Source organism: Coregonus lavaretus (assembly GCF_964263955.1).
Source record: "Coregonus lavaretus genome assembly, contig: HAP1_SCAFFOLD_496, whole genome shotgun sequence".
NCBI classification, from domain to species: domain Eukaryota; kingdom Metazoa; phylum Chordata; class Actinopteri; order Salmoniformes; family Salmonidae; genus Coregonus; species Coregonus lavaretus.
In genome coordinates, this window is record NW_028165072.1 from 75461 (window position 1) to 147549 (window position 72089).

The 72089-nt window shown below is 44.8% G+C and overlaps 1 protein-coding gene and 2 long non-coding RNA genes across 3 annotated transcripts; 1 reads left to right on the forward strand and 2 right to left on the reverse strand.

Annotated features, from left to right (window-relative positions):
- Positions 1-10766: 10766 nt before the first annotated feature.
- Positions 10767-13399, forward strand: LOC311116310. The gene is made up of 2 exons (XR_014611399.1): positions 10767-11644; positions 11895-13399. It is a non-coding gene; the product is annotated as an uncharacterized lncRNA (long non-coding RNA).
- Positions 13400-30025: 16626 nt separating this feature from the next.
- On the reverse strand, positions 30026-32902 carry LOC311116311 (serine/threonine-protein phosphatase 6 regulatory ankyrin repeat subunit A-like; the record flags this gene model as incomplete). The annotated part of the gene is made up of 8 exons (XM_084191409.1): positions 32866-32902; positions 32526-32643; positions 32082-32301; positions 31130-31216; positions 30921-31003; positions 30744-30826; positions 30524-30615; positions 30026-30318 (listed from the first exon to the last, which is right to left on the reverse strand). The coding sequence occupies exons 2-8, from the start codon at positions 32631-32633 to the stop codon at positions 30026-30028; spliced, it is 966 nt and encodes a 321-aa protein (XP_084047535.1). The 5' UTR covers positions 32634-32643; positions 32866-32902.
- Positions 32903-36149: 3247 nt separating this feature from the next.
- On the reverse strand, positions 36150-36999 carry LOC311116314. Its single transcript, XR_014611400.1, has 3 exons — positions 36926-36999; positions 36528-36642; positions 36150-36259 (listed from the first exon to the last, which is right to left on the reverse strand). It is a non-coding gene; the product is annotated as an uncharacterized lncRNA (long non-coding RNA).
- Between the last annotated feature and the right edge of the window lie 35090 nt (positions 37000-72089).

Sequence of the window (72089 nt, forward strand, 5' to 3'; positions counted from 1 at the left end):
GATCAGACGTATAGATTACAACACTGATAACTACTGTTGCCGTGATATAATTGATTAGAAAAAAAATCCCTTCCTTTTCCCGTTTGGCAGTGCGTCGCCCATATCGCCCTATTGAACAGGCCGCCCCTGAAAACAAGCCATATAAAGTTGGATGCAATTTCAATTTAATCATCCAGAAACGACAGAACAAACTCAAATACACTAATAGAAAAATACATATGTCTTGATATTGTATAGCCTACTTGTTGGTATCTCAGACGACCAGAACCTTAATAATAATCACCATACTTACTGATTAAGCCAACTCAAACATTTTCAGTTTATGCTACTCAGAATATTTATTCATCTTTCTCATTGCAATATCTCAAGAGAACTTAATAATTTCAAGCATGAAAATGAAACATAAATATCCTGAGTTAACTTAACATTTATTCGTTTTTTCAATCAATCTTCTGATTACCCATAACTCAAAAACATAGACTTGTTACAACTCAAAATCATTTACCACCAAATTTAAAATATTTGTGGCAACTGATTGCCTTCAAAATAATAAGTACTATTGACTTAAAGGTCAAACAAAAAAACATCATCTATTCAGATGTTTAGTATAAACTTTTCTTGCCCAGTCTTTTAGCAAAAAAATATGAAATAAAAAAACATTAATAAAAAATAACAATTAACAAGTCTACTTCTGGGCATTTTGTTTATACTTTAAGATGAACTATGTAATAGTAGAACATATTCAAACTCAGAAAAGCTAAAATTACATTAAGAAAATATCATTATATCACAAATAGCTTATAAACTGTTAATACAACATTACCAGGAGGGCATCAGCAAGTCTTGGGTGGTGACCAAACATTTGTTTAGAAAGATTATTTGCCCACACCTGTGCCTTTTAGCACAAAATGAAACAATCTATTTAATAATAATAGTAATATAACTATAATAGTAATAAAAATAATTAAAAATTGAAAAGAGAATTAAATAAACAATTAAAGGCACACTTTTGGCCATCTGGTTGTAAACTTGCAGTGCAGCAATGTATAAACAAATTGCTTGTAAATTCTTCACAACTAAAACGGCTAAAATTTCAAAACGGTACATTAACATGTACAAAGGCAGTGTTTACCCTTCCTTTGGCTATCTGGTTCAAATCTAGCAACTTCAGGGTGCACTGTATAGTTTTAGAAAATTAATTCAAACTCGAAAGCAAAATTAACAATATTAATAAGACAATAAAAATTATTTAACCATTTCCATAACTGAATAAACATCCCATCCTCAGAAGAAAATAAAGTCCCTATAACACTGTTTCCAACTAGAAAGGTGGCTTAAAGTAAAGTAGCCTGAAACTTTGAGGACAGTTTATTTATTTATGAAAATGTATCAATGAAGAGCTTTCCTTTCTGATAAAAATGTACTTCCCAAAGCTATATAGTACACCTTTTAAAAACAAAATGCCATAGTGTATAAATATGGAGGATATATTTATTCATAATTCAAATTGAAAGTCCAAAGAGAAAAAGAAGCAAGATCAAATTAATAGTATTATTTTACTACGCTACTAGGAAAAATCATGCCATAATTAAATGTATGATGTAAAAGTTAAAATGGAAATACTTCAATTAAAATCTAAAATATAATTGTTTTATTTTAGCCTTTCCCCTTTATAATTTTCAATTTGACATTTTATCTTTTGAATTTTACGTTTTACATTTGACATTGACATTTTCAGATTCACCTTTTACATTTTGATTTAAGCTTTTCATTTAGAAGTGACAGGTGTCAATTTAAATGAGGAGGCATGGCCCAACGGCTGGTGGGAGGGTCTGAAACGACTTCCAGCTGACAGTTGAAGCTTTGCATTTTAAATGTGACTTTTTAAATTTAATTATGGCATGATTTCTCCTAGTAGTGTAGTAAAATAATAATATTTTTTATTTGATCTCGCTTTGTTTTCCCTTTGGCCTTTCAATTTGAATTATGAATAAAAATATCCTCCATATATAAACACTTAATTCAACCCTGAATTTCAGTTTAACAACAATTAAATGTACATTAAAACGTACAAAGACAGTGTGTACTTTGTGCCATTTGGCTGAAAACCCATTGAGTAGAGCAGCAACTTTAACATAAACAGTTTAACAGTATTCAACATGGACCTGACATGACATATTCTCATTATGGACTATGCTCTAACAGAGTGAGCCATCAGAATCCACCACTCCTTTTTGGATCTTCAGTTACACATACAACATCAGCTCATTTTTAAGATTCTGCAGCTTGGATGACAGTTTAGAGTCATCAAGACCAAGTAAGATTTTCTGTGTGAACTCAAAAGTGTTTGTCAGTCCCTTGGGATAGCTGAGATGTAGTGCATAAATCAGGCCGAACATTACCAGGAAGGCATCAGCAAGCCTGGGGAGATTGACAACCACATCACCCTCTAGGACGACAGAGACTCTCACTGGGTGGTAGTGAACTGGGATTGTGGCATCATCATTGACTGTTGTAAGGAGGACCACTGATGCATCCCACAGGTCTGGCTCATCCATATCATCCTTTAAAAAATGAAAGGGAGAACATATACTAATCACATTTACTGAAACTATGGCTGTGGCAATTTTGATTACAGTTGGATGCAGGGGTGGAACGGTACATGTATTTGTATTGAACCGAAATGGTACGGGCGTCTCGGTATGGTACATGAATTTACACGGAGAATACACAGTATAAAAATAAATAAAACTTGAGTGCAAATTAATTAATGTAATGCGGAACTACTGTTAGACAAGCGGTTCTTTAGGGACACCTAATCTGTAGCCCTGCCCTTAGCTCTGAAGCTCCCGAGCCCCGCCTACATGTCGAGTCAGTCAGTCCAGTCCAAATGAAGAGTCCACATGAAGCGAACTAGTCCCTTCCAAATACAACAAAACACGGACGTAGCTGTATCTCTTCTCGCCTCGACCACAAATGGCCTCCAGGACCGTTTGATTCGCTGTTTGCTCCGGTATTAGCTGTTAGCTCCGCCGTTAGCTTCGCCGTTAGCGTGTGAAGCTAACACCAAAACTCACATCATCCCCTGTCACCTGCAGCTGGCCTTCCGTAACGACGAGGACCCAACATCCGGGCGGTGCTACTCCCCAAGAAGACCGAGAATGCCGTCAAAGCCAAGTAAATTCGCTACTGCGGCTTCAACTTGACTACTCAACCCCCAAAGGCTATTTTAAGTGCCAACCAATTGAGTGGGTGTATACACAAAGAACCAGACACCTGGATAGTTCCCGTTGAGGTTCCCCCCGGAAGAGAAATGGTTTCTGACTGCAACAGTGAGTCCTACAACATCTTAATTATATCAACCCCCTCTCCACTAAGCACCCCAGTTATTTTAGGGACACATATCACTTCTTAGAAAATATCAAACACATAGCTGTTCCCTCCCAAACATATACACATATACACAGTATCTCACAAAAGTGAGTACACCCCTCACATTTTTGTAAATATTTGAGTATATCTTTTCATGTGACAACACTGAAGAAATGACACTTTGCTACATTGTAGAGTAGTGAATGTACAGCTTGAATAACAGTGTACATTTGCTGTCCCCTCAAAATAACTCAACACACAGCCATTAATGTCTAAACCGCTGGCAACAAAAGTGAGTGCACCCCTAAGTGAAAATGTTCACTCGTTAGTGTTACAAGGTCTCAGGTGTGAATGGGGAGCAGGTGTGTTAAAATTTGGTGTCATCGCTCTCACACTCCCTCATACTGGTCACTGGAAGTTCAAAATGGCACCTCATGGCAAAGAACTCTGAGGATCTGAAAAAAAGATTTGTTGCTCTACATAAAGATGGCCTGGGCTATAAGAAGATTGCCAAGACCCTGAAACTGAGCTGCAGCACGGTGGCCAAGACCATACAGCGGTTTAACAGGACAGGTTCCACTCAGAACAGGCCTCACCATGGTCGACCAAAGAAGTTGAGTGAACGTGCTCAGCGTCATATCCAGAGGTTGTCTTTGGGAAATAGACGTATGAGTGCTGCCAGCATTGCTGCAGCTGTTGAAGGGGTCGGGGGTCAGCCTGTCAGTGCTCAGACCATACACTGCACCAAATTGGTCTGCATGGCTGTCGTCCCAGAAGGAAGCCTCTTCTAAAGATGATGCACAAGAAAGACCGCAAACAGTTTGCTGAAGAGAAGCAGACTAAGGACATGGATTACTGGAACCATGTCCTGTGGTCTGATGAGACCAAGATAAACTTATTTGGTTCAGATAGTGTCAAGCGTGTGGCGGCAACCAGGTGAGGAGTACAAATACAAGTGTCTTGCCTACAGTCAAACATGGTGGTGGGAGTGTCATGGTCTGGGGCTGCATGAGTGCTGTCGCCACTGGGGAGCTACAATTCATTGAGGGAACCATTACTGCCAACATGTACTGTGACATACTGAAGCAGAGCATGATCCCCTCCCTTCGGAGACTGAGCCGCAGGGCAGTATCCCAACATGATAACGATCCCAAACACACCTCAAAGACGACCACTGCCTTGCTAAAGAAGCTGAGGGTAAAGGTGATGGACTGGCCAAGCATGTCTCCAGACCTAAACCCTATTGAGTATCTGTGGGGCATCCTCAAACGGAAGGTGAAGGAGTGCAAGGTCTCTAACATCCACCAGCTCCGTGATGTCGTCATGGCGGAGTGGAAGAGGACTCCAGTGGCAACCTGTGAAGCTCTGGTGAACTCCATGCCCAAGAGGGTTAAGGCAGTGCTGGAAAATGATGGTGGCCACACAAAATATTGACACTTTGGGCCCAATTTGGACATTTTCACTTAGGGGTGTACTCACTTTTGTTGCCAGCGATTTAGACATTAATGGCTGTGTGTTGTGTTATTTTGAGGGGACAGCAAATTTACACTGTTATACAAGCTGTACACTCAATACTTTACATTGTAGCAAAGTGTCATTTCTTCAGTGATGTCGCATGAAAAGATATACTCAAATATTTACAAAAATGTGAGGGGTGTACTCACTTTTGTGAGATACTGTGTGTGTGTGTGTATATATATATATATACAGTGGGGAAAACAAGTATTTAGTCAGCCACCAACTGTGCAAGTTCTCCCACTTAAAAAGATGAGAGGCCTGTAATTTTCATCATAGGTCAACTATGACAGAGAAAATGAGAAGAAAAAAAATCCAGAAAATCACATTGTAGGATTTTTAATGAATTTATTTGCAAATTATGGTGGAAAATAAGTATTTGGTCAATAACAAAAGTTACTCAATACTTTGTTATATACCCTCTGTTGGCAATGACACAGGTCAAATGTTTTCTGTAAGTCTTCACAAGGTTTTCACACACTGTTGCTGGTATTTTGGCCCATTCCTCCATGCAGATCTCCTCTAGAGCAGTGATGTTTTGGGGCTGTCGCTGGGCAACACGGACTTTCAACTCCCTCCAAAGATTTTCTATGGGGTTGAGATCTGGAGACTGGCTAGGCCACTCCAGGACCTTGAAATGCTTCTTACGAAGCCACTCCTTTGTTGCCCGGGCGGTGTGTTTGGGATCATTGTCATGCTGAAAGACCCAGCCACGTTTCATCTTCAATGCCCTTGCTGATGGAAGGAGGTTTTCACTCAAAATCTCAGGATACATGGCCCCATTCATTCTTTCCTTTACACGGATCTGTCGTCCTGGTTCCTTTGCAGAAAAACAGCCCCAAAGCATGATGTTTCCACCCCCATGCTTCACAATAGGTATGGTGTTCTTTGGATGCAACTCAGCATTCTTTGTCCTCCAAACACGACAAGTTGAGTTTTTACCAAAAAGTTATATTTTGGTTTCATCTGACCATATGACATTCTCCCAATCCTCTTCTGGATCATCCAAATGCACTCTAGCAAACTTCAGACGGGCCTGGACATGTACTGGCTTAAGCAGGGGGACACGTCTGGCACTGCAGGATTTGAGTCCCCGGCGGCGTAGTGTGTTACTGATGGTAGGCTTTGTTACTTTGGTCCCATCTCTCTGCAGGTCATTCACTAGGTCCCCCCGTGTGGTTCTGGGATTTTTGCTCACCGTTCTTGTGATCAGTTTGACCCCACGGGGTGAGATCTTGTGTGGAGCCCCAGATCGAGGGAGATTATCAGTGGTCTTGTATGTCTTCCATTTCATAATAATTGCTCCCACAGTTGATTTCTTCAAACCAAGCTGCTTACCTATTGCAGATTCAGTCTTCCCAGCCTGGTGCAGGTCTACAATTTTGTTTCTGGTTCCTTTGACAGCTCTTTGGTCTTGGCCATAGTGGAGTTTGGAGTGTGACTGTTTGAGGTTGTGGACAGGTGACTTTTATACTGATAGCAAGTTCAAACAGGTGCCATTAATACAGGTAACGAGTGGAGGACAGGGGAGCCTCTTAAAGAAGAAGTCACAGGTCTGTGAGAGCCAGAAATCTTGCTTGTTTGTAGGTGACCAAATACTTATTTCCCACCATCATTTGCAAATAAATTCATAAAAAATCCTACAATGTGATTTTCTGCAAATAAAATTCTCAATTTGTCTGTCATAGTTGACATGTATGATGAAAATTACAGTTTTTTTTTATCCACAGAGGGTTCTCCCCAACAAACTGGCAAAGTACACAGACTTACTAGAGAACCACAGAAAGCGTAAGTCCTCCTCTTCCAGTGATACTCTTGTGAAAAATGCAAAAATCACAGCCTTCGCTGCCCCAGGACGGGTAACACAAGCAACTCTTGACAAGCTGGTGCTAAATTTTGTATGTGAGGCCAACCAACCATTTTCTGTGGTTGAGACGCCATCCTTCAAGACTTTGATAGAAACCTTGCAACCTCAAACAGTAATGACAAGGAAAACGTTATGCACAAGAATACAAGAAGCTGCAAAACACAAGAAGAGCATAATCATCAAAAAGCTGAGTGCTGTGAACTATGTTGCTACCACAACAGACTGCTCGTCTGCCAGACAACGTAGCTACTTAAGTGTCACCTGTCACTGGATAGACAACACCTCACTGGAGAGGCACTCCGCTGCATTGGCTTGTAGACCTGTCAAAGGCTCGCACACGTTTGATGTCCGTGCTGCTGCATTAGAGGAAATACATTCTGAGTACCACATCAGGGAAAAAGTGACCATGGCGACAACAGACAGTGGCTCAAACTTCCTGAAGGCCTTTTGATTATATGGTGAGGAGAAAAAGGAGGAAGCCATCAATGTACAAGAAGAGTGACTCCACCCTTGATGATGCAACAGAAGATCAGAGTGAGTCAGAGGTGGAGTGTCAAGATGTGTCTGCTATTCTGGATGACAACACAGGCCTTGAGTACCAACTTCCAAGGCACCAAAAGTGTGCATGCCATCTCCTCAATCTTATATCCACAGTTGATGCCACTGCTGCAGGAGGAGCTGCAAACGAAACCTACAAGAGGCTGTCTCGGTCTGATTTTGCAAAGTGTCATGCTCTTTGGAATAAAACCAGCAGGTCAACCAGTCTGATAACAGTCTGCTGTAGTTTACAACAATTCTAATTTCTAAAGTGGAAGTTGTGAGAGTTTTACTCGGGTGGTTCAGTGAAACAATTATAGTTTCTGAGGTGGAAGTTGGGAGAGTTATATATATATATATATATATATTTTTTTTTTGGTGAGGGAGGCCTGCTCTCTCCTTTCCCTGATGTTTAGTTCATTTTATTCCGATCTCCTCTGCATTATTGTAGCCATCTGCTGCAGCCTGTCAACTATGCCTCTGCCTCTGCCTATCCCTGTTCTCTCCTCTCCGCACAGGCTACACAAACGCCTCACACCGCGTGGCTGCTGCCTCTCTAACCTGGTGGTCCCTGCACGCACCACACACCTGGAGTTCCAGGTCTCAGGCAGCCTCTGGAACTGCCGTTCTGCCGCCAACAAGGCTGACTTCATCCCAGCCTATGCTACCCTCCAGTCCCTCGACTTCCTGGCACTGACGGAAACATGGATTACCACTGAAAACACTGCTACTCCTACTGCTCTCTCCTCGTCTGACCATGTGTTCTCGCATACCCCGAGAGCATCTGGTCAGAGGGGTGGTGGCACAGGAATCCTCATCTCTCCCAAGTGGTCATTCTCAATTTTTCCCCTAACCCATGTGTCTATCTCCTCATTTGAATTCCACGCTGTCACAGTCACTAGCCCATTTAAGCTTAATATCCTTGTCATCTATCGCCCTCCAGGTTCCCTTGGAGAGTTCATCAATGAGCTTGACGCCTTGATAAGTTCCTTTCCTGAGGATGGCTCACCCTTCACAGTTTTGGGGGATTTCAACCTCCCCACGTCTACATTTGACTCATTTCTCTCTGCCTCCTTCTTTCCACTCCTCTCCTCTTTTGACCTCACCCTCTCACCATCCCCCCCCACTCACAAGGCAGGCAATACGCTTGACTTCATCTTTACTAGATGTTGCTCTTCTACTAATCTCACTGCAACTCCCCTCCATGTCTCCGACCACTACTTTGTATCCTTTTCTCTCTCGCTCTCCTCCAACACTACTCACTCTGCCCCTACACAGATGGTAACGCGCCGCCGCAACCTTCGCTCTCTCTCTCCCACTACTCTCTCCTCTTCCATCCTATCATCTCTTCCCTCTGCTCAATCCTTCTCCCTCCAATCTCCTGATTCTGCCTCCTCAACCCTCCTCTCCTCCCTTTCTGCATCCTTTGACTCCCTGTGTCCCCTATCCTCCCGGCCGGCTCGGTCCTCCCCTCCAGCTCTGTGGCTTGATGACTCATTGCGAGCTCACAGAACAGAGCTCCGGGCAGCTGAGCGGAAATGGAAGAAAACTAAACTCCCTGCCGACCTGGCATCTTTTCACTCCCTCCTCTCTACATTTTCTTCATCTGTTTCTGCTGCTAAGGCCACTTTCTACCACTCTAAATTCCAAGCATCTGCCTCTAACCCTAGGAAGCTCTTTGCCACATTCTCCTCACTGCTGAATCCCCCCCCCTCCTCCCTCTCTGTGGATGACTTTGTCAACCACTTTGAAAAGAAGGTTGACGACATCCGATCCTTGTTTGTTAAGTCTAATGACACTGCTGGTCCTGCTCACACTGCCCTACCCTATGCTTTGACTTCTTTCTCCCCTCTCTCTCCAGATATAATCTTGCGACTAGTGACTGCAGGCCGCCCAACAACCTGCCCGCTTGACCCCATCCCCTCCTCTCTTCTCCAGACCATCTCCGGTGACCTTCTCCCCTACCTCACCTCGCTGATCAACTCATCCTTGACCGCTGGCCATGTCCCTTCCATCTTCAAGAGAGCGAGAGTTGCACCCCTTCTCAAAAAACCAACACTCGATCCCACTGATGTCAACAACTACAGACCAGTATCCCTTCTTTCTTTTCTTTCCAAAACTATTGAGCGTGCCGTCTTTAGCCAACTCTCTTGCTATCTCTCTCAGAATGACCTTCTTGATCCAAACCAGTCAGGTTTCAGGACTGGTCATTCAACTGAGACTGCTCTTCTCTGTGTCACGGAGGCTCTCCGCACTGCTAAAGCTAACTCTCTCTCCTCTGCTCTTGTCCTTCTAGACCTGTCTGCTGCCTTTGATACAGTGAACCATCAGATCCTCCTCTCCACCCTCTCCGAGCTGGGCATCTCCGGCGCGGCTCACTCCTGGATTGCGTCCTACCTGACCGGTCGCTCCTACCAAGTGGCGTGGCGAGAAGCTGTCTCCGCACCACGTGCTCTCACCACTGGTGTCCCCCAGGGCTCAGTTCTAGGCCCTCTCCTTTTCTCCCTATACACCAAGTCACTTGGCTCTGTCATATCCTCACATGGCCTCTCCTATCATTGCTACGCTGACGATACACAACTAATCTTCTCCTTTCCCCCTTCTGATAACCAGGTGGCGAATCGCATCTCTGCATGTCTGGCCGACATATCAGTATGGATGACGGATCACCACCTCAAGCTGAACCCTGGCAAGACGGAGCTGCTCTTCCTCCCGGGGAAGGACTGCCCGTTCCATGATCTCGCCATCACGGTTGACAACTCCGTTGTGTCCTCCTCCCAGAGTGCGAAGAGCCTTTGCGTGACCCTGGACAACACCCTGTCGTTCTCTGCCAACATCAAGGCGGTGACCCGATCCTGCAGGTTCATGCTCTACAACATTCGGAGAGTACGACCCTGCCTTACACAGGAAGCGGCACAGGTCCTAATCCAGGCACTTGTCATCTCCCGTCTGGATTACTGCAACTCGCTGTTGGCTGGGCTCCCTGCCTGTGCCATTAAACCCCTACAACTCATCCAGAATGCCGCAGCCCGTCTGGTGTTCAACCTTCCCAAGTTCTCTCACGTCACCCCCCTCCTCCGCACACTCTACTGGCTTCCAGTTGAAGCTTGCATCCGTTACAAGACCATGGTGCTTGCCTATGGAGCAGTGAGGGGAACGGCACCTCCGTACCTTCAGGCTCTGATCAGTCCCTACACCCAGGCGAGGGCATTGCTCTGGCACCCCAATGGTGGAACAAGCTCCCTCACGACGCCAGGACAGCGGAGTCACTCACCACCTTCCGGAGACATTTGAAACCCCACCTCTTTAAGGAACACCTGGGATAGGATAAAGTAAGTACCCCCCCAAAAAAATAAAAAAATAAAAAAAATAAAAGAAAATTAAAATTATAAAAATAAAAAATAAAAACAAATGAAAAACAAAAAAATACATATATATAATTGTAAAGTGGTTATCACATTGGCTATAGGGTGAATGCATCAATTTGTAGTCGCTCTGGATAAGAGCGTCTGCTAAATGACGTAAATGTGCCCTTGAGCAAGGCACTTAACCCTAATTGCTCCTGTAAGTCGCTCTGGATAAGAGCGTCTGCTAAATGACTAAAATGTAAATGTAAATGTAAACAGTGGAACGTGAATGCAAGCTGCTGTTTCTCCGACCCAATCAGACACGCTGGAGCTCCCTGTTCCTCGCTGTAGAAAGGATTGTGCGCATTCACCGAGAGCAAGGAGAACAAGCAATTCGCAATGTCTGCACAGCATTAAAGATAAAGATGTAAGTTGACAAAATGTATATTTTGTTTTAAAAGAATAATAAAAATAAATAAGCCTTGCTGATTAATGGGTGATTCCACTTGTCTCAAGTAACTAAGTTTTCTTTGCATGGTGGTGTGACAATTGTGGATGACTTGAATGAAATCATTTAACTAATTTATTTTATTTTTATTTATTTGTGCATTTAACATGTACAATGCATAATAAACACATTGTACCAGAAATAGCTATAAGTAATTTTTTTATCGTTACATCTTTTATAGGTTCAATCCAGCTGAAATTGGGTTTTTGGTCGAGTATGCTGCTGTGATGAAGCCTGTTGCCATGGTCCTTAATATCCTCCAAGGGGAATCATCTGTGCATATGGGCCTCCTGCTGCCAACACCTTACCAGTTGCGGGACAAGCTGAAGAGGTTGGAGTCAACTTGCAAAATGTGTACACCTCTTGTTCACGCCCTGCAGCAAGGGATCCAGAAATGTTTTGGAGACGTCATGAAAGAGCCTGAGCTGATTGCAGCAGCAATACTCCTACCAAGATTCAGAACATCCTGGACCACAGAGGAGAACATCTTGAATGCTGGTAAATATAATTTTTTATCAATTCAAATGTGAACCAGTAGACATTGACCTATATAACTCTGTATAATATTACTGTAATTTAGGATTATAGTGTGTCAGTGACAAACCACAGGGTGGCAATATAGTTAGAAGCTCAGGTAGCTTTTAATGTCAAACATCAGCAGCTTGACAGCCTATAGAGTAGAAGGGTAAGAATAATGTGCAGACTTAATTCGTTTGAAAAACGATTTATCTTGCCCTAAAACCCACAGGCCTTGACTACATCAGAAATCACCTCAACACCGACTTGGATGATGTCACCAGCGCAAACAGCGGCCTCTCTGATGAAGACGACTTCTTTGCATCCATGGAGTTGGGAAAATCACAAGTAGGAGAGCTGGAGAGGTACCTTTCATGTCTGTCCCCTGCAGGTATGGATCTACTCCACACCTTTCCTCGCATCAAGAAGCTGTCACTCAAAGTCAACACAGGTCTTCCTGCATCTGCAGCCTGTGAGAGACTTTTCAGTCATGCAGGACTCCTGTTCACTGCTAAACGATCACAGCTTCACAGCAAGAACCTTGAGAGCCAGCTACTGTTGAAGCTTAATAGTGACATCACTGAGCGATTCTTTGGTGAAATAGTTTGTTTCTGCATGTTTTGACACACACACACACAAACTCCCAGTGGGGCCTTCAATATAAAAGGGTTTTCATGTTACTGTGCCAAAGAGTTCCTGGAGTGTTGACTGAAGTCAACCAGTCAAAGGGCCAGTGTCAGCCTAAAGGTTAGAATATTGCCAAATCTGTTGTCTGCCTGTGGTAGTCTAGATGGGGGAAGCTGCTCCTCTCTCAGCTGCTTTTGAGCAAAGCGTTTAATCCCCTTAACTGTGTAATGGTTGTGCTAGAGAGCACAGAGCTATTAATGAATAACTCCATTGTAAAGACACATCATACATGCTTTATGCTGCTTATCTTGGGGGGGTGGGGACAAGTGTGACTTTTTTTTTGCTGACTTTTCTTGTTAGATATTGGAGCTGGAAGTAAACATAATGCCCCATCTACAACTACATCACTCTCCTCTGATGCCTTTTAGAGAACATGCATTCAGCTTAATTTGTGTTCTGGGATACTTGGCCTGCAATATTGTTTTATTTGGCCATCTATCATGGACTGGTGCTTTTTCAGTTGATGTGTATTGCTGCTCTTTTCCTCTGCTCAGTGAGATGTGCAGTGTGGCCTAATCACAGATCAGAGTATTATTTTCTAGGCACACAGAAAAAGGGCTGTTGCTTGCCATGCAATACAAAGGTACCGAGTAGGCCTAATCAACACCTATTGATTATTTTATGTTGACCGCTTCCTTCTGGTGTGCAGTTTTCTGTTCAGCATACCTGGTATGAAATGTTTGTGTTTCCTTCTGTTGTTCTGTCACTGTGGAGACACACACATACACAGTTTATGAGAGTTTATGGGCTGCCTCATTCTAGTTCTGCCTGGTAAAAAAAAGTATAAAGGTTTGGAAATGTGTGTTACTTGTGCTTATTTTTTTATTATTATTATTTTATTTGATAAGTACTTGAATTTACCGGAATTATTTTAATTTAAGCTATTTTGTAATTCATTTTAATTTATTTATTGTTGGATGAACTATAATTTGCCTAAAGATGATTATTTTGTATTTTTGTCTGTCTGATTGTTGCCTTGTGTTAAAAAATAAACTCAAGTAACTCAACAGTTACTCAGTACTTGTAGTTTTTTCACCAAGTACTTTTTTACTCTTACTCAAGTAATTATTTGGATGACTACTTTTACTTGAGTCATATTTGTTATATCTAGCCTAGCTGTAGAAGAACGGACATCTGCACAGTTTCACATTGTACATCGCTCTGTCGTTTAATGACATGTGCCACACATTCTGACAACCCATTCATCCGTAAAGCAGCACACTATCGTAAAACATAACAACGTACAGTACGACGTACAGCACGTCGTACCATACATAACATTTCCCCCCCTTTCCAAAACCAGGGACTGGTACCATATATAAAATGTCCATAGGGCAAGAACCTAGAGTGATACCTGTAAGAAATAAACATTAACCCTTAAACGGATGGACTCTCCAAACTAGCCAGTTCAGTCCATTAACCTGGAGGTTGACTAAGACACCTAACGGAGCCTAAGAATCAAAAGAGGTTAAGTAGTCCCCCAGATAAGCAGGGCGAGTTCGTGCCCGCATAGGCCTTTCTTCATCCGCCACCGCTTGTGGATCTGGCCCTTGGGGAGCCCACAGAGGCTGGGGCTCGGGTGGTAGTGGTGGAGGAGGTCCATCCGGTGGCGTCTCTGGCCTGCATGTCTGTTTTGTGTGCCTTTGTGTTCCTCGAGGGGCAGGGACTTTTCTGAGGCGGCTGGCGTGCCAGCGTGATCCATTGCTCATCATGAAATATGGCGGGCCCCAGTTGTCGACTGACCTGCAAGGGGTCCGACCAGAATGAGGACATTTTGTTGTACTGCTGAGGCCATCGGGCTCGGACCCAGTCTGACACTTGGATGATCGACAACTTAGAGCTAGTAGCAGGGGCCGAACGACACACTAATTTTCGCAAAGTGATTGTATTTTGAACAGTTCTTGCATATTTTCCCACGGGCTGGGCAGTTTGAAGCCCTTGAATTGTGAGAGCTAGCCCCACAGTTGCCACAGCTACTTCTGTTGGTTTGTCTGTGTGCCTGCTGCACGGGCATGCCGGTGTCTGTGTCCATGCAGCTATCGACGTGGGAGGGCGTGCGCAGCGCGTGATCGTTGTAGTGCGCCTGCCCGGGCTGAAGCTGCTGTGTGAGAATGGCTGGGGGCCGAGTGTATGCTGCAGAGCTGTCTGTTAGCATTGAAGAGCATTCCAACGCCGCTTCAACCTGGAGTGCTATTTTAATAGCTCCATCTAGTTGTAAATTATCCGATTCCAAAAGCAGTTTCTCCCATGTCTTTTCACATAACGTCCCCTCTATCAACTGATCCCTGATGATCTCGTCCTGAAGTGTCCCGTAGTTACAAGAGCTAGCCAAATCCCTCAGATTAGCCACGTAGCTTTGAATGGACTCACCCGGCCGTTGGTGTCTCTTCCGTAGCCGGTAGCGTCGCTCTTTCCCGGCGAAGTGGTTGGAAATGTAGACGTGCGCGTATATAATAATAATATGCCATTTAGCAGACGCTTTTATCCAAAGCAATTTACAGTCATGTGCGCATACATGTTTACGTATGGGTGGTCCCAGGGATGGAACCCACTACCCTGGCGTTACAAGCGCCATGCTCTACCAATTGAGCTACAGAGGACCACGTATAAATAGATCAATTATGCCTTTTTGATGGAAATATTGAGGTGGGATTTTGGAGATCACTTCATAATTTACGCGCGCTCTCTGCAAATAAGGCGGGCCAGCTCGATGTCCTAGGGCACGATATGCACCCTCTTTGCGTGGATGGCACACAGTTTGGTGTCCTCAAACAGACCGACCAGGTAAGCCTCGCTGGCCTCCTGCAGGGCCATCACGGCGGAGCTCTGGAAGCGCAGGTCGGTCTTGAAGAACAGGGCGATTTTTCTCCCCAGGCGCTGGAAGGGCACATTGCGGATGAGCAGCTCAGTGGAGCTTTGGTAACGACGGATCTCTCTGAGACACGGTGCCAGGCCTGTAACGGGGAGGCTCTCCTGCGCGCAGCCTTGGCGGCGAGCTGCATCCTGTAGGCTTTGCCACGGTTGGATTTGCGAGCGGTTTGCTTGGTTCTGGCCATGGCGCTAGCTTCCTTCTTAGACAGTCGGAGTATAGCCTCGAAATGCCCATGTGAAAAGTATAAAGCCGGCACTGGCATCTGCTGATTGGACACCATCTCCCCACCACCCCGATTGGCCCGTTACGGAGGCCTCCTCTGTCGGCTATCGGAAGGGATGCTTTGCTTCTCTTTTTTTTTGACCGCGCACCCAAAACAGTACACTGCGCACCCAAAACAATACACTGCGCGCCCATAAAACAATCTGTACGCCAAAAAACAATACACTTTGCGTGCGCCCGCAATAATACACTGCGCGCCCAAAACAATAGATCACTGCTGGCCTTTACACGCAATAATAGTCGCCATAGTCAAGAGTGAAATCTTGTGTTATAATTTAATGCTAGCATGCTATGGCAAACGAGGCCAATAGTACACTGCGCGGATGCAACTGCACACTGCGCGCAGGCAAAAGCACAATGTGCGCGCAAAAGTACACTGCCGGCCCTTTATGCGCAATAATAGTCGCTGAAGTCAAGAGTGAAATCTTATGTTCTAATCTAATGTCAGCCTGCTATGGCGAACGATGCCAATAGTCCACTGCGCGCAGGCATTAGGACACTGCCGCGCGATAATATTCATCAAAGTCAAGAGTAAAATCTTTTGTTCTAATCACCACATGTTCAGTAATGGTATTTCCCCCCTTTATTCAAATTACAACCTCTCACTTTCAGTTATTTGAAATGAAATAATCTCTCAAATATCACTATATCTAAAACAAGCCATAGAAAGTTGGTTGCAATTTCAATTAAATCATCCAGAAACGACAGAACAAACTCAAATACACTAATAGGAGAAAATATATATTTATTGATATTGTATGTTGTATAGCCTTACTTGTTGGTATCTCAGACGACCAGAACCTTAATAATAATCACCATACTTACTTCACATAGCACGGACATATAGTAGACAACTGACACTCACTCCTATGGAATTGGTATGGGGACTGGACACGCCGGGACCCAGACCCTACTGTTGTCGATCACACATATTAATGTCGTGTTCAGGGTGCTATCAGAGTTATCGGAAATAACTAGTTCCGACTGGGAAGTTTCACTTGAATGACCCTCCAAGTAGGAATTACAAGTGAGAAATAGTGAAAATGTTGTTGCCAATCTTATTGGTTTAAGAATTGTTCCGACTTCAAAACCACTTGAACACAATCATGTGGGAGTTACAACTTCCCATTTTCCACGAGAATGTGAAGTTGGCATAATACAGCATTCAAGTGCTAGTCGGTACTAGGAAACGGACATTTCTGACTTGCTAACTGGTTGAACGCGTTACAATAGCCTAAGTATATAATATGATTGACATAACCACAATAGAAAGGCCTTGGAAGTGCCATAAGTGAAAGCCGACATATTTCATTATTTTTACATTAACCTCTTTAACATGTATTAAATGAATAATGAAGAAAATTGTGTAATTTAGACTCTACGAAATATGAAATGCATTATGAAGAAAATCGTGTACTGTTGCCTACACGGAAAAGGGGGCTTTCTGACCAAAAGTGCACCAGTATCCCAAAGTATTAATCGAAATCAAGCATAGAAAACAGCGTTAGCATTAATAAAACAATTTTTCCCACGAATTAAGTTGCACGTAAATGTGTGTATTTTCTCACAAATGATGTTCAGAAAATCTCAAACAGTACATAGGCATACAACTACAATGTTTGAAACATTATTAAATAAAGACAACATTTCTGTATATTCATAACGTTTAATTAGCCATAATAAAGAAAATAAAGAAAAATAGGCTATCCGTTTATGGTTGTTGTGTGTTAAATTGCTGTCTTTTCGCACGAATTAAGTAGCACATAAATTCGTGTCTTTTCACACAGAAACGCACGAAATCTGATGAAATACATTATGCTACCTGTGGTTTTCTCGAGCACGGTTATATGTCAGACATTTGAACGGCTACGGATAGCGGAAAGCAAACCCCGTATTGAGTCAATACTGTCATCGATTGGTAAAAATAATCCTTAACGTAAATATCCCAGGTTCGTAAACAACGATTTTCCTTACATGTTGCCTTTGCGCGCAGCCTTGGCGGCGAGCTGCATCCTGTAGGCTTTGCCACGGGTGGATTTGCGAGCGGTTTGCTTGGTTCTGGCCATGGCGCTAGCTTCATTCTTAGACAGTCGGAGTATAGCCTCGAAATGCCCATGTGAAATGTATAAAGCCGGCAGTTGCATCTGCTGATTGGACACCATCTCCCCACCACCCCGATTGGCCCGTTATGGAGGCCTCCTCTGTCGGCTATCGGAAGGGATGCTTTGCTTCTCTTTTTTTTTGACCGCGCACCCAAAACAGTACACTGCGCACCCAAAACAATACAATGCGCGCCCATAAAACACACTGTACGCCAAAAAACAATACACTTTGCGTGCGCCCGCAATAATACACTGCGCGCCCAAAACAATAGATCACTGCTGGCCTTTACACGCAATAATAGTCGCCATAGTCAAGAGTGAAATATTGTGTTGTAATTTAATGCTAGCCTGCTATGGCAAACGAGGCCAATAGTACACTGCGCGGATGCAACTGCACATTGCGCGCAGGCAAAAGCACAATGTGCGCGCAAAAGTACACTGCCGGCCCTTTATGCGCAATAATAGTCGCTGAAGTCAAGAGTGAAATCTTATGTTCTAATCTAATGCCAGCCTGCTATGGCGAAAGATGCCAATAGTCCACTGCGCGCAGGCATTAGGACACTGCCGCGCGATAATATTCGCCAAAGTCAAGAGTAAAATCTTTTGTTCTAATCACCACATGTTCAGTAATGGCAATTCCCCCCTTTATTCATATTACAACCTCTCACTTTCAGTTATTTGAAATGAAATAATCTCTCAAATATCACTATATCTAAAACAAGCCATAGAAAGTTGGTTGCAATTTCATTTAAATCATCCAGAAACGACAGAACAAACTCAAATACACTAATAGGAGAAAATATATATTTATTGATATTGTATGTTGTATAGCCTTACTTGTTGGTATCTCAGACGACCAGAACCTTAATAATAATCACCATACTTACTTCACATAGCACGGACATATAGTAGACTACTGACACTCACTCCTATGGAATGGGTATGGGGACTGGACACGCCGGGACCCAGACCCTACTGTTGTCGATCACACATATTAATGTCGTGTTCAGGGTGCTATCAGAGTTATCGGAAATAACTAGTTCCGACTGGGAAGTTTCACTTGAATGACCCTCCAAGTAGGAATTACAAGTGAGAAATAGTGAAAATGTTGTTGCCAATCTTATTGGTTTAAGAATTGTTCCGACTTCAAAACCACTTGAACACAATCATGTGGGAGTTACAACTTCCCATTTTCCACGAGAATGTGAAGTTGGCATAATACAGCATTCAAGTGCTAGTCGGTACTAGGAAACGGACATTTCTGACTTGCTAACTGGTTGAACAAGTTACAATAGCCTAAGTATATAATATGATTGACATAACCACAATAGAAAGGCCTTGGAAGTGCCATAAGTGAAAGCCGACATATTTCATTATTTTTACATTAACCTCTTTAACATGTATTAAATGAATAATGAAGAAAATTGTGTAATTTAGACTCTACGAAATATGAAATGCATTATGAAGAAAATCGTGTACTGTTGCCTACACGGAAAAGGGGGCTTTCTGACCAAAAGTGCACCAGTATCCCAAAGTATTAATCGAAATCAAGCATAGAAAACAGCGTTAGCATTATTAAAACAATTTTTCCCACGAATTAAGTTGCACGTAAATGTGTGTATTTTCTCACAAATGATGTTCAGAAAATCTCAAACAGTACATAGGCATACAACTACAATGTTTGAAACATTATTAAATAAAGACAACATTTCTGTATATTCATAACGTTTAATTAGCCATAATAAAGAAAATAAAGAAAAATAGGCTATCCGTTTATGGTTGTTGTGTGTTAAATTGCTGTCTTTTCGCACGAATTAAGTAGCACATAAATTCGTGTCTTTTCACACAGAAACGCACGAAATCTGATGAAATACATTATGCTACCTGTGGTTTTCTCGAGCACGGTTATATGTCAGACATTTGAACGGCTACGGATAGCGGAAAGCAAACCCCGTATTGAGTCAATACTGTCATCGATTGGTAAACATAATCCTTAACGTAAATATCCCAGGTTCGTAAACAACGATTTTCCTTACATGTTGACTTTGCGCGCAGCCTTGGCGGCGAGCTGCATCCTGTAGGCTTTGCCACGGGTGGATTTGCTAGCGGTTTGCTTGGTTCTGGCCATGGCGCTAGCTTCATTCTTAGACAGTCGGAGTATAGCCTCGAAATGCCCATGTGAAATGTATAAAGCCGGCAGTGGCATCTGCTGATTGGACACCATCTCCCCACCACCCCGATTGGCCCGTTATGGAGGCCTCCTCTGTCGGCTATCGGAAGGGATGCTTTGCTTCTCTTTTTTTTTGACCGCGCACCCAAAACAGTACACTGCGCACCCAAAACAATACAATGCGCGCCCATAAAACACACTGTACGCCAAAAAACAATACACTTTGCGTGCGCCCGCAATAATACACTGAGCGCCCAAAAAAATAGATCACTGCTGGCCTTTACACGCAATAATAGTCGCCATAGTCAAGAGTGAAATCTTATGTTCTAATCTAATGCCAGCCTGCTATGGCGAACGATGCCAATAGTCCACTGCGCGCAGGCATTAGGACACTGCCGCGCGATAATATTCGCCAAAGTCAAGAGTAAAATCTTTTGTTCTAATCACCACATGTTCAGTAATGGCAATTCCCCCCTTTATTCATATTACAACCTCTCACTTTCAGTTATTTGAAATGAAATAATCTCTCAAATATCACTATATCTAAAACAAGCCATAGAAAGTTGGTTGCAATTTCATTTAAATCATCCAGAAACGACAGAACAAACTCAAATACACTAATAGGAGAAAATATATATTTATTGATATTGTATGTTGTATAGCCTTACTTGTTGGTATCTCAGACGACCAGAACCTTAATAATAATCACCATACTTACTTCACATAGCACGGACATATAGTAGACTACTGACACTCACTCCTATGGAATGGGTATGGGGACTGGACACGCCGGGACCCAGACCCTACTGTTGTCGATCACACATATTAATGTCGTGTTCAGGGTGCTATCAGAGTTATCGGAAATAACTAGTTCCGACTGGGAAGTTTCACTTGAATGACCCTCCAAGTAGGAATTACAAGTGAGAAATAGTGAAAATGTTGTTGCCAATCTTATTGGTTTAAGAATTGTTCCGACTTCAAAACCACTTGAACACAATCATGTGGGAGTTACAACTTCCCATTTTCCACGAGAATGTGAAGTTGGCATAATACAGCATTCAAGTGCTAGTCGGTACTAGGAAACGGACATTTCTGACTTGCTAACTGGTTGAACAAGTTACAATAGCCTAAGTATATAATATGATTGACATAACCACAATAGAAAGGCCTTGGAAGTGCCATAAGTGAAAGCCGACATATTTCATTATTTTTACATTAACCTCTTTAACATGTATTAAATGAATAATGAAGACAATTGTGTAATTTAGACTCTACGAAATATGAAATGCATTATGAAGAAAATCGTGTACTGTTGCCTAAACGGAAAAGGGGGCTTTCTGACCAAAAGTGCACCAGTGTCCCAAAGTATTAATCGAAATCAAGCATAGAAAACAGCGTTAGCATTAATAAAACAATTTTTCCCACGAATTAAGTTGCACGTAAATGTGTGTATTTTCTCACAAATGATGTTCAGAAAATCTCAAACAGTACATAGGCATACAACTACAATGTTTGAAACATTATTAAATAAAGACAACATTTCTGTATATTCATAACGTTTAATTAGCCATAATAAAGAAAATAAAGAAAAATAGGCTATCCGTTTATGGTTGTTGTGTGTTAAATTGCTGTCTTTTCGCACGAATTAAGTAGCACATAAATTCGTGTCTTTTCACACAGAAACGCACGAAATCTGATGAAATACATTATGCTACCTGTGGTTTTCTCGAGCACGGTTATATGTCAGACATTTGAACGGCTACGTCCTGTAGGCTTTGCCACGGGTGGATTTGCGAGCGGTTTGCTTGGTTCTGATTTAAGGGTTTTTATTAAAAACGTACAAAAACCATACATCATAAATCATTCAATTTCAATACAATACAATATTTGCATCACGCCACACCATTCTCACACCAGTATCCTCTCACCCTCCTCTTTCCACCACCCCATCACTATTAACCAACCAACAACCCCCTCATAATAAGAAAAAACTACACTATGCCATTTAGCAGACGCTGTACTTACCGTCATGCTTGCATACATTTTACATATGGGCGGCTTCGGGTTCCGAACCCACTACAAACGCCATGCTCTACCCCACTGAGCCACCTAGGACTACGAGAAAATAAACATAGAATTCACATCATGTATACCGGCTAAGCCACATAGGACTACGTGAAAATAAACATAGAAATCACATCATGTATACCGGCTACGCCACATAGGACTATGAGAACCCAAACAAAAATCAAACTATAACACTAGATACACCTCAGGGGAGCACCTTCCCTCCCCTTTTTACCCAGCCACAAAAAACACACCCTCCTCCCTACCCCTCTATACTAAACCTAAACCCCCCCTCTACACTAATCCTAAACCCCCCTTCCACCTCTCCCGAGCAGCATGCTGCCCCCACTTCTTCTCCTCTCCCTTCATCCTCCCCCTCAAATTTCTCTCCACCCTCCTCACTATCCCCTCCACACCCCCTTCTCCCCCTGTCCTTTCCAATTTCTGCCTAGCCTCCCACAAACCCTGTTTAAAGAGGCTTATGAGAAGCCAGAGCAGAAACCTGTCCCTAACCGTCCCCCTCGCTCTCCCTACCCCTCTCTCTACCCTAGCCCATGTAACCACAAAATCCCCTCTCACCCTGCCTATCAGACCCTGTGCCCTAGCCCACACTACCCCGGCGAAAGCACAGTCCCAAAAAACATGGCGCACCGTCTCCTCCCCGCCACAAGTTGGCCTTGGGCAGGTGGGGGATCGAGTCAAGCCACGCCCGTACAAGATGGAACGTACGGGCAAGCCCTTATGGAGGCTCAACCAATTCAGGTCCTTGAGCCTGTTATCCAGACCTCGCACCTGCACTCCTTCCCAAACCACAGCCGGGATACCCAATACCGGCCCGGGACACCCTCCCCGTCTCACCTCCTCGTACAGGTGCCTGTGATCTAAACCTACTCGGGCTACTTCAACCTCGGGGTGACCACGCAGCCACTTGGCCGCATAGCCAAAGTGCCACGGCAGCTGTTCCGCCCGAGGACCCGTGTTAGTCCACACCATTACGCTTCTCGCCTGGTAAGAGAAGAACACCCGCAGGAGGTAACCAGACGGGTGTATTACCGGATGAGCAAGCTCAGTCAACAAATATGAAACAAAAATTGAATCCAGCTTGAGGGGGAAATGTGGTACCCCCCTACCTCCCTCCCCGATGGGACAGAGCATGCGTACCCTCGCGACATACTCTTGCCTGCCACCCCACATGAACTGGAACACCAGCCTCACTAGAGGCACTCTCAGACTCTCTGGCAATGGGTAGACGTATGCCATATACAATAGTGATGGCAACACATCCACCTTGAGGACCAGGACCTTGCCTATAAAAGACAATGACCTAGCCCTCCACATCCCCACCTTCCTCTGCACCACTGCGATGCATCTGTTCCAGTTCAGCGTCGCTGAGCCAGAGGTCTCAAAAAGGACCCCGAGAATCTTCAGGGCCCCACTACAGAGAGATAACCCCCCAGGCACATCCGTCCTCCCACGCCATCTTCCGAAATACTTAACGGATGACTTAGCGTGATTGAGCAAAGAGGTCAAACACCTGCAGAATGCACAACAGAAATTAATAGTACATGGTAACAAAATAAAAGAATATGATCCAAGAATTTGGGACACAAACTCAACCTTGTTATTGTTATTCAAAGGAAGCATTGTGAACCATCTCAAACCACACTCAGTCCAAACATTAACATTTAGAGTAAACTTTTTAGAGTGGTTGTGTAGTATCTAAGTAGTATTTCTCACTAAGTGGATCTGGAATGGATATTTGTACCTATAACAGGAAAGACCTGCAAAAAGAGGAGGGGATAGAGCTAGGTATCTGTGAGAGGAGGGGATAGGGCTAGGTACCTGTGAGAGGAGGGGATAGGGGTAGGTACCTGTGAGAGGAAGGCATTGGGCTAGGTACCTGTGAGAGGAGAGGATAGGGGTAGGTACCTGTGAGAGGAGAGGATAGGGCTAGGTACCTGTGAGAGGCGTGGATAGGGGTAGGTACCTTTGAGAGGCGTGGATAGGGCTAGGTACCTGTGAGTAGAGGGGATAGGGCTAGGTACCTGTGAGAGGAGGGGATAGGGCTAGGTACCTGTGAGAGGAGGGGATAGGGCTAGGTACCTGTGAGAGGCATGGATAGGGCTAGGTACCTGTGAGAGGAGGGGATAGTGGTAGGTACCTGTGAGAGGCATGGATAGGGCTAGGTACCTGTGAGAGACATGGATAGGGCTAGGTACCTGTGAGAGGAGGGGATAGGGGTAGGTACAGTGGGGAAAAAAAGTATTTAGTCAGCCACCAATTGTGCAAGTTCTCCCACTTAAAAAGATGAGAGAGGCCTGTAATTTTCATCATAGGTACACGTCAACTATGACAGACAAAATGAGAAAAAAAATATCCAGAAAATCACATTGTAGGATTTTTTATGAATTTATTTGCAAATTATGGTGGAAAATAAGTATTTGGTCAATAACAAAAGTTTCTCAATACATTGTTGTATACCATTTGTTGGCAATGACACAGGTCAAACGTTTTCTGTAAGTCTTCACAAGGTTTTCACACACTGTTGCTGGTAGTTTGGCCCATTCCTCCATGCAGATCTCCTCTAGAGAAGTGATGTTTTGGAGCTGTCGCTGGGCAACACAGACTTTCAACTCCCTCCAAAGATTTTCTATGGGGTTGAAATCTGGAGACTGGCTAGGCCACTCCAGGACCTTGAAATGCTTCTTACGAAGCCACTCCTTCGTTGCCCGGGCGGTGTGTTTGGGATCATTGTCATGCTGAAAGACCGAGCCACGTTTCATCTTCAATGCCCTTGCTGATGGAATGAGGTTTTCACTCAAAATCTCACGATACATGGCCCCATTCATTCTTTCCTTTACACGGATCAGTCGTCCTGGTCCCTTTGCAGAAAAACAGCCCCAAAGCATGATGGTTCCACCCCCATGCTTCACAGTAGGTAAGGTGTTCTTTGGATGCAACTCAGCATTCTTTGTCCTCCAAACACGACGAGTTGAGTTTTTACCAAAAAGTTATATTTTGGTTTCATCTGACCATATGACATTCTCCCAATCCTCTTCTGGATCATCCAAATGCACTCTAGCAAACTTCAGACGGGCCTGGACATGTACTGGCTTAAGCAGGGGGACACGTCTGGCACTGCAGGATTTGAGTCCCTGGCGGCGTAGTGTGTTACTGATGGTAGGCTTTGTTACTTTGGTCCCAGCTCTCTGCAGCCCCAGATTGAGGGAGATTATCAGTGGTCTTGTATGTCTTCCATTTCCTAATAATTGCTCCCACAGTTGATTTCTTCAAACCAAGCTTTTTACCTATTGCAGATTCAGTCTTCCCAGCCTGGTGCAGGTCTACAATTTTGTTTCTGGTGTCCTTTGGCAGCTCTTTGGTCTTGGCCATAGTGGAGTTTGGATTGTGACTGTTTGAGGTTGTGGACAGGTGTCTTTTATACTGATAACAAGTTCAAACAGGTGCCATTAATACAGGTAACGAGTGGAGGACAGAGGAGCGTCTTAAAATAAGAAGTTATAGGTCTGTGAGAGCCAGAAATCTTGCTTGTTTGTAGGTGACCAAATATTTATTTTCCACCATAATTTGCAAATAAATTCATTAAAAATCCTACAATGTGATTTTCTGGATTTCTTTTTCTCAATTTGTCTGTCATAGTTGAGGTGTACATATGATGAAAATTACAGGCCTCTCTCATCTTTTTAAGTGGGAGAACTTGCACAATTGGTGGCTGACTAAATACTTTTTTCCCCCACTGTACCTGTGAGAGGCATGGATAGGGCTAGGTACCTGTGAGAGGAGGGGATAGGGGTAGGTACCTGTGAGAGGCATGGATAGGGCTAGGTACCTGTGAGAGGAGGGGATAGGGCTAGGTACCTGTGAGAGAAGGGGATTGGGCTAGGCACCTGTGAGAGGAGGGGATAGAGCTATGTACCTGTGAGAGGATGGGATAGGGCTAGGTACCTGTGAGAGGAGGGGAAAGGCGTGGGAGTGCGTGTGCTGCAGGCGGTTCTGGCGCTGGTGCACCTAATGGGTCCTCCACTACAGCTGAATCTGACGCTGCGGCCAAGAGAGGTCACCTCTCCTGCCTCATTACTTCCTGATCCAGAAGAGCTTGGCGAATCAGAGAGCTCTATCTACATGGTGAGGTCAAGGGCGGGAACAACCACAGTGGATGTAGACTCCATCACCCATGCTACAATATCCATGCACTTGGCACTAAACTCATGTCTGCTCATCTGCAATGTTAAAAGACCATACAGAGGTAGTTTGTTAAAGGGGCTGCACTGATATAAAACGTAGAACCATTTACTCAAGCTAGTCAATTAAAGCAGTGGTTCAGGATTAAAGGTCCTGCAGGATTTCCACAAATGAATGTTTGGTCCATTTTACCAACATTAACTACTTTAGAGGTGACTATAACTCACCCCGGCACGCATATTCTCACTCAGCAGATTCCAATGATTGAAAAGTAAATAAATGCAAGTACACAATGAACTACATGACATTACCTCTATTATCTTAGAATACGTTATGGATGGACATTACCTCTATTATTTTAGATTACGTTATGGATGGACATTACCTCTATGATTTTAGATTACGTTATGGATGGACATTACCTCTATTATTTTAGATTACGTTATGGATGGACATTACCTCTATTATTTTAGATTACGTTATGGATGGACATTACCTCTATTATCTTAGATTACGTTATGGATGGACATTACCTCTATTATCTTAGACTACGTTATGGACTGACCTCTATGGAACTAGGCCACACCCAGACATCCCTGATTGGTTATTTGGTCCGTTGAGTCCTTTGTATTGGCCCGAGACTATGGGAGACTCTCAATCTCCTCGCCTCCTTCTCAAAACCCATTGGATGAGAAGGTCAGAAGTGCGGGACCTCTGGCTTTCTCACCCAATGGGTTTTGAGAAGAGAGGACACGAGGAGTATGCAATTGAGATAGGGAACATATCTAGGGGATGCATGGGGAAGCCAAAGAGCAACTTACTCGTCCTTCATGTCCTGCACAAAGGTGTGTAGGTCTGGGTAGCTTCTCTTTCCCCTGCTGAGGGTGAGGCTGGTCTGGGAAGTTTCATCCTTGTGGGTCACGGTAGTGAATGTCACCACTGCATCCTGATAGCGACAACAGAAAGCAGAGTTAGGGTGGAATTCAATTTTGCGTCATTAAAACACAAAATATCTCAATGAAATGTCATACATGTAATAGAAAAATACATCAAATACATCAACTTGTCCGAGAGAGATTTACATGGTTACAAAAACGTCACGCCAGGGTAAGCCTACACGAAATACAGCCCTTATTTTATGTGTTTCTAAAATCGCCTATGGGAAAAATGAATGGTGGAAAAACGATTGGAACCATTTCCCTGTTTGACCGCTAGGTTTTATGGGTATTATCACACCTCCACTGTGGGACTCTATAGAGGGGTTGGTTGTTAAGCAACAAAACTGGCATGCAACTATGGGGCAAAATAGACAGGGTTTGACTTAGACTGTTGACAACATGTAAACTATATTTAGTCTCTAAATGTTTAATGCAAACATAAATACATTTGAACAATGAACTCGTATCAACTACATTGTTACAGTTGTTGTTGGTTAGCTAGGTAGCGAATTTTAGCCATTGCATAGACATGATATCAGTCAAAACACCTCAAAACAAGACTTGGTATCAATAACACCATACAACGAGCTGAAACATGCCACAGAGCTACGATTCCCCACATGGCAGCTTGTTGTTAGCTGAGGTTCAGAATCATAACAAGATACACGACTTCCGGCCATCGATGCGCGAGCATCATTTTCGTGACGTCAGCCAACCCTTCTATGGTTCCTGGTCAAAAGTAGTACACTAGCCTACATAGGGAAGAGGGTGCCATTTTGGACGAATTTATGAAGGTGCTGTCATAACCTTTGACCCCCATTTGACCCTACTGTACCTTTAGCCAACTCTCATGACTCCCCGGCCATATACTTTCTAGTTTGATATTACAGCATGAATAGCACATTATTTCATTTGTTAAACAATATTTAATCCACAGTAATTAATATAATTGAAGATTTAAAAATAAATAACATGTCTACCTTGAACTCTTTATTCTCCATCTCCTTGCAAAATCAGCACATTTCCTTGCCAAAATGAACGCGCATCCAGAGCGAAAACTAACGCAATCCTCCAGCACTAGGGAGGATTAGACTGAACTGCTCCAGCGGTTTTTGATCAGTTTCAACGTTTATCAGTGATGACGTAACAATGCTGTACAGATTTGATGCACTTTCGATCTCGTGCTGATGCAACACTCTGTGTTGTTGAAAGCTCACGTATGGAAATCCTGCGAGTTGTAAACAAATTTAGGCTATTGTTGCCCTTAAAACTGTAATGTTGAGGACGCCATGAAAAATAAAATACATAACCCACACCGTTAGGCCAAGGTACATGCAATATTCATCACTTTGCCAATAGACTTCTTGTTCCTTGTTGTATGTAGCCTTTCTTTTGGGATTAGCACCACTGTCACCTAGAAATTGATACTGCGGTTGTCACATAAAACAGATAACCCATAGTTCATTATTACATAACATAACTCATTTCTTTATTTTATTACTCATAAAATATACAGCAATCTTCAGATACTGAAAGAATTCATGGGAGTTTCGAATTCAGTCACTATTTCATATGTACATGCTAGTTTCATCCTTTTAAAGAAAAAAAAGGACACGAAAAAACCTGTGAACCTCCTGATCCTGATTTGACGAACATAGCATATGTATTGTACATATTTCCAGTTAAAATGATTTTCAAAAAGAGACAAAAACGGGGGTTTGAACAAGCAATCACATCAAATGATTGAGTGGTTTCATTTTTTTGAAGAAGTTAAAGCAAGAAAAACCTGTCAAAATACATTGATTATAAGACCAAGACAAATAATATATATATATTTTTTTCAACAGAAGAAAATCTAAATGCTGCTGTCCTACGATTGGTTTACAGTGTTTCTCCTCTCCAAGGGAGGCATGTTTTCTGCCTCGGAATAGTATCAGTGCTTTTCACAAACGTTGTAGTACTTAGTATGCATCATTGTTTTCGCTCAAACAGCTGCCCCTACTCTCCTAACCTCCCCTCAGTAACTAAAGAAGACACAAAATGATGATATAAATATCACAAGAAAGAATACATGAATTAATAATTTACTTTCTAAAATAATTTCTAGAGGGCAAAGGACAGGTAGGTTTAATAACGCAAATGTAAAAAGTCCTGTCGCTCACATACAAATGCAAAATCTAAATGGCACCCTATTCTTTATAGAGTACACTACTTTTGACCAGAACCCTATGGCCCTGGTCAAAAGTAGTGTACTATAAAGGGAATAGGGTGCCATTGGGGATGGAAATCCTTTGAAATTACTCATGAGAGCAAATACTACGATTTTTTGGTTCCCACAGAGGGTCAGGAGCTTAAGACATGAATGATTTTATTAAAATGTTTGTTCATAAAAAATCAATGATTTCCCCTCCTCCCACATGGATTACAGACAAGAGGCTAGGTGCGTTCTGTCTGTCTTAGTGTGCGGATAAACATGACCATCACTCTCATAAAACTTAAATGAAACATCACTCCTTATGTTTTTTCTCAGCCCAAAACACTCAATCCCATTTCTACTGTCAAAACAGGTTTTGAAAAGGCTTCTTCCACATCTTTTGGTCCATGTCTGTTTTTCACTCAGTGAAGTGCTACTATCCCCTTGGACTACAGGTTATTGCCGTCATAAGGTGTCCGTCTGTCTGTTGGCTGGACAGTTTTTACCGTTTAGGACCTTTGTGGGTAAAGGTAAAGGTGGGGTATAGCAGCAGCAGTTCCTCTGAAGTCCAGTATCTGCGGGAAGGACACCTGGTGGTACGAGAGGATGAGTGTGGCCAGCCAGCCTGTTGTGCCTCCCCCTCTCCCTCCCTCCCTCCATTTCTCTCTCTCCATCTGCGGGACTCTTAAGGCTCCTGTGCGGACTGTCTCGGCTCGTGCCCTCCCAAAGCTGGCTGTGGTGATTTAAGAAACGGTGTGTATGTGTGTATTTGTTTGTGGCCTCTGCCCCACTTCACTGTCCATCCGCCTGCCCTTGGCTCCCCTCCTGGGCAGCGACCACCACCCCCCTCAGTATGTCTGTGAGTCTGAGTCGTTGAGTTCCTCATCCTTGTAGAAGCCTCCATCGTGTTCGCGGTGGCCGATGTTGTTGAAGCTGCAGTAGGAGCTGTGCTCGCTGCGCAGCACGGGCAGGCTGTCGAAGGTCACACTCTTGGAGGGGCTGGTGGTGTAGTGGTTAATGGCACTGAAGGACAGGCTGGGCGCCGGGTTGCAGGGGGACACGGGCATCATGGTGGACAGGATCAGCGCCAGGCAGTCCGCCACGTCTTTGTTGGGGGCGCAGGCCAAGGCTGGCGTGTAACCTGAGGGGTTCAAACAGAACAGCAGAGGGTCACTTCAGGAGCATCACAGTTTACTATAACACTTTTGGTGAAAAACATGAACTAACAACAGGCTAGGAGATACAAAGTTAAGACAATAACCAAGCAGTGGACTAGAGAGAAACATTTGTGGACACATTGAGAAGAGAAGTACAGAAGAAAACGGTGTTAGCGTTATGGATCTTACCATTCTTATCGACTGCGAGCACGCTAGCACCCTTCACTAGTAGCTCCTGAACCACCACCGTCAGACCATTTCTGGCTGCAACGTGTAACGGCCTGAGGAGAAAGTACCGTCAGATTAGCCAGCAGCAAATGAGGATACCTCCCAAATGCCAGACTATTCCCTATATAGTGCACTTCTTCTAATACTTCTGGCCCAATTAATACAGCTGAACCATACGTACGTCTGTAAGGCTGCGTTAGTCGAGTTGATGAGGTTCCTGTCTGTAATCTTCTCCAATATCAACAAGGCACTGGTTTCATGCCCCTTTAAAAACCAGAGTCAAACATGTCAGACCAAAATTTTAACCAGAGAGAGCCAACTGTTCAGATGAACGTCATCTTCATGTGGGGATGCTCACCTTACTGCAGGCCAGATGAAGAGCAGTGTTCATGACTGCATCCTGCAGGGTGAGCTCTGCTTTGGCACTGCTCACCAACAGCTCTGACACAGACAGAGAAACATAAAGAAACTCAATTAGGAAATGAAGCGACTTATTAAAATGTAAAACAGACATGTTGAACTTAAACCGGCTGGGCGAGGCAAAGCGGAGGAGAGGGGGCTGCGTACCGACAGCGTTGGTTTGTCCGTTCTCAGCAGCCATCATGAGGGAGGTCTTCCCGGAGGCATCGGGGGAGTTGACCTGGGCGTTGTGGCCTAGCAGCAGCTGAAGACACTCCACGTGGTCCGTGAAAGCCGCCGCATGCAGGGGGGTCCTGGAGAGAGAGGAAACTTATTTCACCGACATCATGTAGGACTGTTATAAACAAGTTTGTTCAATTAACCCTGTTTATACCATAGAAATATAAAATCACTAATAGATGTATTAAAAGTAATCTACAATCCCTCATCCAACCCCAGAGGTCATTTTATTCCCAAGACAACATTATTCTCCAGAAGAAAAGGACTTTGTCATGTGCTGTAGTTACCGGTTCTTGGTGTCAGTGGCGTTGACAATGGCCGGCCCCAGAGTGTCAATCAGCATCTCTGCAGCCCCCTCGTTGTCATTGATCACAGCTCAGTGGAGGGGGCTGAACGAGTTGCCCTCGGTCTTGTGGAAAACCTCCTGTTCCAGCAGCACCTCTACACACGTGTCATGGCCTAGTGGAAGATTGATTCATACAGGAAAAAGATGACGTCGCTGCAGACCACAACAATACTCTCAGAGAAAGCTACACATCTGACAATGGTGAAATCACAAAAGATGTTTTAGCTACAACATATGCTATGTCAATCCCTGACAAAGTCCTGTTTCAGTGTAAGGTCCTCCACTGAGAGTCATAACCCCTAATTCTGTTGTAGTCTTGTTCATTCCCCCACATGGCTCCGTCCACACCAATCGAATGCTTTTCAAGCCACAAGAGGGAGTGAATGAGTGTACACTTCATGGAGGAGAGAACAGAGCTACAGTCCAGTTAGTCAGTACGTACCGTTGTATGGCCTGCCTAATTCAGGGACATGTTTACGGTGCTGAAGAGAGAAAATCAGAAAAGATCTAGTGTTCCGTTAGTCCAGTACGTACCGTTGTAGCAGGCCCAGTGTAGTGGCGTGTAGCCCTGGTTGTCTGTGATGACGGGGAGGGTCTCCACTGACTGGGCGGCGTGTAGGAGCCCCCCCAGCACCCCGATGTGTCCGGATGCCGCAGCCAGGTGGACAGGGGTCCGCCCCTTACAGTCCCGAACCAGGAAGCTGGCGCTGTGCTGCAGCAGGGCCTCCACACACTCCTCATGACCCGTCACCGCCTGGGAGGAAGGGCGGGGAGACAAGAATGGATTTGAAATAACTAATAATCAATTATATAATAATGAATCATCAATTATTACAAATGATGTCTGGAGGCAGGTCCCCCTACAGGGATGAATACACCACTACCCATGGACAACTACTTTTCTGAAGATAATATGTATATTTGAGCCTCCCCGTCTCTTTCTGTGTGTGAGCGTATACAGCCAGCTCTCCTCCTCACCCCTCTGTGTAGCGCTGTTCTGCCCCACTTGTCTTTGGCTTCTATGCTGGCTCCCTTGTTGAGCAGTGAGTACAAACAGTCTGTGTGTCCGCTCAGCACCGACAGCATCAGAGGGGTTCTGATACACAAGACAACAAGGTCATATTACAAACTGGTAATAACCAGGCTAAGTCCCAAATGGCAACCTATTCCCTATATGGTACACTACTTTTGACCTGAGCCCATAGGGTTCTGGTTTAAAGTAGTGCACCAAGTAGGGCATAGGGTGCCATTTGGGACGTAGACCTAGTGTCAAAATCTCTTTATTTCAGGAATTGTATCCAAAACCCAATTGACTTACTGTCCATTCCCGTCTTGAACGTCCACTGCACTCTGGAGGTCAGCACTTCCAATCAGCAAACGCAAACACTCCGAATCACCGTTGGTAGCTAGAGGAGGATAAACAGAGAGGATATAAGAATGTGAGATGATTGACCGTTGGTAGCTAGAGGAGGATAAACAGAGAGGATATAACAATGTGAGATTATTGACCGTTGGTAGCTAGAGGAGGCTAAACAGAGAGGATATGAGCTGATTGCTGGACGACTATTACCTTCACATGAACAGACAGATTTCTAGAACAGTGGTATTGGTAGATGACATCCTCATGATGTTAACACAGCAGATAATAAAACATTGTGGGGCTGAGGCCCTCGAAGCCTTTCACCTGCTAGCTGTGTACCTGGCTCTGGATAGAAGTTCCCCTGTGCACTGATCTAGGATCAGCTTACACTCCCCAGATCCTCAGCAATAATGACAAAAAATGACCTTAGATCAGTGTGTAGTGGGCATTTTCACACTATGCTATATAATATCCCTAGAGTGGACATTGGCATCCTAGCAACATGACCAAACAAATGTCCATCTTGGTAAGGAAAACTTTTGAATTGCAGAATCTCTAGGTCTTACGTGATATCCTATGCGTACCTGCAGCGTGGATGGGGGTCCTCTTCAGGGTGAAGTCTTCAACCAGGATGGAGGCTCCCTGGTTGATGAGGACGTCAACACATTCCACATGGCCTTTAAAGGCAGCCAGGTCCAGAGGGGTGCGCCCCTGGCTGTTCCTCACGTCTAGATCCAGCAGAGACTGAACCAGGACCTCCATAGCATGGTGGTGGCCGTGGTACGCCTGAATGGAAACAAACACACAGTCTGAAGCAAAGTCCAGTGGTGTGCCTGAACAGATATACACTCCTAATATAATCAATGTCCTATAGTAGACCAGTGGTATGCCTGAACAGATATACACTCCTAATATAATCAATGTCCTATAGTAGACCAGTGGTATGCCAGAACAGATATACACTCCTAATATAATCAATGTCCTATAGTAGACCAGTGGTATGCCTGAACAGATATACACTCCTAATATAATCAATGTCCTATAGTAGACCAGTGGTATGCCTGAACAGATATACACTCTTAATATAATCAATGTCCTATAGTAGACCAGTGGTATGCCAGAACAGATATACACTCCTAATATAATCAATGTCCTATAGTAGACCAGTGGTATGCCAGAACAGATATACACTCCTAATATAATCAATGTCCTATAGTAGACCAGTGGTACGCCTGAACAGATATACACTCCTAATATAATCAATGTCCTATAGTAGACCAGTGGTATGCCAGAACAGATATACACTCCTAATATAATCAATGTCCTATAGTAGACCAGTGGTACGCCTGAACAGATATACACTCCTAATATAATCAATGTCCTATAGTAGACCAGTGGTGCGCCTGAACAGATATACACTCTTAATATAATCAATGTCCTATAGTAGACCAGTGGTATGCCTGAACAGAAACAGTCCTATCATTATACCAACATCAAGACAGACAGATAAGCAAGCAGAGACACTTTCCCAAAGGAGACGTGGCCAAGCTTTCACACTGCTGATTTAACACTAGTATGTATTCAAACACGGCCAACAACATACTCTAGACTACAGTGAAATGTGAAAGGTCATGGCACCACAACATACTCTCCAGACTACAGTGAAATGTGAAAAGTCATGGCACCACAACATACTCTCCAGACTACAGTGAAATGTGAAAGGTCATGGCACCACAACATACTCTCCAGACTACAGTGAAATGTGAAAGGTCATGGCACCACAACATACTCTCCAGACTACAGTGAAATGTGAAAGGTCATGGCACCACAACATACTCTCCAGACTACAGTGAAATGTGAAAGGTCATGGCACCACAACATACTCTCCAGACTACAGTGAAATGTGAAAGGTCATGGCACCACAACATACTCTCCAGACTACAGTGAAATGTGAAAGGTCATGGCACCACAACATACTCTCCAGACTACAGTGAAATGTGAAAGGTCATGGCACCACAACATACTCTCCAGACTACAGTGAAATGTGAAAGGTCATGGCACCACAACATACTCTCCAGACTACAGTGAAATGTGAAAGGTCATGGCACCACAACATACTCTCCAGACTACAGTGAAATGTGAAAGGTCATGGCACCACAACATACTCTCCAGACTACAGTGAAATGTGAAAGGTCATGGCACCACAACACACACAACAGTAAGAGAGGTGTGAGACGTACTTTCCGTCTGTGTCGGAGGCAGCAGCGTAGTGGAGCGGGATGGAACACCTTTTATCCAGATCGTTCACACTGGCCCCAGACCCCACCAAGGCAAACAGACACTGGTAGTTACAATTGGCTGCCGCATAATGCAGAGGACTCCTAGAAGAACGCACAGAAACCATTCAACAACAACAACAGAAACAGCTTATTGGAGCTGTAAAACATTTACATTTACGTCATTTAGCAGACACTCTTATCCAGTGCGACTTACAGGAGCAATTAGGGTTAAGTGCCTTGCTGCAGTGCACATAGACACATTTTTCACCTAGTCAGCTAGGGGATTTGAACCAGCAACCTTTCGGTTACTGACCCAACGCTCTTAACCGCTAGGCTACCTGCCGCCCAATATTTCCCATAATAATTCCTATATGCCCCTATACTATATTCCCCATTATCATAAAGATCACATATGAAAGTTATTTGATGCCACAGACAGACCTTCTGAAGCTGTCCTTTCTGTTGAAGTCTGCCCCTGTGTTGAGCAGCAGATTCAGACAGTCCAGGTTCCTGGTAACAAGATATCAAGTTCAGAAAGGCCCTTTCACATCTGAGCTATCAGGTGGATGGTAACAATGAGAACCTTAAAGAAAAGAGAAACCCGTACACTGCTCTTGCTAGTATCACTGTTTTTATAATGCTAATAAAAGCAATAATAAAAAGTGATACTAGCAAGAGCAGTTTGCAGGTTTCTCTTCTCTTTCAAGAAGATATAAAGACAATTTAGACCAGAGCGCAAGTCAATACCACCATGGCATGGAACCACATTATACAGAAATGATACCGCACTAATGATCTATACGATTTTTTAATACTGCTAAACAATGTGAAATGTAAGAGTGTGAATATGTGTTTGTTCTTTCTGGTGGCTTTCCAGTTCATGAACTAAATATTCCTTGGTGTAAAGCCTGGACCAGTCCACTCACCCAACAGCTGCTGCAGCATGTAAACAGGTCCTTCCAAAGTCGTCAGGGGTGTCTATATCAAAGCCTGATGAGAGGAGCTTCCGACAGCAGTCAGAGAACCCACTGAGAGCAGACAGGTGGAGGGGGAACATCCCATGGACGCCTCGCCTGCAACACATTTTTACATTTTAGACTTTAAGCAGACACTCTTATCCAGAGCAACTTACAGTTGATTCAGCTAAGATTGGAAACAGCACCACATCACAGTCCTCATTAAACCCCACAGCAGATCAACACAACAGCATGCTGCAATGCCCTGTCTATCAACCCCCCACACACCACAATGTGTTGAGCATAGTCTCCAAGCGGGAATTCGGTCAATGACAGAATTGCAGATGCATGTTGCATTTTTGCTGGAAACTGTGTGTGTTCTCACTTGGCTGTGTCAGCTCCGTTCGTGATGAGTGTATTGATGAGTAACTCATGGCCGTAGCGAGCAGAGATGTGCAGAGGTGTGTTTCCATTATTTTCTTCACAGTCGATCTCAGCACCTACAGAACACACACACACACACACACACACACACACACACACACAGACACACACAGACACACACACAGACACACACACACAGACACACACACAGACACACACACAGACACACACACACACACGTCAACCACTTGACCCTAGAGGCCTCATGAAGCTTCATGTTCAACCACATTGCAAGTAACATTGCTCTGTGCCAGTGAATCATGGTTTGAAGACAAAAGACAATGCTGAAGAGCCTACTGGTTCATATATATTCAGTTGAGAGCATTCACAGCGACTCACCATTCTGGATGATGGCTTGAGATCTGGAGAAGCGTCCGTGGATGGCCGTCATGTGGAGGGGGGTCTTTCCATCTTTACTCTGCAGATAGAAAGACAAAGATGGTTCACACGGCAGTCTGTGCTGCTGACCACAGGCAAAATCAAACACGTATTGGAGGAGCGCTTGATTGCATTTAGTTTGCATTGTTAGGCCTATTCCATTGGTATTTGAATGTAGACCAGGGCCAAATACTAAGCCATGTGCTGCGTCAGTGTGTGCGTCCCAAATGGCACCCTATTTATAAGTACACTACTTTTTGAACCAAAGTAGTGTACTTATAAAGGGAACAGGGTGCCATTTGGGACACAGGCAGTGTCATCACGGCTCCTTGCTCTATGGGCCCCTGGTCAAAAGTAGTGCACTACATAGGGAATAGGGTGTTATTTAGTTCAGACACAGTGTTGGTCATCCGGTCTCCTCACCTTGATGTTGACGAGGGCCCCGTTGCCCACCAGCAGCTCCAGGCAGAGCGCCCCATGGCGCGAGGCGGCCGTGAAGTGGAGTGGGGCGAAACCCTTCTCGTACACCTGGTTCACGTTGGCGCCGCACTCGATCAGCTCATTCACCACCACATCCTGCCCGTTGTAGCATGCCACGTGGAGGGGGGTGTTACCGTACCCATTGGGCTAATTTATCTGGAGGGAGCAAGGGAGGGAAAAGAGTGGAGAGAGAGAGAGAGAGAGAGGGGGGGGGGGGGGGGGGGGGGAGAGAACAAAACAATACATTCCTGATCAGGTCACTTGGTTCTGAAAACCCCCTGGTCCAACCTCTCTCTCTTCATTACTTGGTTCTGAAAAACCCCTGGTCCAACCTCTCTCTCTTCATTACTTGGTTATGAAAAACCCCTGGTCCAACCTCTCTCTCTTCATTACTTGGTTATGAAAACCCCCTGGTCCAACCTCTCTCTCTTCATTACTTGGTTATGAAAACCCCCTGGTCCAACCTCTCTCTCTTCATTACTTGGTTATGAAAACCCCCTGGTCCAACCTCTCTCTCTTCATTACTTGGTTCTGAAAACCCCCTGGTCCAACCTCTCTCTCTTCATTACTTGGTTATGAAAACCCCCTGGTCCAACCTCTCTCTCTTCATTACTTGGTTCTGAAAAACCCCTGGTCCAACCTCTCTCTCTTCATTACTTGGTTCTGAAAACCCCCTGGTCCAACCTCTCTCTCATCATTACTTGGTTCTGAAAACCCCCTGGTCCAACCTCTCTCTCTTCATTACTTGGTTATGAAAACCCCCTGGTCCAACCTCTCTCTCTTCATTACTTGGTTCTGAAAACCCCCTGGTCCAACCTCTCTCTCTTCATTACTTGGTTATGAAAACCCCCTGGTCCAACCTCTCTCTCTTCATTACTTGGTTATTAAAACCCCCTGGTCCAACCTCTCTCTCTTCATTACTTGGTTCTGAAAACCCCCTGGTCCAACCTCTCTCTCTTCATTACTTGGTTATGAAAACCCCCTGGTCCAACCTCTCTCTCTTCATTACTTGGTTCTGAAAACCCCCTGGTCCAACCTCTCTCTCTTCATTACTTGGTTATGAAAACCCCCTGGTCCAACCTCTCTCTCTTCATTACTTGGTTATGAAAACCCCCTAGTCCAACCTCTCTCTCTTCATTACTTGGTTATGAAACCCCCCTGGTCCAACCTCTCTCTCTTCATTACTTGGTTCTGAAAACCCCCTGGTCCAACCTCTCTCTCTTCATTACTTGGTTATGAAAACCCCCTGGTCCAACCTCTCTCTCTTCATTACTTGGTTATGAAAACCCCCTGGTCCAACCTCTCTCTCTTCATTACTTGGTTATGAAAACCCCCTGGTCCAACCTCTCTCTCTTCATTACTTGGTTATGAAAACCCCCTGGTCCAACCTCTCTCTCTTCATTACTTGGTTCTGAAAACCCCCTGGTCCAACCTCTCTCTCATCATTACTTGGTTCTGAAAACCCCCTGGTCCAACCTCTCTCTCTTCATTACTTGGTTCTGAAAACCCCCTGGTCCAACCTCTCTCTCTTCATTACTTGGTTATGAAAACCCCCTGGTCCAACCTCTCTCTCTTCATTACTTGGTTATGAAAACCCCCTGGTCCAACCTCTCTCTCTTCATTACTTGGTTCTGAAAACCCCCTGGTCCAACCTCTCTCTCTTCATTACTTGGTTATGAAAACCCCCTGGTCCAACCTCTCTCTCTTCATTACTTGGTTCTGAAAACCCCCTGGTCCAACCTCTCTCTCTTCATTACTTGGTTATGAAAACCCCCTGGTCCAACCTCTCTCTCTTCATTACTTGGTTATGAAAAACCCCCTGGTCCAACCTCTCTCTCTTCATTACTTGGTTCTGAAAACCCCCTGGTCCAACCTCTCTCTCTTCATTACTTGGTTATGAAAAACCCCCTGGTCCAACCTCTCTCTCTTCATTACTTGGTTATGAAAACCCCCTGGTCCAACCTCTCTCTCTTCATTACCTGGTTATGAAAACCCCCTGGTCCAACCTCTCTCTCTTCATTACTTGGTTATGAAAACCCCCTGGTCCAACCTCTCTCTCTTCATTACTTGGTTATGAAAAACCCCTGGTCCAACCTCTCTCTCTTCATTACTTGGTTCTGAAAAACCCCTGGTCCAACCTCTCTCTCTTCATTACTTGGTTATGAAAACCCCCTGGTCCAACCTCTCTCTCTTCATTACTTGGTTATTAAAACCCCCTGGTCCAACCTCTCTCTCTTCATTACTTGGTTCTGAAAACCCCCTGGTCCAACCTCTCTCTCTTCATTACTTGGTTATGAAAACCCCCTGGTCCAACCTCTCTCTCTTCATTACTTGGTTCTGAAAAACCCCTGGTCCAACCTCTCTCTCTTCATTACTTGGTTATGAAAACCCCCTGGTCCAACCTCTCTCTCTTCATTACTTGGTTATGAAAACCCCCTGGTCCAACCTCTCTCTCTTCATTACTTGGTTATGAAAAACCCCTGGTCCAACCTCTCTCTCTTCATTACTTGGTTATGAAAACCCCCTGGTCCAACCTCTCTCTCTTCATTACTTGGTTCTGAAAACCCCCTGGTCCAACCTCTCTCTCATCATTACTTGGTTCTGAAAACCCCCTGGTCCAACCTCTCTCTCTTCATTACTTGGTTATGAAAACCCCCTGGTCCAACCTCTCTCTCTTCATTACTTGGTTATGAAAACCCCCTGGTCCAACCTCTCTCTCTTCATTACTTGGTTATGAAAACCCCCTGGTCCAACCTCTCTCTCTTCATTACTTGGTTCTGAAAACCCCCTGGTCCAACCTCTCTCTCTTCATTACTTGGTTATGAAAACCCCCTGGTCCAACCTCTCTCTCTTCATTACTTGGTTCTGAAAACCCCCTGGTCCAACCTCTCTCTTCATTACTTGGTTATGAAAACCCCCTGGTCCAACCTCTCTCTCTTCATTACTTGGTTATGAAAAACCCCCTGGTCCAACCTCTCTCTCTTCATTACTTGGTTCTGAAAACCCCCTGGTCCAACCTCTCTCTCTTCATTACCTGGTTATGAAAACCCCCTGGTCCAACCTCTCTCTCTTCATTACTTGGTTCTGAAAACCCCCTGGTCCAACCTCTCTCTCTTCATTACTTGGTTATGAAAAACCCCCTGGTCCAACCTCTCTCTCTTCATTACTTGGTTATGAAAACCCCCTGGTCCAACCTCTCTCTCTTCATTACCTGGTTATGAAAACCCCCTGGTCCAACCTCTCTCTCTTCATTACTTGGTTATGAAAACCCCCTGGTCCAACCTCTCTCTCTTCATTACTTGGTTATGAAAACCCCCTGGTCCAACCTCTCTCTCTTCATTACCTGGTTATGAAAACCCCCTGGTCCAACCTCTCTCTCTTCATTACTTGGTTATGAAAACCCCCTGGTCCAACCTCTCTCTCTTCATTACTTGGTTATGAAAACCCCCTGGTCCAAATCACTGGCTCTAACCTCTCTCTCTTCATTACTATTATGAAAACCACCTACACATTTGAATGCGTGTTGACTCACATCCACACCAAGGTCCAGCAGGTACTTGACCACACTGATCATTCCACTGGAGGCTGCAGAGTGGAGAAGGGTGTAGGCCTTCTTGTCTTTACAGGACACCTCTGATCCATGAGAGGCCAGCAGTTTCACCACCCCAATGTGCCCTATGGTAGAGAGAGAGGGGGAGGGATAAAGAGAGAGAGAGAGAGAGAGAGAGAGAGAGAGAGAGAGAGAGAGAGAGAGAGAGAGAGAGAGAGAGAGAGAGAGAGAGAGAGAGAGAGAGAGAGAGAGAGAGAGAGAGATAGTAAGGGGGTTAAGAGAGAAACAGAGATACAAACACAGAGAGATAGGCAGAGAGAGGGAGAGATAGATTAGTTTACAGTGGTACACAGCACCATAAGCAACACCTACATCATGTTAGTACAACTGAAAACATCTAATCAACCTACTTAGTACATGATTCTGACATAATAACACACTAGACGTGGCTCATACAGCTGAGCTGTGAGACTAACACACAGTCTATTCATTCATTCATTGGTATAAAGGACATTAGTCAGAATGTAAATGATGTGGTAAACTCATCACCCATGTAAGCAGCCCAGTGGATTGCTCGGCAATCCTTCTTGTCAAAGGCATTAATGTTGGCTCCTCTGGAGAGAAGCAGCCTCACCATCTAACAGGGAGAGGAGAGAGAAACAAAACACAGGTTGAGGAAAACTAAACAGCAAAATCCGCTAAATCTGGCTTCAAAGCCTTCCCTTTAAAATTATATATTTTGTATTCACAATTAATGAAAGATAACATGTAAAGACATGGTACATTTCTCCCCTTTTAGTCCCCCTTTGACCTCCCCCTCCCCCCAGAATGCCTCCAAACACATTTAAAAAGAAAGGGAAAGTAATTGAGTTACATGTCAGAAAACAAAACAAAAGTATACAACAACGTTACTTCAAGCAAAAATGTAATAGCCTAACAATTTCAGGTGATTAAGTGATTTTATAGGCCTATATAGCAGTAATCTCAAGGTGGGGCCAAGAGTACTAATCTGGAGGAAGTGTTTGGAGCTGTTCAAAATAGGATATCATCGGGTCCCAGGAGGAATAAAATGAGTTGGTTGACCCTCGAATGGTAACTTCATTTTTTCTCATTTTAGGAACAGCTTCAGATCTTTGAGCCAAAGAGAGGCTAAGGGAGGATTGATAGATTTCCAATCCAATAAAATCCTTCTGCGGGCTAACAGGGAGGCAAAGGCAATGGCATCTAGCTGTCTATTGGTCAGAGAAGGATTGTTGTTTGGTACTCCAAAAATAGCAATTTCTGCACTAGGCTGCAACTTTATATCAAATGCTTCAGAAAGGGTTTTAAATAGTGGACAACTAATCTGCCAGACGGGGACAGGACCAGAACATTTGATTAGTCCCATTATCACTGAGTACTGTGGATGATGGTACATCAAAAGACAGAGGTGGGATACCCTGGTCAGGTGGAACAAACAGCCTACCACTCCCAGTGCTTGCAAACTCAGGACTAGCAAACACTCTACTCCCAGGAGCTGACTGTACAATTGGTGTAAATGGAAGGACACCCATCCCTCTACCCACACTAAAATCCCCAGCATAACATGTCTTATGGATTTGAGAATCTTCCATGGCTCAACAGAGCACTAAAATACAATGTAATTTAGTGCATTCAAATACCCCAAAAAATAAATGCAAAAAACAAATTCATCCAAAACATACAAATAAGCACGAATACCTGTATCTAATGAATATGCTACATTCACTTTCACTGTTTACAGTATATATTCACTTACAGTAAACCATCAACAAATTCACATGCGCATGTCGTGCACCTCATCCACATGCACAGCTCCGGCGGTCGGCTTGAGCTGACCAGTCGGCAGGTCACGTAATTAGGACACTGCCACAACTGGAATTCTGATGGTTGGATAATTTTTATTCGACCTGCACACGAAGAGACAACACACAATATGTTAGCTCTTGGTGCAGCCACAGCTCTCGGGCACCTTGCTAGTTGAAGGTCAGGCAAAAGAGAACAGGTGCTGCATGCACACATTCAGTGCCTAACAACACACTATACAATACAAGTAAAATGATATACAACATAATTCTGACAAAATAAAAGACATAACTGCACACCACGAGACAACACACAATAGGTTAGCCCTTGGTGCAGCCACAGCTCTCGGGCACCTGCGTGAGCACATAGAAACTCACTCAAACACTGCCCCAAATACTCCCGAGTTACAATAGGTACCCTAATTAGCGAGCTCGGTGAAAGTTGTTAACATACATCTTTATATTGTCCACATTGTAACAAAACCTGTAGTTGCGTAACAGCACTTTGTGTAACTTTACCACAGTTTTATATTGACAAATTATGGCCCCAAGGACAACATACCTTGCTAGTTGAAGGTCAGGCAAAAGAGAACAATAAGAGGGTACATAAATACAGATAACCCGCGATGGACCAAACCAAAATATATACAACTTTTACAATTAGGTGTATTTGCAATATAGATACATAAAAATGTTTGTACACCAAAAAATAACATTAGCTATCCAGCTGTAATTAAATAAAAAAAACGTATTGAATTATTATTATTATTATTAACTTATTAACATCCCCTCTTGACCTGGCCTACTTGAACTGTCCTTGTGTGCAATTTGGTGCATGATCTAGGGGAACAACATCACACTACTACACATATAATTCAAGTCATACCTTTATTGTCATTCATGCTCTTATTTTTAACCTAGTATTTTTGCAAAAGTGTAACCTGCGTCAATTCTAGGAAATATTGGAATAACGTGCTTAAGAGGAGCCCTGACACGCACAACAGGATAGCACAACTACCACATTTTCAATTGACAATCATTGATTTAAATGGATGTGGTCAATAGATTTGTATAGGCATATCTACTAATTTCATTTAACTTGTAAGCCAAGGTTGGATTAGTAGGTCTATGCAACATGCACCTGGATAACCGCGTCATGAATCGGAACGGGCTCCAACGTCCTCATATACACATTATGACAAAATAAAGATCTTAATATTTCACGAAATAAAGACATAGAAGAAAACAGGTTCTAGAAACTCAATTTCTCCATGGCAATAGAATGTAAACATGTAAATTGCGCCAAACATATCCAAATATCGCCTACAACTCAATTCTCAGTGCAGCATATTGGACGACTCCACAGGCATTGATCATTCGCGACTTTAAATCATTCCTGTTATCTCTAAAGCATCCCGTATATTTATAGCGCTGCATTTCGTCCCCCTCTGACCATGGATAGGGTTGGGAGCATTCCTGAGTTCACTTATGGTCCCACTAAGGTAATCTTAGGAGATATTCCTTTTGGCATACTGTAAATGCCTGTGCATAATGTACCTAATAAAGCATAATTATTTTAATTATCTTCAAAGGAATTCTGTAGAAGCAGCCTTTATTTGCAGACTCTGCAGGCCTGCTGGGAGGAAGCATATTACAATAAACAGGTAAGATTCATCCCACAAAAACAGTAACCACAGAAAAAAAGAGATAGATTTAATCCCAAAACAAGAGTTTTATTTCAAGACAGTTTAGAGAAGATGGTCATAAGAGTTTTTAATATCACTTGCAAATTGTGAGACATGAGCAGTTGTGAAATGTTGCGGGAGGCCCTTCTGAAAGCACATTATATGGTCTGTAACGAACCCTGCAGTCTGAGTCGGTTCCTGTCTATGTTACTAGTTTTCTGCTCGGGATCTCCAGTTTCCCGAGGGTTCTGGAACGCTCCCTGCCTGTTTGCCGGGCAACGTTGCTAGGCGGGAGCTCTCTTGATTTCCGCACCTGCATCCCATCAGCAATCTGCACACCTGGTCCTGATCATCACCCTTCTTAGGCTCTGTCCTAACATCCATTCCCTGCCGGATCGTTAGCCATGAACAGTATGTTTATCAGAGGATCAGCCTTAGAGCTTATAGCGTTAGTTTTGTTGTTTTGCACCTTGTTTGCTTGTTGTATACTTACCTCCGTTTTGTTCCATCTGCAGTCACTCGTCCGGAACCTTCACCCAACCTCTGCCTGATGGTCGGCGGCTGCCGAGCCATTATTGGACCTACCACTGCACCCTCAACAACTCATCCACGCCGCCCGCTCTGTTCCCTGGATTATTCAGCATCACTCGTGGATCTGTTAAATAAACACTCACCTTTGTTTCAACTTACCTTGTCCTGGTCTGCTTCTGGGTTCTGGCTTTGAAAACCGTGACAGAACGATCCGGCCAGTAATGAACCCAGCGGACCTGGACTCTGTTCGCCATGCCATTACCCATCAGGAGAAGATGTTGGGCCATCATGGCACGGTACTACAGGAGATCGCGTTGTCAGTTCGGAACCTTTCTACCGGTCTGACGGAGGTCCAGAACCAGCGCAAGTTTCCGGTGGAGGATCCACTACCGGTTTCACCCATCTCGCCTGCTGCTTCTGGAGCTGTGTCCTTCCGTGAGCCCAAGGTTCCGACGCCGGATAAATATGAGGGGGAGCTGGGAAGATGCCGTTCTTTCCTTATGCAGTGTGGGTTAGTGTTCGATCTACAGCCCTACTCTTATGCCACAGACAAGGCTAGGATAGCCTTTGTGATTGAGTTGCTGCGTGGTCGAGCGCTGGAGTGGGCTTCAGCCGTTTGGGAACGACAGGACCCCTGCATGGCTTCATACCAGGGGTTCACGGCCGAGATGAGGAAGCTCTTCGACCATTCCGTCCGAGGGAGGGACGCAGCTAGGCGCCTGTTTTCGCTTCGCCAAGGAACTCGCAGCGTGGCTGACTTCGTGATCGAGTTCAAGACGTTGGCTGTGGAGAGTGGGTGGAATGAGGAGTCTCTGCAAGCGGCCTTTTACCAGGGTCTGTCGGAGCAGCTCAAGGATGAGTTGATCTCCTATCCGGAGCCTAGTGACCTGGACAGCTTGGTAGCCTTGTCTATTCGGGTGGATAACCGAGTCCGAGAGCGAAGGAGGGAGAAGCAATGGGCCCCGTCCAACCGATCAGCTTCTCAGGTTCCAGTCGGGTCGGGGATTGGACCAGAATACGTCGATCATCGTCCACCACACAGGATTAGTGGAGAGGTCCTGTCTCCCGATTCTGAACCCATGCAAGTGGGGCGGCACGGGTTAACCAAGGAGGAGCGCCAACACAGACGTAGGACTAACTGTTGCCTCTACTGTGGTGGTTCGGGACATTACCTCGCCACTTGTTCCCGGCGGTCGTCAAACTGCGCGGCTCGCTAAAGTTGGGAGGACTTTTAGCGAGCCAGTTTCGACCTCTCAATACCTCTGTCAGACCCCGTTTCCCGGCTACCCTTATGAACAGGAATCAGAGCTTAGCGATTAACGCTTTTATTGATTCAGGTGCCGATGGAAGCTTTCTTGATGCCGAGTTGGTGGAACAGCTGGGGCTTTCCAAGGAGCAATTGCCGGAAGCCATTGAAGCTACCACTCTGAACGGCAGTAGTCTGGCACGTATCACGATGAGGACTGAACCGGTTAAGATGCTGTTGTCGGGGAATCATTCTGAGAGGATTTCATTCTTCATTCTGCCGTCTTCCCATGTTCCTCTGGTCCTTGGATACCCCTGGCTGAAGGAACACAATCCCACGTTCGATTGGGTGACGGGCAAGGTAACGAGTTGGAGCCTTGAGTGTCATGCTAACTGTCTCAAGACTGCCTGTCCCCATTCGGTTCCCAGTCAGGTGATTGAGGCTAAACCCCCAGATTTGTCCCTGGTTCCCGAGACATATCACGATTTGGGGGAAGTGTTCAGTAAGCAGAAGGCTCTGTCACTCCCTCCCCACCGACCATATGATTGTGCCATCAACCTGTTCCCTGGAGCTGTCTACCCCAAGGGAAGGTTATACAGTATCTCCCGACCTGAGCGTGAGGCTTTGGAGACCTACATCAAGGAGTCCCTAGCTGCTGGTCTCGTTCGTCCCTCGTCATCACCCCTGGGGGCAGGATTCTTCTTTGTGGGTAAGAAGGATGGCTCTCTTCGACCGTGTATTGATTATCGGGGGTTGAATGACATCACGGTCAAGAACAAGTATCCCCTGCCCTTGATGAGCTCTGCCTTCGACTCCTTACAGGGTGCTACGGTGTTCACCAAACTAGACCTACGCAATGCGTATCACATGGTCCGGATCAGAGAGGGGGACGAGTGGTTGACGGGTTTCAATACACCGATGGGTCACTTCGAGTATCAGGTGATGCCGTTTGGACTGACCAATGCTCCAGCGGTATTCCAGAGTATGGTGAACGACGTCCTGAGAGATATGATCGGTCTCTTTGTGTTTGTTTACCTGGATGACATTCTGATCTTCTCGAAGGAACCTTCCGACCACGTCCAGCATGTCCGACAGGTTCTGCAGCGATTGTTGGAGAATCGCCTGTTCGTGAAGGCCGAGAAGTGCGAGTTTCACGCCCACACGACATCCTTCCTCGGGTACATCATCTCCAGGGGAGAGATTAGGATGGACCAGGAGAAGGTTAGAGCGGTTCTGGAATGGGCCCAGCCCGGTACGAGATTGCAGCTCCAGAGATTTTTGGGGTTTGCGAATTTCTACCGCAGATTCATCCGGGATTACAGCCGTGTGGCCGCTCCGTTAACTGCCTTGACTTCCAGTATCAGGACCTTCAAGTGGAATCCGGAGGCGGATCGAGCGTTTCTGGATTTGAAGAGGCGATTCACCAACGCACCGATTCTCTCTCAACCGGACACGGCCCGTCAGTTCGTCGTTGAAGTGGACGCGTCTGATGTGGGAGTTGGCGCCATCCTGTCGCAGCGATGCTCCACGGACAGTAAACTCCATCCCTGCGCCTACTACTCTCGTCGTCTTTCGCCTGCGGAGAGGAACTACGATGTGGGTAACCGGGAGCTTCTCGCGGTGAAACTTGCCTTGGAGGAGTGGCGCCACTGGTTGGAGGGGGCGGAGCAACCGTTTATTGTCTGGACTGACCACAAGAATCTTGCTTACGTGCAATCGGCTAGACGTCTCAACTCCCGTCAGGCCAGGTGGGCGTTGTTTTTCGGACGATTCAATTTTTCCCTGACGTTCCGACCTGGATCTAAGAACGGCAAGGCGGACGCCTTGTCCCGGATGTTCTCCAAGACGGAGGAGAGTGGGTCCAAGACCGAGACGATTCTCCCCCGGAACTGTGTCGTGGGAGCAGTTATGTGGAAGATTGAGGAGGAGGTGATGGCGGCCCTTCGGACGCAGCCCGGTCCCGGTAACGGTCCACCCGGTCGGTTGTTTGTGCCTGAGTCGGTTCGTCCTGCTGTCCTCAAATGGTCCCACGCCAGCAAGATGGCTTGTCACCCTGGCGTGGCTCGGACGATGGCGTTTCTTCGCAGACGTTTTTGGTGGCCTGCCATGGCCGAGGATACTCGGGGTTTTGTTGCTGCCTGTCCAGTGTGTGCGCAGAATAAGAGTACCAATCGGCCCAGCTCTGGACTACTTCACCCCCTTCCTATTCCCCGGCGACCATGGTCGCATCTGGCCCTGGACTTTGTCACTGGGTTGCCCTCTTCTGAGGGGAACACGGTCGTTCTGACTATCGTGGACAGATTCAGCAAGTTCGCCCACTTTGTGCCAATTGCCAAGCTTCCCTCTGCCTCGGAGACGTCCGAGATCCTGGTTAGGGAGGTTTTCAGGGTCCACGGTTTGCCCAGTGATATCGTTTCCGACCGTGGTCCTCAGTTTACCTCTGCTGTCTGGAAGTCCTTCTGTTTGGCCATTGGAGCTACAGTCAGTCTCACATCTGGTTTTCACCCCCAATCTAATGGTCAGGCGGAGAGAGCCAACCAGAAGATGGAATCCACGCTACGCTGCCTTGTCTCCTCCAACCCCACCTCCTGGGTCTCTCAGTTGCCTTGGGTTGAGTATGCCCACAATACTCTCCCTACATCTGCCACTGGGATGTCTCCCTTCCAGTGCCTGTATGGCTACCAACCTCCCTTGTTCCCTTCTCAGGAGAAGGAGCTCTCAGTGCCCTCTGTTCAGGCCCATATTCGTCGTTGCCACCGGACCTGGCATCGGGCCAGAAAGGCACTCCTTAGAGTTTCGGACCGGTATCAGCTCCAGGCGAATCGTCGCCGGATTCCCGCTCCCACCTATACCATCGGAGATAGGGTCTGGTTGGCCACACGGGATCTTCCTTTACGGACTGAGTCTAGGAAGTTGTCACCGAAGTTCATTGGTCCGTTTGTGGTGGAGAAGGTGATCAATCCGGTTGCAGTTCGACTCAAACTACCGAGAACGCTCAGAGTCCATCCCACCTTTCATGTCTCCTGCCTCAAGCCTGTTCTCCTCAGTCCTCTGTTGCCTCCTCCGCCTCCTCCTCCTCCTCCTCGGATGATCGGAGGTGGTCCTGCCTACACGGTGCGACGCATCATGGATTCCAGACGGCGGGGCCGGGGTTTCCAGTATCTCGTGGACTGGGAGGGGTATGGTCCTGAAGAGAGGAGTTGGATTCCGCGGCGACAGATCCTGGATGCTGACCTCATTCGTGACTTCTACCGCCTCCATCCTGGCGCTCCGGGGAGTCCGCCCGGTGGCGTTCGTCGGAGGGGGGGTACTGTAACGATCCCTGCAGTCTGAGTCGGTTCCTGTCTGTGTACTAGTTTTTCTGCTCGGGATCTCCAGTTTCCCGAGGGTTCTGGAACGCTCCCTGCCTGGTTGCCAGGCAACGTTGCTAGGCGGGAGCTCTCTTGATTTCCGCACCTGCATCCCATCAGCAATCTGCACACCTGGTCCTGATCATCACCCTTCTTAGGCTCTGTCCTAACATCCATTCCCTGCCGGATCGTTAGCCATGAACAGTATGTTTATCGGTGGATCTGCCTTAGAGCATATTGCGTTAGTTTTGTTGTTTTGCACCTTGTTTGCTTGTTTTGTACTTACCTCCGTTTTGTTCCATCTGCAGTCACTCATCCGGAACCTTCACCCAACCTCTGCCTGATGGTCGGCGGCTGCCGAGCCATTACTGGACCTACCACTGCACCCTCAACAACCCATCCACGCCACCCGCTCTGTTCCCTGGATTATTCAGCCTCACTCGTGGATCTATTAAATAAACACTCACCTTTGTTTCAACTTACCTTGTCCTGGTCTGCTTCTGGGTTCTGGCTTAGTAAACCGCGACAGACCTAGCCCTCCCCATCCCCACCTTCCTCTGCACCACTGCGATGCATCTGTTCCAGTTCAGCGTCGCTGAGCCAGAGGTCTCAAAAAGGACCCCGAGAATCTTCAGGGCCCCACTACAGAGAGATAACCCCCCAGGCACATCCGTCCTCCCACGCCATCTTCCGAAATACTTAACGGATGACTTAGCGTGATTGAGGACCGCTCCCGACGCTCGGGTGAATTCCCCTATGATGGCAAGGGACCTAGTCAGGCACGAGTCCTTGCATAGCAACAAGGAAGTGTCGTCTGCGCACTGGGTCATCTTAACATGCAGCCCACCGCTTCCAGGGATAAGCATGCCCTCCACCCCTGTGTCTGCCCTAATGGCAGCCCCCAGAGGCTCCATGTACAGAACGAAGAGGAGTGCCGAGAGCGGGCACCCCTGCCTGACCCCAGACTCAAGGTCAAAAACGTCACCCATGTGACCGTTTACGTTCACCCGGCACCCTGCTCCGACATATAAAGCACGGATCCACCCTATATACTTCTCCCCAAAACCTAATCTGCCTAACACCCTGAAAAGAAAAGATCTATTCACTCGATCAAAGGCTTTAGCCTGGTCGAGTGCTGCTACCATTAGCGGCAGCCCTCTATCCTCTGCCCAAGCAATGGAGTCCCTGATCAAACTCAGGTTCCACCTAATAGAGCGTCCCTCTATCCCACACGTCTGATCCTCATGGACGACGTAGGGAAGGGCTGTGCGCAACCGGTCCGCTAGAACCTTCGCAAGTAGCTTGTAGTCTACGCACAGCATGGTCAACGGCCGCCAGTTGCCGAGATCTGTAGCGTCCCCCTTCTTGTACAGAAGTGACAGCACACCTACGGCCATCGATTCCCCCGGGACCCCTGTCTCGAGGATGGCCTTCAAGACTTCGAGGACTACTGGCCCAAGTATACCCCAAAACTTGAGGTAAAACACAGCCGGCAGCCCATCCATCCCGGGCACCTTCCCTTTTCCCATCCTCCTGAGGGCGCTCTCAACCTCTTCTAGGGAGATCTCAGCCTCCATTGCTTTTCTAATGTCCTCCGGCACTTGCCGGGACAGGTGTTCTAAAAACACATTGCCCTGCTCTACATCTACTGCCCTCTCTTGAAAGAAACCTCGGAAATGCTCCGTGGTCACCTTGACCATTTCCTCCGTCTCTCTCACTACTCTACCGCTTTCTTCCCTAACCCCATACATTACCTTCCTACTCTGCCTTTCCCTTACTGATTTAAAGAACACGGCCAAACATGTTTCGTCGTGTTCTATAAAACCACTACGCGCCCGCATCAAGAAAGCGCGAGCCTTCCGCTCATGCACCTCCCTTAGCTGCGCCTTTAGGGCAGCGGATCTCTCCCAGTCTGCCGCCCCGCCGAGGTTGCCTGCCTCAAGCTCGAGTTCTAGCAGCCTCTGGATATGATCCACCTCCCTCCTTTCCTCCCTCTTTTTCCTCTTCCACTGTCCTATTATAAAACCCCTCATCCTCACCTTCACTATTTCCCACCACTCTAACACCCCCTCACACATGGACCGGAGGCCTTCAAGCCCCCTAAAAAAATCTACAAAAGCGTTGACGAAAGCCTGCCCATCCAGCACCTCCCGTTCTAACTTCCAGTACCCCCTACCGAAGAGACAGACTGGTGCCCCCACCTGCAGGAGCACCCCGTCGTGGTCCGAAAAGAACACAGGCAACAAGCGCCCAGACAACTGACCCAGAGACCTAGATAGGAAAATATAGTCGAGCCTCCGCTCGACCCCCCTAGAGTTGCGCCATGTTGGCCATGCCATCGCCGGAACAGTGTGCAGGCCCCCATCCACCAGACCATGGCTTGCCATTAGTCCGGCGACGGCTCCTGCACTACTATCCCCCCCCCTCCCTATGTCTACATTGAAATCCCCCCCTATCACCAAGTGTCTATTTGTAGCACACAGCGGCTCCAGGCAGTCCACCATCTCCCTCCTGCCCGTTGCCAACTGTGGCCCGTACACCACAATAACCCTGTATCTACTCTCCCTTATCGTGACATCCGCTCCCAGTACCCTACCCTGCATACCCACAAAAGTGCCCTCCACCTTCACCTCCCTATTCCCACACAGAATCCCCACCCCTGATGAATGAACCCCCCCTATGCCCCACACCGACTCCCCCTTGTCCCACTCCCTCCTAAACCTTAAAACATCCCCACTATCCCTTAGGTGAACCTCCTGTACAAAACAAACATCAAAACCCACCCCCTCTAAATACCCAAAAACCGCCCTTCTCTTAACCCCCTCCCTTATTCCCCTCACATTTACCGCAACAAAAATAACCCCTGCCATAATACATATTACACATCACGCACTAATATTCCCCAAAACTCAAAAACCAAAACAGGAGGCTCACCTGATGCTCCCCTGCTCCATCTCCTCCAGCGGTGCCTCCGACCCCCCTTCAGGTGTCGTCCCCCCACTCTCCTCCATCTCCCCAGCCCAGGATGCCGGAATGGTGTTCGGTTCCCGGGTTTCCTGATCCCTGGGCTCACCACCATCCTCCTCCATCCCATCAACCCAGAAAACGGTTGGAAATAGCACCGGGGATCCAGCGTCCTCTGCCCCCCCCTGCCACCCCCCAGTGGGTGCCCCCGGCAGTTGTGCATTGGGAGGGGTCAGCGCCGTGGGAGCTTCTTCCCCACCACCCTCCTTCTCTCCCATTACTCGCTTCGCCTCCCCCTCTTCCCCCCCGCCCATCTCCCTCTTCCTATCCCCAGACCTCCCCCTCCTCTTCCCTCTCTTCTTCGTATGACCCGACAGCGGGGAAACCATAACCCCCCTAACCCCCAGCTCCTCCCTCACCTCCCTCAGCTCCTCCTCCCCTTCTCTCGCTCTCTCCCTACTCCCCCCCTCCGGCATCGCCCCTCTCCCCTTCTCCTCTCCTTCCAGGGCTGTGGCCGGCACCTCACCGACCTCCTCTCGCTGCTCCGTCTCTGGCACCTCCTCTCCCACTCTCCCCTCTGTCTCCGTCGCCGTCGCCGTTCCCGCCTCTCCTTCCTGTCCTTTTCCTGCCGTCCTCTGCCCGTCCTCCTCTCTTCCTGCTGCTTTTCCTGGCACCTCCTCTGTTGCAGCCGGACTTCCCTATGGCCCTTGGCTCGGGTCTGGAACTCCCTCTCCACTTCCTCCCCCATCCCCCTCTCCTGCACCTGCTCCCCCCCCCTGCAGCCGCTGCATACGACTTGTGGCGAGCCGTGCAGTCCCTCCACAGATGTGCTGATGATCCACACCCGTGGCATTTCTTTGGCTCACCACAGTCTTTCGCCTCGTGCGCCCCTGACCCACACACCCTGCACTTCCTCCCTCCACATGAGGCGAAATTATGTCCGTACGTCATGCAGCGTCTGCAGAACGGAGGCTGACGGGCATAAAATATTGTCCCCCTATCAGCCCCCAAGGAAAACATTGCTGGAGGATGAAGGTACCCCCCCAGGCCCCCTGGGTCTTCCTTCAACAAGGCCTGGAAACTCCTCCTCCCGTTCCAGAACCCGAGCGTGTCCTTGAGGAGCCTTGCTGAGGAGACATTGTCCATGTACCTCCCCAGAAAGGCCCTCACCTCCTCTTCCTTAACATGCGGGTTGTACATGTTTACAGTCACCACTCTGAAGCCGTTTCTCGCCAGGCTCGCCACTTCGTAGTGGCACATGGGTCTAGCCTTCTCCACCACCTTCACTCTTCCCATGACCTCGTCATGCTTCCCCTCCGTGTGGAGCACGACATCATATGCCCCTTCCAGGGGATTCGCCTGGAGGCACAACACGTCCTTTACCTCCAGCTTCAGGACCCCCATGAGTATGGTCCTCCCGAACGTCTCCCTTCCAAAGGGCTCCATCTCCTTTTCCCTCCATGCGAACCTTATCGCGTTGGCAATACCCATCCTGGGAATCGCCCGATACTTTTTCGACTCCGCCATCTCCGCAAGGAGAATAGCGATTTCACTTCTGCCCGACTCTTTTGTTTAAACTTGGCAAGTTCCAAAAAAATTGCTTGGTTCTGGCCATGGCGCTAGCTTCCTTCTTAGACAGTCGGAGTATAGCCTCGAAATGCCCATGTGAAATGTATAAAGCCGGCAGTGGCATCTGCTGATTGGACACCATCTCCCCACCACCCCGATTGGCCCGTGACGGAGGCCTCCTCTGTCGGCTATCGGAAGGGATGCTTTGCTTCTCTTTTTTTTTGACCGCGCACCCAAAACAGTACACTGCGCACCCAAAACAATACACTGCGCGCCCATAAAACACACTGTACGCCAAAAAACAATACACTTTGCGTGCGCCCGCAATAATACACTGCGCGCCCAAAACAATAGATCACTGCTGGCCTTTACACGCAATAATAGTCGCCATAGTCAAGAGTGAAATCTTGTGTTATAATTTAATGCTAGGCTGCTATGGCAAAGGAGGCCAATAGTACACTGCGCGGATGCAACTGCACACTGCGCGCAGGCAAAAGCACAATGTGCGCGCAAAAGTACACTGCCGGCCCTTTATGCGCAATAATAGTCGCTGAAGTCAAGAGTGAAATCTTGTGTTATAATTTAATGCTAGCCTGCCATGGCAAACGAGGCCAATAGTACACTGCGCGGATGCAACTGCACACTGCGCGCAGGCAAAAGCACAATGTGCGCGCAAAAGTACACTGCCGGCCCTTTATGCGCAATAATAGTCGCTGAAGTCAAGAGTGAAATATTTTGTTCTAATCTAATGTCAGCCTGCTATGGCGAACGATGCCAATAGTCCACTGCGCGCAGGCATTAGGACACTGCCGCGCGATAATATTCATCAAAGTCAAGAGTAAAATCTTTTGTTCTAATCACCACATGTTCAGTAATGGTATTTCCCCCCTTTATTCAAATTACAACCTCTCACTTTCAGTTATTTGAAATGAAATAATCTCTCAAATATCACTATATCTAAAACAAGCCATAGAAAGTTGGTTGCAATTTCAATTAAATCATCCAGAAACGACAGAACAAACTCAAATACACTAATAGGAGAAAATATATATTTATTGATATTGTATGTTGTATAGCCTTACTTGTTGGTATCTCAGACGACCAGAATCTTAATAATAATCACCATACTTACTTCACATAGCACGGACATATAGTAGACTACTGACACTCACTCCTATGGAATGGGTATGGGGACTGGACACGCCGGGACCCAGACCCTACTGTTGTCGATCACACATATTAATGTCGTGTTCAGGGTGCTATCAGAGTATTCGGAAATACCTAGTTCCGAATGGGAAGTTTCACTTGAATGACCCTCCAAGTAGGAATTACAAGTGAGAAATAGTGAAAATGTTGTTGCCAATCTTATTGGTTTAAGAATTGTTCCGACTTCAAAACCACTTGAACACAATCATGTGGGAGTTACAACTTCCCATTTTCCACGAGAATGTGAAGTTGGCATAATACAGCATTCAAGTGCTAGTCGGTACTAGGAAACGGACATTTCTGACTTGCTAACTGGTTGAACGCGTTACAATAGCCTAAGTATATAATATGATTGACATAACCACAATAGAAAGGCCTTGGAAGTGCCATAAGTGAAAGCCGACATATTTCATTATTTTTACATTAACCTCTTTAGCATGTATTAAATGAATAATGAAGAAAATTGTGTAATTTAGACTCTACGAAATATGAAATGCATTATGAAGAAAATCGTGTACTGTTGCCTACACGGAAAAGGGGGCTTTCTGACCAAAAGTGCACCAGTGTCCCAAAGTATTAATCGAAATCAAGCATAGAAAACAGCGTTAGCATTAATAAAACAATTTTTCCCACGAATTAAGTTGCACGTAAATGTGTGTATTTTCTCACAAATGATGTTCAGAAAATCTCAAACAGTACATAGGCATACAACTACAATGTTTGAAACATTATTAAATAAAGACAACATTTCTGTATATTCATAACGTTTAATTAGCCATAATAAAGAAAATAAAGAAAAATAGGCTATCCGTTTATGGTTGTTGTGTGTTAAATTGCTGTCTTTTCGCACGAATTAAGTAGCACATAAATTCGTGTCTTTTCACACAGAAACGCACGAAATCTGATGAAATACATTATGCTACCTGTGGTTTTCTCGAGCACGGTTATATGTCAGACATTTGAACGGCTACGGATAGCGGAATACAAACCCCGTATTGAGTCAATACTGTCATCGATTGGTAAACATAATCCTTAACGTAAATATCCCAGGTTCGTACACAACGATTTTCCTTATGTTGACTTTGCGCGCAGCCTTGGCGGCGAGCTGCATCCTGTAGGCTTTGCCACGGGTGGATTTGCGAGCGGTTTGCTTGGTTCTGGCCATGGCGCTAGCTTCCTTCTTAGACAGTCGGAGTATAGCCTCGAAATGCCCATGTGAAATGTATAAAGCCGGCAGTGGCATCTGCTGATTGGACACCATCTCCCCACCACCCCGATTGGCCCGTTACGGAGGCCTCCTCTGTCGGCTATCGGAAGGGATGCTTTGCTTCTCTTTTTTTTTGACCGCGCACCCAAAACAGTACACTGCGCACCCAAAACAATACACTGCGCGCCCATAAAACACACTGTACGCCAAAAAACAATACACTTTGCGTGCGCCCGCAATAATACACTGCGCGCCCAAAACAATAGATCACTGCTGGCCTTTACACGAAATAATAGTCGCCATAGTCAAGAGTGAAATCTTGTGTTATAATTTAATGCTAGCCTGCTATGGCAAACGAGGCCAATAGTACACTGCGCGGATGCAACTGCACACTGCGCGCAGGCAAAAGCACAATGTGCGCGCAAAAGTACACTGCCGGCCCTTTATGCGCAATAATAGTCGCTGAAGTCAAGAGTGAAATCTTGTGTTATAATTTAATGCTAGCCTGCTATGGCAAACGAGGCCAATAGTACACTGCGCGGATGCAACTGCACACTGCGCGCAGGCAAAAGCACAATGTGCGCGCAAAAGTACACTGCCGGCCCTTTATGCGCAATAATAGTCGCTGAAGTCAAGAGTGAAATCTTATGTTCTAATCTAATGCCAGCCTGCTATGGCGAAGGATGCCAATAGTCCACTGCGCGCAGGCATTAGGACACTGCCGCGCGATAATATTCGCCAAAGTCAAGAGTAAAATCTTTTGTTCTAATCACCACATGTTCAGTAATGGCAATTCCCCCCTTTATTCATATTACAACCTCTCACTTTCAGTTATTTGAAATGAAATAATCTCTCAAATATCACTATATCTAAAACAAGCCATAGAAAGTTGGTTGCAATTTCAATTAAATCATCCAGAAACGACAGAACAAACTCAAATACACTAATAGGAGAAAATATATATTTATTGATATTGTATGTTGTATAGCCTTACTTGTTGGTATCTCAGACGACCAGAACCTTAATAATAATCACCATACTTACTTCACATAGCACGGACATATAGTAGACTACTGACACTCACTCCTATGGAATGGGTATGGGGACTGGACACGCCGGGACCCAGACCCTACTGTTATCGATCACACATATTAATGTCGTGTTCAGGGTGCTATCAGAGTTATCGGAAATAACTAGTTCCGACTGGGAAGTTTCACTTGAATGACCCTCCAAGTAGGAATTACAAGTGAGAAATAGTGAAAATGTTGTTGCCAATCTTATTGGTTTAAGAATTGTTCCGACTTCAAAACCACTTGAACACAATCATGTGGGAGTTACAACTTCCCATTTTCCACGAGAATGTGAAGTTGGCATAATACAGCATTCAAGTGCTAGTTGGTACTAGGAAACGGACATTTCTGACTTGCTAACTGGTTGAACGCGTTACAATAGCCTAAGTATATAATATGATTGACATAACCACAATAGAAAGGCCTTGGAAGTGCCATAAGTGAAAGCCGACATATTTCATTATTTTTACATTAACCTCTTTAACATGTATTAAATGAATAATGAAGACAATTGTGTAATTTAGACTCTACGAAATATGAAATGCATTATGAAGAAAATCGTGTACTGTTGCCTAAACGGAAAAGGGGGCTTTCTGACCAAAAGTGCACCAGTGTCCCAAAGTATTAATCGAAATCAAGCATAGAAAACAGCGTTAGCATTAATAAAACAATTTTTCCCACGAATTAAGTTGCACGTAAATGTGTGTATTTTCTCACAAATGATGTTCAGAAAATCTCAAACAGTACATAGGCATACAACTACAATGTTTGAAACATTATTAAATAAAGACAACATTTCTGTATATTCATAACGTTTAATTAGCCATAATAAAGAAAATAAAGAAAAATAGGCTATCCGTTTATGGTTGTTGTGTGTTAAATTGCTGTCTTTTCGCACGAATTAAGTAGCACATAAATTCGTGTCTTTTCACACAGAAACGCACGAAATCTGATGAAATACATTATGCTACCTGTGGTTTTCTCGAGCACGGTTATATGTCAGACATTTGAACGGCTACGGATAGCGGAATACAAACCCCGTATTGAGTCAATACTGTCATCGATTGGTAAACATAATCCTTAACGTAAATATCCCAGGTTCGTACACAACGATTTTCCTTACATGTTGACTTTGCGCGCAGCCTTGGCGGCGAGCTGCATCCTGTAGGCTTTGCCACGGGTGGATTTGCGAGCGGTTTGCTTGGTTCTGGCCATGGCGCTAGCTTCCTTCTTAGACAGTCGGAGTATAGCCTCGAAATGCCCATGTGAAATGTATAAAGCCGGCAGTGGCATCTGCTGATTGGACACCATCTCCCCACCACCCCGATTGGCCCGTTACGGAGGCCTCCTCTGTCCGCTATCGGAAGGGATGCTTTGCTTCTCTTTTTTTTTGACCGCGCACCCAAAACAGTACACTGCGCACCCAAAACAATACACTGCGCGCCCATAAAACACACTGTACGCCAAAAAACAATACACTTTGCGTGCGCCCGCAATAATACACTGCGCGCCCAAAACAATAGATCACTGCTGGCCTTTACACGCAATAATAGTCGCCATAGTCAAGAGTGAAATCTTGTGTTATAATTTAATGCTAGGCTGCTATGGCAAAGGAGGCCAATAGTACACTGCGCGGATGCAACTGCACACTGCGCGCAGGCAAAAGCACAATGTGCGCGCAAAAGTACACTGCCGGCCCTTTATGCGCAATAATAGTCGCTGAAGTCAAGAGTGAAATCTTGTGTTATAATTTAATGCTAGCCTGCCATGGCAAACGAGGCCAATAGTACACTGCGCGGATGCAACTGCACACTGCGCGCAGGCAAAAGCACAATGTGCGCGCAAAAGTACACTGCCGGCCCTTTATGCGCAATAATAGTCGCTGAAGTCAAGAGTGAAATCTTATGTTCTAATCTAATGCCAGCCTGCTATGGCGAAGGATGCCAATAGTCCACTGCGCGCAGGCATTAGGACACTGCCGCGCGATAATATTCGCCAAAGTCAAGAGTAAAATCTTTTGTTCTAATCACCACATGTTCAGTAATGGCAATTCCCCCCTTTATTCATATTACAACCTCTCACTTTCAGTTATTTGAAATGAAATAATCTCTCAAATATCACTATATCTAAAACAAGCCATAGAAAGTTGGTTGCAATTTCATTTAAATCATCCAGAAACGACAGAACAAACTCAAATACACTAATAGGAGAAAATATATATTTATTGATATTGTATGTTGTATAGCCTTACTTGTTGGTATCTCAGACGACCAGAACCTTAATAATAATCACCATACTTACTTCACATAGCACGGACATATAGTAGACTACTGACACTCACTCCTATGGAATGGGTATGGGGACTGGACACGCCGGGACCCAGACCCTACTGTTATCGATCACACATATTAATGTCGTGTTCAGGGTGCTATCAGAGTTATCGGAAATAACTAGTTCCGACTGGGAAGTTTCACTTGAATGACCCTCCAAGTAGGAATTACAAGTGAGAAATAGTGAAAATGTTGTTGCCAATCTTATTGGTTTAAGAATTGTTCCGACTTCAAAACCACTTGAACACAATCATGTGGGAGTTACAACTTCCCATTTTCCACGAGAATGTGAAGTTGGCATAATACAGCATTCAAGTGCTAGTCGGTACTAGGAAACGGACATTTCTGACTTGCTAACTGGTTGAACGCGTTACAATAGCCTAAGTATATAATATGATTGACATAACCACAATAGAAAGGCCTTGGAAGTGCCATAAGTGAAAGCCGACATATTTCATTATTTTTACATTAACCTCTTTAACATGTATTAAATGAATAATGAAGACAATTGTGTAATTTAGACTCTACGAAATATGAAATGCATTATGAAGAAAATCGTGTACTGTTGCCTAAACGGAAAAGGGGGCTTTCTGACCAAAAGTGCACCAGTGTCCCAAAGTATTAATCGAAATCAAGCATAGAAAACAGCGTTAGCATTAATAAAACAATTTTTCCCACGAATTAAGTTGCACGTAAATGTGTGTATTTTCTCACAAATGATGTTCAGAAAATCTCAAACAGTACATAGGCATACAACTACAATGTTTGAAACATTATTAAATAAAGACAACATTTCTGTATATTCATAACGTTTAATTAGCCATAATAAAGAAAATAAAGAAAAATAGGCTATCCGTTTATGGTTGTTGTGTGTTAAATTGCTGTCTTTTCGCACGAATTAAGTAGCACATAAATTCGTGTCTTTTCACACAGAAACGCACGAAATCTGATGAAATACATTATGCTACCTGTGGTTTTCTCGAGCACGGTTATATGTCAGACATTTGAACGGCTACGGATAGCGGAATACAAACCCCGTATTGAGTCAATACTGTCATCGATTGGTAAACATAATCCTTAACGTAAATATCCCAGGTTCGTACACAACGATTTTCCTTACATGTTGACTTTGCGCGCAGCCTTGGCAGCGAGCTGCATCCTGTAGGCTTTGCCACGGGTGGATTTGCGAGCGGTTTGCTTGGTTCTGGCCATGGCGCTAGCTTCCTTCTTAGACAGTCGGAGTATAGCCTCGAAATGCCCATGTGAAATGTATAAAGCCGGCAGTGGCATCTGCTGATTGGACACCATCTCCCCACCACCCCGATTGGCCCGTTACGGAGGCCTCCTCTGTCCGCTATCGGAAGGGATGCTTTGCTTCTCTTTTTTTTTGACCGCGCACCCAAAACAGTACACTGCGCACCCAAAACAATACACTGCGCGCCCATAAAACACACTGTACGCCAAAAAACAATACACTTTGCGTGCGCCCGCAATAATACACTGCGCGCCCAAAACAATAGATCACTGCTGGCCTTTACACGCAATAATAGTCGCCATAGTCAAGAGTGAAATCTTGTGTTATAATTTAATGCTAGGCTGCTATGGCAAAGGAGGCCAATAGTACACTGCGCGGATGCAACTGCACACTGCGCGCAGGCAAAAGCACAATGTGCGCGCAAAAGTACACTGCCGGCCCTTTATGCGCAATAATAGTCGCTGAAGTCAAGAGTGAAATCTTGTGTTATAATTTAATGCTAGCCTGCCATGGCAAACGAGGCCAATAGTACACTGCGCGGATGCAACTGCACACTGCGCGCAGGCAAAAGCACAATGTGCGCGCAAAAGTACACTGCCGGCCCTTTATGCGCAATAATAGTCGCTGAAGTCAAGAGTGAAATCTTATGTTCTAATCTAATGCCAGCCTGCTATGGCGAAGGATGCCAATAGTCCACTGCGCGCAGGCATTAGGACACTGCCGCGCGATAATATTCGCCAAAGTCAAGAGTAAAATCTTTTGTTCTAATCACCACATGTTCAGTAATGGCAATTCCCCCCTTTATTCATATTACAACCTCTCACTTTCAGTTATTTGAAATGAAATAATCTCTCAAATATCACTATATCTAAAACAAGCCATAGAAAGTTGGTTGCAATTTCATTTAAATCATCCAGAAACGACAGAACAAACTCAAATACACTAATAGGAGAAAATATATATTTATTGATATTGTATGTTGTATAGCCTTACTTGTTGGTATCTCAGACGACCAGAACCTTAATAATAATCACCATACTTACTTCACATAGCACGGACATATAGTAGACTACTGACACTCACTCCTATGGAATGGGTATGGGGACTGGACACGCCGGGACCCAGACCCTACTGTTATCGATCACACATATTAATGTCGTGTTCAGGGTGCTATCAGAGTTATCGGAAATAACTAGTTCCGACTGGGAAGTTTCACTTGAATGACCCTCCAAGTAGGAATTACAAGTGAGAAATAGTGAAAATGTTGTTGCCAATCTTATTGGTTTAAGAATTGTTCCGACTTCAAAACCACTTGAACACAATCATGTGGGAGTTACAACTTCCCATTTTCCACGAGAATGTGAAGTTGGCATAATACAGCATTCAAGTGCTAGTCGGTACTAGGAAACGGACATTTCTGACTTGCTAACTGGTTGAACGCGTTACAATAGCCTAAGTATATAATATGATTGACATAACCACAATAGAAAGGCCTTGGAAGTGCCATAAGTGAAAGCCGACATATTTCATTATTTTTACATTAACCTCTTTAACATGTATTAAATGAATAATGAAGACAATTGTGTAATTTAGACTCTACGAAATATGAAATGCATTATGAAGAAAATCGTGTACTGTTGCCTACACGGAAAAGGGGGCTTTCTGACCAAAAGTGCACCAGTGTCCCAAAGTATTAATCGAAATCAAGCATAGAAAACAGCGTTAGCATTAATAAAACAATTTTTCCCACGAATTAAGTTGCACGTAAATGTGTGTATTTTCTCACAAATGATGTTCAGAAAATCTCAAACAGTACATAGGCATACAACTACAATGTTTGAAACATTATTAAATAAAGACAACATTTCTGTATATTCATAACGTTTAATTAGCCATAATAAAGAAAATAAAGAAAAATAGGCTATCCGTTTATGGTTGTTGTGTGTTAAATTGCTGTCTTTTCGCACGAATTGAGTAGCACATAAATTCGTGATTTTTCACACAGAAACGCACGAAATCTGATGAAATACATTATGCTACCTGTGGTTTTCTCGAGCACGGTTATATGTCAGACATTTGAACGGCTACGGATAGCGGAATACAAACCCCGTATTGAGTCAATACTGTCATCGATTGGTAAACATAATCCTTAACGTAAATATCCCAGGTTCGTACACAACGATTTTCCTTACATGTTGACTTTGCGCGCAGCCTTGGCGGCGAGCTGCATCCTGTAGGCTTTGCCACGGGTGGATTTGCGAGCGGTTTGCTTGGTTCTGGCCATGGCGCTAGCTTCCTTCTTAGACAGTCGGAGTATAGCCTCGAAATGCCCATGTGAAATGTATAAAGCCGGCAGTGGCATCTGCTGATTGGACACCATCTCCCCACCACCCCGATTGGCCCGTTACGGAGGCCTCCTCTGTCGGCTATCGGAAGGGATGATTTGCTTCTCTTTTTTTTTGACCGCGCACCCAAAACAGTACACTGCGCACCCAAAACAATACACTGCGCGCCCATAAAACACACTGTACGCCAAAAAACAATACACTTTGCGTGCGCCCGCAATAATACACTGCGCGCCCAAAACAATAGATCACTGCTGGCCTTTACACGCAATAATAGTCGCCATAGTCAAGAGTGAAATCTTGTGTTATAATTTAATGCTAGGCTGCTATGGCAAAGGAGGCCAATAGTACACTGCGCGGATGCAACTGCACACTGCGCGCAGGCAAAAGCACAATGTGCGCGCAAAAGTACACTGCCGGCCCTTTATGCGCAATAATAGTCGCTGAAGTCAAGAGTGAAATCTTGTGTTATAATTTAATGCTAGCCTGCCATGGCAAACGAGGCCAATAGTACACTGCGCGGATGCAACTGCACACTGCGCGCAGGCAAAAGCACAATGTGCGCGCAAAAGTACACTGCCGGCCCTTTATGCGCAATAATAGTCGCTGAAGTCAAGAGTGAAATATTTTGTTCTAATGTAATGTCAGCCTGCTATGGCGAACGATGCCAATAGTCCACTGCGCGCAGGCATTAGGACACTGCCGCGCGATAATATTCGCCAAAGTCAAGAGTAAAATATTTTGTTCTAATCACCACATGTTCAGTAATGGCATTTCCCCCCCTTTATTCAAATTACAACCTCTCACTTTCAGTTATTTGAAATGAAATAATCTCTCAAATATCACTATATCTAAAACAAGCCATAGAAAGTTGGTTGCAATTTCAATGAAATCATCCAGAAACGACAGAACAAACTCAAATACACTAATAGGAGAAAATATATATTTATTGATATTGTATGTTGTATAGCCTTACTTGTTGGTATCTCAGACGACCAGAACCTTAATAATAATCACCATACTTACTTCACATAGCACGGACATATAGTAGACTACTGACACTCACTCCTATGGAATGGGTATGGGGACTGGACACGCCGGGACCCAGACCCTACTGTTGTCGATCACACATATTAATGTCGTGTTCAGGGTGCTATCAGAGTTATCGGAAATACCTAGTTCCGACTGGGAAGTTTCACTTGAATGACCCTCCAAGTAGGAATTACAAGTGAGAAATAGTGAAAATGTTGTTGCCAATCTTATTGGTTTAAGAATTGTTCCGACTTCAAAACCACTTGAACACAATCATGTGGGAGTTACAACTTCCCATTTTCCACGAGAATGTGAAGTTGGCATAATACAGCATTCAAGTGCTAGTCGGTATTAGGAAACGGACATTTCTGACTTGCTAACTGGTTGAACGCGTTACAATAGCCTAAGTATATAATATGATTGACATAACCACAATAGAAAGGCCTTGGAAGTGCCATAAGTGAAAGCCGACATATTTCATTATTTTTACATTAACCTCTTTAACATGTATTAAATGAATAATGAAGACAATTGTGTAATTTAGACTCTACGAAATATGAAATGCATTATGAAGAAAATCGTGTACTGTTGCCTAAACGGAAAAGGGGGCTTTCTGACCAAAAGTGCACCAGTGTCCCAAAGTATTAATCGAAATCAAGCATAGAAAACAGCGTTAGCATTAATAAAACAATTTTTCCCACGAATTAAGTTGCACGTAAATGTGTGTATTTTCTCACAAATGATGTTCAGAAAATCTCAAACAGTACATAGGCATACAACTACAATGTTTGAAACATTATTAAATAAAGACAACATTTCTGTATATTCATAACGTTTAATTAGCCATAATAAAGAAAATAAAGAAAAATAGGCTATCCGTTTATGGTTGTTGTGTGTTCAATTGCTGTCTTTTCGCAATAATTAAGTAGCACATAAATTCGTGTCTTTTCACACAGAAACGCACGAAATCTGATGAAATACATTATGCTACCTGTGGTTTTCTCGAGCACGGTTATATGTCAGACATTTGAACGGCTACGGATAGCGGAAAGCAAACCCCGTATTGAGTCAATACTGTCATCGATTGGTAAACATAATCCTTAACGTAAATATCCCAGGTTCGTACACAACGATTTTCCTTACATGTTGACTTTGCGCGCAGCCTTGGCGGCGAGCTGCATCCTGTAGGCTTTGCCACGGGTGGATTTGCGAGCGGTTTGCTTGGTTCTGGCCATGGCGCTAGCTTCCTTCTTAGACAGTCGGAGTATAGCCTCGAAATGCCCATGTGAAATGTATAAAGCCGGCAGTGGCATCTGCTGATTGGACACCATCTCCCCACCACCCCGATTGGCCCGTTACGGAGGCCTCCTCTGTCGGCTATCGGAAGGGATGCTTTGCTTCTCTTTTTTTTTGACCGCGCACCCAAAACAGTACACTGCGCACCCAAAACAATACACTGCGCGCCCATAAAACACACTGTACGCCAAAAAACAATACACTTTGCGTGCGCCCGCAATAATACACTGCGCGCCCAAAACAATAGATCACTGCTGGCCTTTACACGCAATAATAGTCGCCATGGTCAAGAGTGAAATCTTGTGTTGTAATTTAATGCTAGCCTGCTATGGCAAACGAGGCCAATAGTACACTGCGCGGATGCAACTGCACATTGCGCGCAGGCAAAAGCACAATGTGCGCGCAAAAGTACAATGCCGGCCCTTTATGCGCAATAATAGTTGCTGAAGTCAAGAGTGAAATCTTGTGTTATAATTTAATGCTAGCCTGCTATGGCAAACGAGGCCAATAGTACACTGCGCGCAGGCAAAAGCACAATGTGCGCGCAAAAGTACACTGCCGGCCCTTTATGCGCAATAATAGTCGCTGAAGTCAAGAGTGAAATCTTATGTTCTAATCTAATGCCAGCCTGCTATGGCGAACGATGCCAATAGTCCACTGCGCGCAGGCATTAGGACACTGCCGCGCGATAATATTCGCCAAAGTCAAGAGTAAAATCTTTTGTTCTAATCACCACATGTTCAGTAATGGCAATTCCCCCCTTTATTCATATTACAACCTCTCACTTTCAGTTATTTGAAATGAAATAATCTCTCAAATATCACTATATCTAAAACAAGCCATAGAAAGTTGGTTGCAATTTCATTTAAATCATCCAGAAACGACAGAACAAACTCAAATACACTAATAGGAGAAAATATATATTTATTGATATTGTATGTTGTATAGCCTTACTTGTTGGTATCTCAGACGACCAGAACCTTAATAATAATCACCATACTTACTTCACATAGCACGGACATATAGTAGACTACTGACACTCACTCCTATGGAATGGGTATGGGGACTGGACACGCATGGACCCAGACCCTACTGTTATCGATCACACATATTAATGTCGTGTTCAGGGTGCTATCAGAGTTATCGGAAATAACTAGTTCCGACTGGGAAGTTTCACTTGAATGACCCTCCAAGTAGGAATTACAAGTGAGAAATAGTGAAAATGTTGTTGCCAATCTTATTGGTTTAAGAATTGTTCCGACTTCAAAACCACTTGAACACAATCATGTGGGAGTTACAACTTCCCATTTTCCACGAGAATGTGAAGTTGGCATAATACAGCATTCAAGTGCTAGTCGGTACTAGGAAACGGACATTTCTGACTTGCTAACTGGTTGAACGCGTTACAATAGCCTAAGTATATAATATGATTGACATAACCACAATAGAAAGGCCTTGGAAGTGCCATAAGTGAAAGCCGACATATTTCATTATTTTTACATTAACCTCTTTAACATGTATTAAATGAATAATGAAGAAAATTGTGTAATTTAGACTCTACGAAATATGAAATGCATTATGAAGAAAATCGTGTACTGTTGCCTACACGGAAAAGGGGGCTTTCTGACCAAAAGTGCACCAGTGTCCCAAAGTATTAATCGAAATCAAGCATAGAAAACAGCGTTAGCATTAATAAAACAATTTTTCCCACGAATTAAGTTGCACGTAAATGTGTGTATTTTCTCACAAATGATGTTCAGAAAATCTCAAACAGTACATAGGCATACAACTACAATGTTTGAAACATTATTAAATAAAGACAACATTTCTGTATATTCATAACGTTTAATTAGCCATAATAAAGAAAATAAAGAAAAATAGGCTATCCGTTTATGGTTGTTGTGTGTTAAATTGCTGTCTTTTCGCACGAATTAAGTAGCACATAAATTTGTGTCTTTTCACACAGAAACGCACGAAATCTGATGAAATACATTATGCTACCTGTGGTTTTCTCGAGCACGGTTATATGTCAGACATTTGAACGGCTACGGATAGCGGAAAGCAAACCCCGTATTGAGTCAATACTGTCATCGATTGGTAAACATAATCCTTAACGTAAATATCCCAGGTTCGTACACAACGATTTTCCTTACATGTTGACTTTGCGCGCAGCCATGGCGGCGAGCTGCATCCTGTAGGCTTTGCCACGGGTGGATTTGCGAGCGGTTTGCTTGGTTCTGGCCATGGCGCTAGCTTCCTTCTTAGACAGTCGGAGTATAGCCTCGAAATGCCCATGTGAAATGTATAAAGCCGGCAGTGGCATCTGCTGATTGGACACCATCTCCCCACCACCCCGATTGGCCCGTTACGGAGGCCTCCTCTGTCGGCTATCTGAAGGGATGCTTTGCTTCTCTTTTTTTTTGACCGCGCACCCAAAACAGTACACTGCGCACCCAAAACAATACACTGCGCGCCCATAAAACACACTGTACGCCAAAAAACAATACACTTTGCGTGCGCCCGCAATAATACACTGCGCGCCCAAAACAATAGATCACTGCTGGCCTTTACACGCAATAATAGTCGCCATAGTCAAGAGTGAAATCTTGTGTTATAATTTAATGCTAGGCTGCTATGGCAAAGGAGACCAATAGTACACTGCGCGGATGCAACTGCACACTGCGCGCAGGCAAAAGCACAATGTGCGCGCAAAAGTACACTGCCGGCCCTTTATGCGCAATAATAGTCGCTGAAGTCAAGAGTGAAATCTTGTGTTATAATTTAATGCTAGCCTGCCATGGCAAACGAGGCCAATAGTACACTGCGCGGATGCAACTGCACACTGCGCGCAGGCAAAAGCACAATGTGCGCGCAAAAGTACACTGCCGGCCCTTTATGCGCAATAATAGTCGCTGAAGTCAAGAGTGAAATATTTTGTTCTAATCTAATGTCAGCCTGCTATGGCGAACGATGCCAATAGTCCACTGCGCGCAGGCATTAGGACACTGCCGCGCGATAATATTCATCAAAGTCAAGAGTAAAATATTTTGTTCTAATCAACACATGTTCAGTAATGGTATTTCCCCCCTTTATTCAAATTACAACCTCTCACTTTCAGTTATTTGAAATGAAATAATCTCTCAAATATCACTATATCTAAAACAAGCCATAGAAAGTTGGTTGCAATTTCAATTAAATCATCCAGAAACGACAGAACAAACTCAAATACACTAATAGGAGAAAATATATATTTATTGATATTGTATGTTGTATAGCCTTACTTGTTGGTATCTCAGACGACCAGAACCTTAATAATAATCACCATACTTACTTCACATAGCACGGACATATAGTAGACTACTGACACTCACTCCTATGGAATGGGTATGGGGACTGGACACGCCGGGACCCAGACCCTACTGTTGTCGATCACACATATTAATGTCGTGTTCAGGGTGCTATCAGAGTATTCGGAAATACCTAGTTCCGAATGGGAAGTTTCACTTGAATGACCCTCCAAGTAGGAATTACAAGTGAGAAATAGTGAAAATGTTGTTGCCAATCTTATTGGTTTAAGAATTGTTCCGACTTCAAAACCACTTGAACACAATCATGTGGGAGTTACAACTTCCCATTTTCCACGAGAATGTGAAGTTGGCATAATACAGCATTCAAGTGCTAGTCGGTACTAGGAAACGGACATTTCTGACTTGCTAACTGGTTGAACGCGTTACAATAGCCTAAGTATATAATATGATTGACATAACCACAATAGAAAGGCCTTGGAAGTGCCATAAGTGAAAGCCTACATATTTCATTATTTTTACATTAACCTCTTTAACATGTATTAAATGAATAATGAAGACAATTGTGTAATTTAGACTCTACGAAATATGAAATGCATTATGAAGAAAATCGTGTACTGTTGCCTACACGGAAAAGGGGGCTTTCTGACCAAAAGTGCACCAGTGTCCCAAAGTATTAATCGAAATCAAGCATAGAAAACAGCGTTAGCATTAATAAAACAATTTTTCCCACGAATTAAGTTGCACGTAAATGTGTGTATTTTCTCACAAATGATGTTCAGAAAATCTCAAACAGTACATAGGCATACAACTACAATGTTTGAAACATTATTAAATAAAGACAACATTTCTGTATATTCATAACGTTTAATTAGCCATAATAAAGAAAATAAAGAAAAATAGGCTATCCGTTTATGGTTGTTGTGTGTTAAATTGCTGTCTTTTCGCACGAATTAAGTAGCACATAAATTCGTGTCTTTTCACACAGAAACGCACGAAATCTGATGAAATACATTATGCTACCTGTGGTTTTCTCGAGCACGGTTATATGTCAGACATTTGAACGGCTACGGATAGCGGAAAGCAAACCCCGTATTGAGTCAATACTGTCATTGATTGGTAAACATAATCCTTAACGTAAATATCCCAGGTTCGTACACAACGATTTTCCTTACATGTTGACTTTGCGCGCAGCCTTGGCGGCGAGCTGCATCCTGTAGGCTTTGCCACGGGTGGATTTGCGAGCGGTTTGCTTGGTTCTGGCCATGGCGCTAGCTTCATTCTTAGACAGTCGGAGTATAGCCTCGAAATGCCCATGTGAAATGTATAAAGCCGGCAGTGGCATCTGCTGATTGGACACCATCTCCCCACCACCCCGATTGGCCCGTTACGGAGGCCTCCTCTGTCGGCTATCGGAAGGGATGCTTTGCTTCTCTTTTTTTTTGACCGCGCACCCAAAACAGTACACTGCGCACCCAAAACAATACACTGCGCGCCCATAAAACACACTGTACGCCAAAAAACAATACACTTTGCGTGCGCCCGCAATAATACACTGCGCGCCCAAAACAATAGATCACTGCTGGCCTTTACACGCAATAATAGTCGCCATAGTCAAGAGTGAAATCTTGTGTTATAATTTAATGCTAGGCTGCTATGGCAAAGGAGGCCAATAGTACACTGCGCGGATGCAACTGCACACTGCGCGCAGGCAAAAGCATGCACAATGTGCGCGCAAAAGTACACTGCCGGCCCTTTATGCGCAATAATAGTCGCCATAGTCAAGAGTGAAATCTTGTGTTATAATTTAATGCTAGGCTGCTATGGCAAAGGAGACCAATAGTACACTGCGCGGATGCAACTGCACACTGCGCGCAGGCAAAAGCACAATGTGCGCGCAAAAGTACACTGCCGGCCCTTTATGCGCAATAATAGTCGCTGAAGTCAAGAGTGAAATATTTTGTTCTAATCTAATGTCAGCCTGCTATGGCGAACGATGCCAATAGTCCACTGCGCGCAGGCATTAGGACACTGCCGCGCGATAATATTCATCAAAGTCAAGAGTAAAATATTTTGTTCTAATCACCACATGTTCAGTAATGGTATTTCCCCCCTTTATTCAAATTACAACCTCTCACTTTCAGTTATTTGAAATGAAATAATCTCTCAAATATCACTATATCTAAAACAAGCCATAGAAAGTTGGTTGCAATTTCAATTAAATCATCCAGAAACGACAGAACAAACTCAAATACACTAATAGGAGAAAATATATATTTATTGATATTGTATGTTGTATAGCCTTACTTGTTGGTATCTCAGACGACCAGAACCTTAATAATAATCACCATACTTACTTCACATAGCACGGACATATAGTAGACTACTGACACTCACTCCTATGGAATGGGTATGGGGACTGGACACGCCGGGACCCAGACCCTACTGTTGTCGATCACACATATTAATGTCGTGTTCAGGGTGCTATCAGAGTTATCGGAAATACCTAGTTCCGACTGGGAAGTTTCACTTGAATGACCCTCCAAGTAGGAATTACAAGTGAGAAATAGTGAAAATGTTGTTGCCAATCTTATTGGTTTAAGAATTGTTCCGACTTCAAAACCACTTGAACACAATCATGTGGGAGTTACAACTTCCCATTTTCCACGAGAATGTGAAGTTGGCATAATACAGCATTCAAGTGCTAGTCGGTACTAGGAAACGGACATTTCTGACTTGCTAACTGGTTGAACGCGTTACAATAGCCTAAGTATATAATATGATTGACATAACCACAATAGAAAGGCCTTGGAAGTGCCATAAGTGAAAGCTGACATATTTCATTATTTTTACATTAACCTCTTTAACATGTATTAAATGA